The sequence below is a fragment of the Macaca fascicularis genome, chromosome 19 (genome assembly GCF_037993035.2).
Source record: "Macaca fascicularis isolate 582-1 chromosome 19, T2T-MFA8v1.1".
Lineage (NCBI taxonomy): Eukaryota > Metazoa > Chordata > Mammalia > Primates > Cercopithecidae > Macaca > Macaca fascicularis.
In genome coordinates this window covers 15411568-15481169 of record NC_088393.1, presented here as the reverse complement: position 1 = coordinate 15481169, position 69602 = coordinate 15411568, and the positions used below count along the sequence as shown (strand labels likewise).

The window sequence follows — 69602 nt, the reverse complement described above, 5'->3', positions numbered from 1 at the left end:
GTCTCACTATATTGCCCAGGCTGGTTTCAAACTCCTGGCCTCAAGCAATCCACCTGCCTCGGCCTCCCAAAGTTCTCGGATTACAGCTGTGAGCCACTGCACCCAGCTGAAAGCAATACAATTCTACACAGAATACTCTCATCATACTTTATTATTATTTAGACATAGGGTTTCTCTCTGTCACCCAGACTGGGATCACAGTGGTGCCATAATGGCTCACTGCAGGCTCGACCTCCTGGGCTCAAGGAATCCTCTTGCCTCAGCACCCCCTGAATAGCTGGGACCACAGGCACAAGCCACCATATGGTGCTAATTCTTAATTTTTTTTTTTTGTAGAAATGGGGTTTCAGAATGTTGCCCAGGCTGGTCTCAAACCCCTGGCCTCAAACCATCCTCCAGCCTCGGCCTCCCAAAGCACCAGGATTACAGGCGTGTGCTACGGTGCCTGGCCCTGCCTGGGTAAATCTTATGTGATCTGCCTGAGTCTCAGTCTTATCAATAAAATGAAGTGACAATACTTACACTACAGAGTCAGAGGAATTAGAGATAACATGCGTAAAATGCCCGGTGCATAGAATGTACTCAATAAATAGAATTCGTTACTACTATTTATTCCCACTCGAGAAAAGCTCCCTTACATGTTTATTCACAGATTAGCATGATAATCTGAAGGAAGCACACAATTTGGATTTAGTCCTTGGTTCAAGTTTCTGCTCTGCCACTTCCCAGCCATGAAATATTAAGCAAGCAGGTCCACTCCCCTGCAATTAGTTTCATTGCATATTTCTTTTTTTTTTTTTTTTTTTTTTTGAGATGGAGTCTCGCTCTGTCACCCAGGCTGGAGTGCAGTGGCCGGATCTCAGCTCACTGCAAGCTCCGCCTCCTGGGTTTACGCCATTCTCCGGCCTCAGCCTCCCGAGTAGCTGGGACTACAGGCGCCCGCCACCTCGCCCAGCTAGTTTTTTGTATTTCTTAATAGAGACGGGGTTTCACCGTGTTAGCCAGGATGGTCTCGATCTCCTGACCTCGTGATCCGCCCGTCTCGGCCTCCCAAAGTGCTGGGATTACAGGCTTGAGCCACCGCGCCCGGCCTGCATATTTCTTTATTTCTTTATTAAGACAGAGTCTCACTGTGTCGCCCAGGCTGGAGTGCAGTGGTGCGATCTCGGCTCACGGCAACCTCCACCTCCCGGCTTCAAGCGACTCTCCTGCCACAGCCCCTTGAGTAGTTGGGATTACAGGCGTGTGCCGCCTTGCCCAGCTGATTTTTGTATTTTTAATAGAGACGGAGTTTCACCATGTTGTCCATGCTAGTCTTGAACTCCTGACCTCAGGTGATCCACCGGCCTTGGCCTCTCAAAGTGCTGGGATTACAGGCATGAGCCACCGCACCCGGCCTCATTGTATTTAAAACAGGGTTGGTCATGCCTACTTTATGGGGTTGTGGTGAAAATAATTAACATATGGAATGTGCTTAGGTCAGTGCCTGGCACAACATGTTTAAGATGTAGTAACATTATTATTATCCTGGAAGTGGAACTCTCTGAATCTCCATCTGTGATTGAGTTTAGACTTAAATATCAGTGATATTACTGAAGTTCTGACTTATTCATATTACTTCCCCATGCAAAGTCTAGACCAGGGACCCCCAGGCTTTTTGGTACCAGGGACTGGTTTCAAGTTTTCCACGGACCAAGAGTTGAGGGTCATGGTTTCAGGATGAGTCAAGCACATGACATTTGTTGTGCATTCTGTCTCTATTATTATCACATTGTATATATAATGAAATAATGGTACAACTCACCATCATGTAGAAGCAGTAGCAGCCCTGAGCTTGTTTTCCTGGAACTAGATGGTCCCATCTGGGGATGATGGGAGACAGTGACAGATCATAAGGCATTAGATTTTATGGGAGGCTGAGGCCGGAGAATGGCGTGAACTCGGGAGGCGGAGCTTGCAGTGAGCTGAGATCCGGCCACTGCACTCCAGCCTGGGTGACAAAGCGAGACTCCGTCTCAAAAAAAAAAAAAAAAAAAAAAAAAAAAAGGCATTAGATTTTCATAAGGAGCATGCAACCTAGATCCCTCACATGCACAGTTCACAATAGGGTTCATATTCCTATGAGAATCTGATGCTCCTGTGGATCTGACAGAAGGCAGAGCTCAGGAGGTAATGTGAGCGATGTGGAGTGGCTGTAAATACAGATGAAGCTTTGCTCATTCATCTGCTGCTCACCTCCTTCTGTGCAACCTGATTCCTCACGGGCCACAGACTAGTACTGGTCTTTGGCCCACGGGTTGGGGACCCCTGCCTTAAAAACACCCGGGTTTTGATTGTTTACGTCTTTATTTTATTATTTTATTTTATTTTTTGAGATGGAGTCTCACTTTGTCACCCAGGCTGCAGTGCAGTGGCGTGACCTCAGCTCACTGCAACCTCCACCTCCCAGGTTCAAGGGATTCTCCTGCCTCAGCCTCCTAAATAGCTGGGATTATAGGCACTATGCCTGGCTAATTTTTTTGTATTTTTAGTAGAGACGGGGTTTCACCATGTTGGTCAGGCTGATCTGGAACTCTTCACCTCAGGTGATCTGCCCGCCTTGGCCTCCCATAGTGCTGGGATTACAGGTGTGAGCCACCATGTCCAGATGTTTACATCTTTATTCTAAAACCTCAGAGTTTCTCTCTGAAACACTTTCAGATCAGACTATGTTTTGTAGTAAAAATAATCTGTGGAGTAAATTTCTATTGACATAAAATTCCATCCAGGAGTAAATATAATAATCAGCTCTTTTTTCCTAAATAAGGCTTGATAAGTTATTATTATCATGATACTAAAGTACTGTGAGTACATTTCGTATCATCAGAAAAGGGATAGTGGCCAGGAGCAATGGCTCATGCCTGTAATCCCAGAGTTTTGGGAGGCTGAGGCAAGAGGATCGCTTGAAGCCAGGAGTTGGAGACCAGCTTGGGCAATAAGCAAGAATTTGTCTCCACTAATATATTTTTTTTCTCTTGCGACAGAGTCTCACTCTGTCATCCAGGTTGGAGTGCACCTCAGCCTCCCAAAGTGCTAGCATTACAGGAGTGAGCCACCATGCCTGGCCTCTAATTTTTTTTTTTTTTTTTTGAGATGGAGTCTCGCTCTGTCATCAGGCTGGAGTGCAGTGGCACGATCTCAGCTCACTGCAAGTTCTGCCTCCTGGGTTCATGCCATTCTCCTGCCTCAGCTGCCTGAGTAGCTGGGACTACAGGTGCCTGCCACCTCGCCTGGCTAATTTTTTTTGTATTTTTAGTAAAGACAGGGTTTCACCGTGTTAGCCAGGATAGTCTTGATCTTCTGACCTTGTGATCCGCCTGCCTCAGCCTCCCAAATGCTGTGATTACAGGTGTGAGCCACCATGCCCGGCTTTTTATTTTTTTAATTTTAAAATTTTTTTTTTAGTTAGCTGGGATTGGTGGCACATGCCTATAGTCCCAGCTACTTGGGAGTCTGAGATAGGAGGATTACTTGAGCCCAGGGGGTCAAGGCTGCAGTGAGCTATGATCGAACCACAGCACTCCAGCCTGGATGACAGAGTGAGACCTTATCTCAAAAAAGTAATAAGAGGCCGGGCGCGGTGGCTCACGCCTGTAATCCCAGCACTTTGGGAGGCCGAGGCGGGCGGATCACAAGGTCAGGAGATCAAGACTATCCTGGCTAACACGGTGAAACCCCGTCTCTACTAAAAATACAAAAAATTAGCCGGGCGCGGTTGTGGGCGCCTGTAGTCCCAGCTACTCGGGAGGCTGAGGCAGGAGAATGGCGTGAACCCGGGAGGCGGAGCTTGCAGTGAGCCGAGATCGCGCCACTGCACTCCAGCCTGGGCGACAGAGCGAGACTCCGTCTCAAAAAAAAAAAAAAAAAAAAAAAAAAAAAGTAATAAGAAAAGAAAGTACTCAGGCCGTGGTTCCCCACCCAGGCTTCCCATAGCATCATCTAGAGGAGTTTTCAAATATGTTATTGCCTGGAATAATTTATTTTAGACTTCTTGAATGAGAATTTCTGGGCTCAGGAGTGTGACTGTGGTGTATACCCAGGATCAAGAACCAAGATCACTTGAACCACCAAATGATCCAGCAATTCCACCACTGGGTATCTCCCCAAAGGAAAAGAAATCGTTATTTCAAAAAGACACCTACACTTGTCTGTGTATTGCAGCACTATTCACAACAGCAAAGATGTGGAATTAACCTGTGTCCATCAATGGATGATTGGTTAAAGAAAATGTGGTGTATATACACAAGGGAATACTATTCAACCATAAAAAAGAATGAAATTGGCAGGGCGCGGTGGCTCACACCTGTAATCCCAGCACTTTGGGAGGCCGAGGCGGGTGGATCACGAGTTCAGGAGATTGAGAGCATCCTGGGTAACACGGTGAAACCCCGTCTCTACTAAAAAGACAAAAAATTAGCCGGGCATGGTGGTGGGCACCTGTAGTCCCAGCTACTCGAGAGGCTGAGGCAGGAGAATGGTGTGAACCCAGGAGGCGGAGCTTGCGGTGAGCCAAGATCGTGCCACTGCACTCCAGCCTGGGCGATAGAGCGAGGCTCCATCTCAAAAAAAAAAATTAAAAAAAGAATGAAATTATGTCTTCTGCAGAAACATGAAACATGGATGGAACTGGAGGCTGTTATTTTAAGTGAAACAAGTCAGACACAGAAAGACAAAAACTGCATGTTCTCACTCATAACTGGGAGCTGAGCAATGTATATGGAAGCAGAGCTTCGAATGATGGACAATGGCATCTCAGAGGGGTGGGAAGGGGTGGATGACGGGAGGTTGCTTGGCGGGTCCAATGTGCATTGCTTTAGTGAGGGACTCACTGCAAGTCTGATTTCTCCACAGTGCAATATATCAATGTAGCTAAATTGCACTTGTACCCAATGAATATACATACTTTTTTTTTTTTTTTTGAGATGGAATCTCACTGTGTCGCCCAGGCTGGAGTGCAGTGGCGCCATCTCAGCTCACTGCAACCTCTGGAGCCCAGGTTCAAGCAATTCTCCTGTCTCAGCCCCCATAAGTAGCTGGGATTGCAGGTGCGCACCACCACGTCTGGCTAATTTTTTTTGTTTTGTATTTTTAAGTAGAGACGGGGTTTCGCCATGTTGGCCAGGTTGATCTCGAACTCCTGACCTCAAGTGATCCACTCACCTCGGCCTCCCAAAGTGCTGGGATTACAGGCGTGAGACGCCACGCCCGGCCACAGATTTTTGTAACTTAAGAAATACAGTGCTAAGGAGTTCTTTGCCTACCGTGGTCTCAGAATACCTTCTTGACTATCAATATTTGTCAGGAGTCACTGAGGCTCAGCTTCCATACCCTTCCCTTTAGGCTTTACAGAGTACAGGGAAGGTGAGATAAATCACAGTGCTTTGTCTTTATTTTTTATTTTTATAGATTCAGGGAGTGCAAGAGTAGTTTTGTGATTGGGATATATTGCATGGGTGTGAAGTGTGGGCTTTTAGTGTAACCATCACTGGAATAGTGAACATTGTACCCAGTCGGTAGTTTTTCAACCCTCATCCCTCTCGTTCTACCCCCTTTCCCCTCTGTATGACCATGTGTATCCTTTTTTTTTTTTTAAAGACAGCGTACTTCTCTGCCACCAGGCTGGAGTGCAGTCGTGTGATCTCAGCTCATTGCAACCTCCCCCTCCCAGGCTCAAGTGATCCTCCCACCTCAGCCTCTCAAGTAGCTGGGACTACAGGTGCCCGCCACCACACCCAGCTAATTTTTGTATTTTTTATAGAGACGGGGTTTTGCCATGTTGCCCAGGCTGGGCTCAAACTCCTGAGCTCAAGAAATCTGCCCGCCTCAGCCTCCCAAAGTGCTGGGATTACAGGTGTGAGCCACCGTGCCCGGCCTGTACCCATTCTTTAGCTCCTGCTTATAAGTGAGAACATGCGGTAAAATACGGCGCTTTAGCTCTGTGATGTCCTGATGACTGGCAGGCCGAGAGCTGCCCCATGGTGAGCCACCTCCCAGATTTGGAAAGTCAGACTCTTTCCTAAAAGCTAGAGCAGGATTTTTCGCACCTCCACGCTGGCCTCACCTTCCTCCCTCTCCATCAGTTTTCCCTGATTCACTGTGGCTCAGAGGTTTGCTGCAGAGTCTCTATCCCTGTCTCGGGTGTAAAGCTCGATTCATTCTGGTGCCCCTTTTAGGAAACCAGATGTGGGAAGAGCTGTAGGCACAGATAGGACTGGCCTGAGTCATTTTGGGTTTGCAACTTTGAACAGAAACACTCATCTGTTGAAGCTTCCGTCTTTTCCCTGAAGACTGAGATAGCGAGGTGCTATAGAAATAAGATATAAGATGGCCGGGCGCGGTGGCTCAAGCCTGTAATCCCAGCACTTTGGGAGGCCGAGGCGGGCGGATCACAAGGTCAGGAGATCGAGACCACAGTGAAACCCCGTCTCTACTAAAAATACAAAAAATTAGCCGGGCGCGGTGGCGGGCGCCTGTAGTCCCAGCTACTCAGGAGGCTGAGGCAGGAGAATGGCGTGAACCCGGGAGGCGGAGCTTGCAGTGAGCCGAGATCGCGCCACTGCACTCCAGCCTGGGCAACAGCGTGAGACTCCGTCTCAAAAAAAAAAAAAAAAAAAAAAAAAAAAAAAAAAAAGAAATAAGATATAAGATAATGATATCTTTTGTGCAAGGCCAGCAGGGTCATTGTGAACATGAAGTTAAAAGGAAGGTGTATGTGAAGAACCTAGCACAACGTGGGATGCGTGGTAATACTGGCGCTCAGAAACCCATGCCCCAGAACATGGCACTTTGACTTACTGCATTGAAGAAGCGGCTTCAATATCTCTCCGACCTTACCCTGCTGTTCCGCCTCTCAATCCTCTGTGTCTTCCAAAGCACAGAATTAAGTTGTTCTCTGAAGTTCCTTATCTGTCTGAAGTCTGGACCTGTCAAAGAAAACAATTATCCTGAGCCCTTTCCTTCCCTTCCCCTCCCCTCCCCTCCCCTCCCCTCCCCTCCCCTCCCTCCCCTCCCCTCCCCTTCCCTCCCCTCCCCTCCCTTCCCTTCCCTTCCCTTCCTGTTCTTTTCCCTTCCCCTTTCCCTCCCCTTTCCCTCCCCTCCCCTCCCCTTCCCTTCCTGTTCTTTTCCCTTCCCCTTCCCTCCCCTCCCCTCCCCTCCCCTCCCTTCCCTTCCCTTCCTGTTCTTTTCCCTTCCCCTTTCCCTCCCCTCCCCTCCCCTCCCCTTCCTGTTCTTTTCCCTTCCCCTTCCCTCCCCTCCCCTCCCCTCCCCTCCCTTCCCTTCCTGTTCTTTTCCCTTCCCCTTTCCCTCCCCTTTCCCTCCCCTTTCCCTCCCCTCCCCTCCCCTCCCCTCCCCTTCCCTTCCTTTCTTTTGTGGCAAGGTCTCATGCTGTCCCCAGGCTGCAGTGCAGTGAGATTTCAGCTCACCGCAACCTCTACCTCCCAGGTTCAAGTGATTCTCCTGCCTCAGTCTCCCAAGTAGCTGAGATTACCGGTGCCTGCCGCCACACCCAGCTAATTTTTATATTTTTGGTAGAGATGGGGTTTCACCATGGTGCCAGGCTGGTCTCGAACTCCTGAGCTCAAGCGATCTGCCCGTCTCAGCCTCCCAAAGTGCTGGCATTACAGGTGTGAGCCACCGTGCCAGGCCGTGCCAGGCCAACCCCCTTAACTTAGACATTTCTTTCTGTTTGTTACCAGAAAGAGGTCCCAATTCAGACCCCAAGAGAGGGTTCTTGGATCTTGCGCAGGAAAGAATTTGGTGAATACAAAGTGAAAGCAAGTTTATTAAGAAAGCAGGCCGGGCGCGGTGGCTCACGCCTGTAATCCCAGCACTTTGGGAGGCCGAGGCAGGCGGATCACGAGGTCAGGAGATCGAGACCATCCTGGCTAACACGGTGAAACCCCGTCTCTACTAAAAATACAAAAAATTAGCCAGGCGTGGTGGCGGGTGCCTGTAGTCCCAGCTACTCGGAGGCTGACGCAGAAGAATGGCGTGAGCCCGGGAGGTGGAGCTTGCAGTGAGCCAAGATCGCGCCACTACACTCCAGCCTGGGTGACAGAGCGAGACTCTGTCTCAAAAAAAAAAAAAAAAAAAAAGAAAGAAAAATATTAATGGAACAATCACACAGGGATATGCAGTTATGGGATGAAGTTTGCATGTAAAAGACCAATATTTGAGAAACTGTAGTCTAGAAATCCCATTTGGATATATGCACAGTCAACGTGAACAGCCAGGGGTGTGCCTTCTGGGTATGCAAACAATTCTTTAATTCTGTGGTTTGCATGGGCGGGTCATTTATTCAGTCTTCCTACCAATGCTGGTTTCTACAGAATAATCAATGGGAAAATGTTGAGCATGGTCAGGAAATACTCAATATCTGTTCCCTAATCTCTTTCAACCCACTTCTCACCTAGAGTCTGTCCAAAGGAATAGATATGTTGCTAAAAACCTAAACCCACCCAGAATCCTGTAGATATTGAATGGCACAGTACTGTTCTAACCCCCAGCACCGGGTACAAAATCCAAACACTTCTCAAATTAAGTGTAAATCAAAATTTGTGATTTGCCAATTGGATATTACATTGCATTCTAATAGTAACAGATAAGAACTGACAAATTCATTTACATGGATGAGATACTCTAGGTTTGTTTCTCCTACTTGATAATCAATGATGATTATACCCTGTTGCAATCAATGTTAATGAAAACTACCCCAGTTATTATTTTTGTTTGTTTTAGATAAACTTTGTTTATTTCCAATTGACAATAACAATTGTGTACACTTAAGGGGTATAATGTGACACTGTAACATATGTTTACATTGTGCCATGATTAAATCATTGAAATCTGTATACTAAAGAGATACCTGAACTCCCATGTTCATTGCAGTGCTAAATAAACTTATTTTAGGAAATAATTCTAAGTTTACAGAAAAGTCGCAAGAACAGTACAGAGAATTCCTACACTTTCCTTCATCTGGTTTCTTTTAATGTTAACATTTTACATAACCGGGATACATTTGTCAAAACTAACATTGGTACGGTACTACTAACCAAACTCCAGGTTTTATTCATATTTCACCCATTTTCCCACAAATGTCCTTTTTCTGTTTCTAGAATCCTATCCAGGATCTGACAATGCATTTAGTCATCTTGTCTTCTTAGTCTCTTTTGGTCTGTGACAGTTTCTCAGCCTTTCCTTGTTTCTCATGACTTTTTGACAGTCTTTTTTTTCCCCTAGATTTTTGGAAGGGATGGGGGGATTCTCATTAGATTGCGAGGCTGGTCTCGAACTCCCGGGCTCAAGCAATCCTTCTGCCCTGACCTCCCAAAGTGCTGGGATTACAGGTGTGAGCCATCATGCCTGGCCGTTTTTGATAGTCTCGAGGAAGACTGGTCAGGTATCCTTTAGAATGTGAACCAATCTAGGTTTGTCGGATATTTTTCTCATGATTAGATTGGGGTGATGGGTTTTTGGAAAGAAGACTGTGGAGATGGAAGGGCCCTTTTGTCACATCGTATCAGGAGCTATGTGAAATCCACTTGACCTTGGTGATGTTAACCTTCTTTCTTTGGTAAAGGTAGCTTTTGCCAGTTTTCTTCATTGTAAAGCACACAAGTTATTTTTTTGAACAGCTTTATTGAGATATAATTCACACACCATACAATTCACCCATGTAAAGTGTATAATTCATTGTTTTGATATTTTACATCATTAATTAAAAAAAATTGTAGTAGATTATATAACATAAAATTTGCCATTTTAACTTTTTTTTTGAGACAGAATCTCACTCTGTCACCCAGGCTGGAGTGCAGTGGCACAATCTTGGCTCACCACAACCTCTGCCTCTCAAGGTTCAAGTGATTCTCCTGCCTCAGCCTCCCGAGTAGCTGGAATTACAGGTGTGTGCCACCAGGCCTGGCTAATTTTTGTATTTTTAGTAAAGATGAGGTTTCACCATGTTGTCCAGGCTGGTTTCAAACTCCTGGTCTCAAGTGATCCACCTACCTTGGACTTCCAAAGTGCTGGGATTACAAGTGTAAGCCACTATGCCTGGCCACTTTAACCATTTTTAAAGTGTGCGGTTCAGTGGCATGAATTACACTCACAGCATTGTACAGCCATCACCACTATTTCCAAACGTTTTCATCACCCCCCCAATAAAACTCAAACTCATTAAGCGATCACTCCCTGTTCCTCCTTATCTCCAGCACTTGAAAACTTCTTTTGTTTTTTTGAGTCTCGCTCTGTCGCCCAGGCTGGAGTGCAGTGGTGTGATCTCCACTCACTGCAAGCTCTGCCTCCCGGGTTCACGCCATTCTCCTGCCTCAGCCTCCCGAGTAGCTGGGACTACAGGTGCCCGCTACCGCGCCCGGCTAACTTTTGTATTTTCAGTAGAGTGGGGTTTCACTGTTAGCCAGGATGGTCTCGATCTCCCGACCTCGTGATCCGCCCGTCTCGGCCTCCCAAAGTGCTGGGATTACAGGCGTGAGCCACCGCGCCCAGCCTGCTTGAAAACATCTAATGGACTTTCCACCTCGATAAACTTGTCTATTCTGGGTACCTTCTAAAGGGGAATCATACAATATTTGTGCTTCGTGTCTCTGGCTTATTTAACTTAACATAATGTTTTCCAGGTTTATCCACGGTGTGGGAGGACTGAAGATATTTTAAGAGAGAGAATTTTTTTTGTATGTTAATTAATTATTTATTTTTTGAGACAAGGTCTCACTCTGCCACCCAGACTGGAGTGCCGTAGTGCCGTCTAGGCTCACTGTGACCTCTACCTCCCAGGATCAAGGTGATCCTCCCACCTCAGCCTCCATAGTAGCTGGGGCTACAGGCATGCACCACCATGCCCTGCTATTTATTTTTGCATTTTTAGTAGAGATGGGGTTTCACCATGTTGCCCAAGCAGTCTCAAACTCCTGAGCTCAAGCTATCTGCTCACCTCGGCCTCCCAAAGTGCTGGGGTTAGAGATGTGAGCTGCCACGTCTGACCTGTATGTTAATATTTATTATTTACTGGACTTACGGAATGTAGGCACTGAAAGCTCATATTCTATCATTTATTTGTTCTCTACTTGTAGTTTCTTATAGATGACATTTTCCAGAAGCTATCATTGAAAAAATGTTGCATAGGGCCGGGTGCAGTGACTCACACCTGTAATCCCAGCACTTTGGGAGGCTGAGGCCAGTGGGTCACGAGGTCAGGAGATAGAGACCATCCTGGCCAAGATGGTGAAACCCCGTCTCTACTAAAATACAAAAAATTAGCCAGGCATGGTGGTGGGCGCCTGTAATCCTAGCTACTTGGGAGGCTGAGGCAGGGGAATTGCTTGAACCCGGGAGGTGGAGATTGTAGTGAGCCAAGATCACGCCACTGCACTCCAGCCTGGTGACAGAGCAAGACTCGTCTCAAAAAAAAAAAAAAAAAAAAAAAAAAAATGCCAGGAGTGGTGGCTCAAGCCTGTAATCCCAGCACTTTGGGAGGCCGAGATGGGCGGATCACGAGGTCAGGAGATTGAGACTGTCCTGGCTAACACGGTGAAACCCCGTCTTTACTAAAAAATACAAAAAATTAGCCGGGCGAGGTGGTAGGCGCCTGTAGTCCCAGCTACTCGGGAGGCTGAGGCAGGAGAATGGCGTAAACCCCGGAGCTTGCAGTGAGCTGAGATCCGGCCACTGCACTCCAGCCTGGGCGACAGAGCAAGACTCCGTCCCCCCCCAAAAAAAAAAATTGCATAAATTTAAGAGGTACAAGGCCAGTTTTGTTACATGGATATGTTGCCAAGTGGTGAAGTCTGGGCTTTTAGCATAATTGTCACCCAAATAATGTACATTGTACTCATAAAGTTATTTACTTATTTATTTATTTATTATTATACTTTAAGTTCTAGGGTACATGTGCACAATGTGCAGGTTTGTTACATATGTATACATGTGCCATGTTGCTGCGCTATACTCTTTAACTCATCATTTACATTAAGTATATCTCCTAATGCTATCCCTCCCAAAGTAATTTCTTATCCTCCACCTCCTCGTACTCTCTTACCCTTCTGCCTCTCCAGTGTCTATAATTCTACACTCTATGTCCTTGTCTACACATTATTGGGCTCCCACTTATCAATGAGAACATGTTGATATGGTTTGGCTGTGTCCTCACTCAAATCTCATCTTGAATTGTAGTTCCCATAATCCCCACGTGTCATGGGAGAGACCCGGTGGGGGAAATTGAATCATGGGGTCAGTTACTCTCATGCTGTTTTCGTGATAGTGAATAAGTCTCACGATATCTGATGGCTTTATAAAGGGCAGTTCCCCTGCACATGCTCCCTTGCCTGCCACCGTGTAAGATGTGCCTTTGCTCCCTTCTTCGCCATCCACCATGATTGTGAGGCCTCTCGAGCCATGTGGAGCTGTGAGTCCATCAAACCTCTTTTCTTTATAAATTACCCAGTCTTGGGTATGTCTTTATTAGCAGCATGAGAACAGACTAATACACATGTGCTATTTGACTTTCTGAGTTGTTTCACTTAAGACAATGCCCTCCAGTTCCATCCATGTTGCTGCAAAAGACCTGATTTCACTCTTTTTTTTTTTACGGCTGAATCATAGTCCATTCTGTATATATACCATATTTTCATTACCCAATCATCTGCTGATGTCTTTTAACAGAAAGAATTTAACATAGGAATTAATTAAATAGGTAGTGAAGGACCAGAAAAGCAAGAAAGCAAGACTAGTTAACAAGGACCTGGTTAACACTAGTGTTAACCCAGAAATAATTCCTGTGGAATCAGTTGACAAGCCGAGGCTTGGGAAACACTGGGAAGAGTTGAGGTTATCAGACTCTAGAATCTTAGAGAAGGAAGAAGTCAGTGCCGTGGGCGTATCTGTGCATATATGTGAGACGGGGCTGCTGGCCAGCTGATGCATGTATATTTCAGGGGGTACAATGATGCCAGTTTTGTGTGTGGGGCAAAAATGTTGGAAACTTGAATGATGTGATGCTACCGGCAACTCAAAGAGGAAGAATCCTCTTTTTTTGCCCTCTTCCCATTTCCTCTCTCTCTCTTGTGCCTTGTACTATCAGAAGCTAACAGCAAGCCAACTGGGTGTATGGAGACCGCCTTGAGGTCATGGGTGTGGACTGTGGGTGAGCATACATAGCAATAGGGTAATTGACTTACTGAACTGGCCAGGGTGAAGGTGACCTCATTCTTATAATTGATCATCTGCAAGAGCAACTTCACAAACAGCCGAAATATTTTATTCCCAAATAACCTGACCAATCAGAATGAAGGTGAACCAGTTCATGTTCCAAATTCTCAAAGCTAGAACTCCCTTCCCTTTTCTTGTGTCTCATGCTGAACTGGGGGCTGAACTTTGGAACCTTTGGAAATTGCTTATCCATCCTTATTAGTGAATAAAATTTAAACATGATTAAATAGAAACTGCTCATAGGTAGAGAAAGTGGATTTGTTTTTATCTCATGGATTCTGTACATTTCATAAGAAGCTGGTAGAAACCTCAGTGTCATTCACTCCAATGTGCTGTTTTAACCTGGCTGGCCTCATGTATCAGTCAGCACAGATTAAGTTATGCTGCAGTAACAAATGATCCCCAAAGCTCACTGGCTTATAATAATTGATGTTTAGTCTTGGATCCATCAAGTGGAAGAGCCATATTTTGAATAAATGATCACATCGCCAAAGACATAATTTTAAAGTGTGATTTGTGGTTTGGAGAAAAAATGTACAAAGAACTCTAAACTTGGGTCTTGTCTGAAGTGATGGACAAGGAGACTTCCCTTCAGAAATGTATTTGAGCTACAGTATAAAGGATAACAAGGTGGTTTGGAGGAGTGATCTAAGTAGAGGTAACTGAGATAGGAAATAGCCTATTTTGGGAAAGAAAGAAATCCAAAGTGACTTCAGAAAGACTGAAGGAGTAGAGATAAGAAGATGTAGGGATCTAGAAGTTAAGACTTTTTTCCTTTTCCAAAGGGCTGTGGGAGGTCACAGAAAGATTTTAAGAAGATGCACAGCAGGTCATATTTGCATTTTCAAAGATTTATTTCACATTTATCATTTATTATTGTTATTATTTTAGAGATAGTTCTGTTGCTCAGGCTGCAGTGCACAATCATAGCTCACTGCAGTCTCAACTTCCTGGGCTCAAGTGATCCTCCCACCTCAACCTCCCAAGTAGCCCAAGTAGCTGGAACTTACAGGCACGCACCATCATACCCGGCTCAGATCTGCATTTTAAAACGACTGTTTCTGCTGCTATGGGAGAGTGTCTTGCAGGACAGATAAACAAAGCCGCACTTGTCTTGGAGCTGATGTGGCAAAAACTACAGGATCCCCACTTTTATGGGACTCTCCGTGGTCTGAGGAGAGACCCTGACAATCTGCTTATGTGGCTGTACAAATTCTGCATTGCTGTTTGTCCTTTTCTTAAAGAGGGACTTTTCTGCCCAATTGTACAGGTCCTACAAAGCCTGGATCAGTTCCTGATGCTGAATATGAAACTTCCAGGTGAAACCTACACATCCTTGCTTAATAATTGGGGAAAATCTTTAGTCGGAGGTCTTGAAGAACAAAGCCATTGACATGGTTTGGGTCTGTCTCTGCTCAATCTCATGTCAGATTGTAATCCCCAGTGTTGGAGGTGGGATCTGGAGGGAGGGGGATTGGGTCACGTGGGCAGATATCTCCTTTGGTGCGGTTCTTGTGCTGTCGAGTGTGTTATCGTGAGATCTGGTTCTTTAAAAGTGTGTAGCTCCTCCCCACCTCTTTTCTTCCTGCCCCAGCCACGTAAGGCGTGTCTGCTTTCCCTTCGCCTTCTGCCATGATGGTAAGTTTCCCGAGATCTCCCCAGCCATGCTTCCTGTACAGCCTGTGGAACCCTGAGCCAATTAAACCTTTTTTCTTTTTGAGACTGAGTCTCGCTCTGTCGCCCAGGCTAGAGTGCAGTGGTGCGATCTCAGCTTGCTGCAACCTCTCCCTCCCAGGTTTAAGCGATTCTCCCATCTCAGCCTCCCGAGTAGCTGGGATTACAGGCATGTGCCACCACGCCCGGCTAATTTTTTTGTATTTGTAGTAGAGACAGGGTTTCACCGTGTTGGCCAGGCTGGTTTTGACTCCTGACCTCAAGTGATCCGCCCACCTTGGCCTCGCAAAGTGTTAGGATTACCGGAGTGAGCCACCGCGCCTGGCCTAAACCTTTTTTCTTTAAACATTACCCAGACTCAAGTATTTATAGCAGTGCGAGAACAGACTAATGCAACGGTGGATTTCAATGCTGGCTTATTCCACCTACCATAGCATATTTCAGGTTCATCTATGTGGTGGCAAATGGCAGAATCTCCTTTGTTTATTTATTTTAAAGCTGAATAACATTCCATTGTGTGTGTGTGCGCGCGCGCGCACACACACACACACACACACACACACACACACATTCTCTTTCTGTCTCTCACACGCACACATGCACAGTGTTTTCCTTATTCATTCATCTATAGATGGACACTTCGATTTTTTCACATTTTGGCTATTGTGAGTAATGCTTCAATGACCATGGGAGTGCAGATATCTTTACTAGATCCTAATTTCATTTCCTTTGGATATATATTCAAAACGTCTAATTGCTGGGTCATATGGTGGTCTGTTTTTTTTTTTTTTTTTTTTTTTTTAAAGACAGGATCTTGTTCTGTCACCCAGTCTGGTGCGCAGAGGTGCAATCTTGGTTCACTGCGGTCTCGACTTCCTGGGCTCAAGCGATCCTCCCGCCTCAGCCTCCCAAGTAGCTAGGACTACAGGCACATGCCACCGCACCTAGTTAATCTAAAAAATTTTTTTAGTAGAGACAAAGCCTCACTATGTTGCCCAGGCTGGTTTAAAACTCCTGGGCTCAAGTGGTTGTCCTGCCTTGGCTTTCCAAAGTGCTGAGATTACAGGTGTGAGTCACCATGCCTGGACAGTACTGTTTTTTAATTGATATAGTTGTACAGATTTTTGGGGTAATGATCAAATTAGGGTAATTATATATCCATCACCTTAAACATTTATCTTTTCCTTGTGTTGGGAACACTGTTATTCTTCTCCTCTTGCTATTTTGAAATACACAAATAATTACTGTTAATGATAGTTTTCCCACTGTGCTCTCGAATGCAAGAACTTATTCATCCTACCTAACTGTGCTTTTGTACCCAGTAGCCCATTTCTCTTCATGTCTTCTCCCTGCTTCCCTTCCCTGCCTCTGGTAATTACCATTCCAGTCTGTCTTCACCAGATCTACTTTTTTAGCTTCCACATAGTGAGCGAGATCATGTGATGTTTGTCTTTCTGTGGCTGGCTTATTTTACTTAATATAATGTCATCTGAGCTCATCCATGTTGCTGCAAATGACACAATTTTGTTCTTTATTATGGCTGAATAGTATTCTATTGTGCATATATACCATAGTTTCTTTATCCATTCATCTGTTGATGGACACTTAGGTTGATTCTGTATCTTGGCTATTGTGAATAGTGCGGCAATTAACATGGCAGTGTCGATGTCTCTTTGATATATTGATTTCCTTTATTTTGCATATATACCTAGGAGTGGGATTACTTGATTATCTGGTAGCTCTGTTTTTAATTTCTTTTTTCTTTCTTTTCTTCCTTTTTTTTTTTTTTTTTTTTTTGAGACAGAGTCTCGCTCTGTCTCCCAGGCTGGAGTGCAGTGGAACGATCTCAGCTGACTGCAACCTCCATCTCCCAGGTTCAAGCAATTTTCCTGCCTCAGCCTCCCAAGTAGCTGGGATTACAAGCACCCACCACCACACCTGGCTAATTTTTGTATTTTTAGTAGAGACGGGGTTTCACCATGTTGGCCAGGCTGGTCTTGAACTCCCGCCCTCAAGTGATCTGCCCACCTCAGACTCCCTAAGTGTGGGATTACAGGCATGAGCCACCGTGCCCGACCTGTTTTTAATTTCTTTAGGAATCTCCATACTGTTTTCCATAATGGCTGCACCATTCTATTTTCCACCAACAAAAGTTTCCTTTTCTTCACACCCTCACCAGCGCTTATCTCCTATCTTTTTGATAATAGCCATCCCAACAGGTGTGAGGTGATATCTCATTGACATCAAAATGAGTATTGATAACAAAACTAAAATTTTTGGAAAGATATTAGGGTAGGGGTTGTCAAACCTTCCCTGTAAGGGGCCAAATAGTAAATAATTTCAGCTTTGTGGGCTATATGTTGTCTGTTCTAACTACTCAACTTTACCATTGTAGGGTGAAGGCAGCCGTAGCCAGTATGTAAGTGAATAAACATTCCTGTGTGCCAGCCAGCAAAGCTTTGTTGATAAAAACAAACTGCAGGCTGGATCAGGTGAGTGAGACATAGTTTTCTGACCCTCATATTCGGAGACTCCCAGAATCATTGGGTGTTTGGATCGCAGGTTGGCACATAAGTGAGTGTATAGAACTCAGTGCATGCATCTCCCCAAATCTCTTGGCCCTTCAAACCCACCTCTATGTTGGCCACTTGGTTTGCCATTTCCGTGGATAAAGCCCCAGTTACTGCCATGGCTAGATCCCTGGGTGTACCACATAAGATGACCATAGACAATTTACTCCCTAAGGTGGAGGTTCAGATGGATCAGGAATGATGTACTCATGCCAATAGACAGGTGTCAGCTACCTGAGTGCTCAGAGGAAAAAGACTTTGAGGTTACACTTGATTTCATTAGGAAAAATAGACGTGATTGATTAGTCATGTCTGCCATGGGCACCAGGCTAGAGAGAAGTGGCACACTTGCTAAATGTCTTTGATGCTGTAACTCGTCCACCTCCAATGTCCCTTATAGTTCTGAAAAGCGACATTTCTGTGTCCGCATACTTCCTTGGAAACATTCTGGAGATGGAACAATTATGTCAAAGATAGTCATTCAGCATGAAAATGTGACCTGTAACTTTACAAATTCCCAACACGTCTGTTTTTATGAAAGAGACGGGAACTTGGTGTGGTGGTTCACATCTGTAATCTCAGCACTTTGGGAGGCCAAGGCAAGAGAATTGCTTGAGACCAGAAGCGTGAGACCAGCCTCAGCAACATAGTGAGACCCCATCTCTACAAAAAAATAAGAAAATTAGCCAGATGTGGTGGTGCGCACCTATAGTCCCAGCTAGATGAGAGGCTGAGGTGGGAAGATTGCTTGAGCCCAGGAGGTAGAGGGTGCAGTGCGCTATGATGGCGCCACTGTACTCCAGCCTGGGTGGCAGAGCAAGATCTCGTCTCTCAAAGAAAAAAAAGGAAAGTAGACACAGGATGAAGCTCCTGATTCTCCATTCGTGTTAGACACACCTGGGAGGAAGCCGGCCGCTGGGAAAAAAGAAAGTAAATCCATAACCCCTTTCCGTATCAGCCTCACGGTTTCAGCACAGAACAAAGATTTCAACACTTTCTTTCAAAGTTTGACAACTGTTTATTGAACACTCATTATGCAGATCAAGGGCTTGTTCCTTGCCCTCCAGAAGTGGTCATTTCCAGCATATAATCCTGGGTGAGAGGGCAGGACCAATCAGAAAAAAGAGAGGAAATGGCTTTCTGAAAAAAGTAGGGGTGGGAGGTAGTGGAAGAGGGGTAAAGAGAGAGAGAGGGCCCTCCAGTTTGTGGGAAATGGTGATAGCAAAGGCTTAGAGGCAAGGGTGAGTAAGAGGACATTAGCCTTGTAGAAAGAGTGACGTCATGGTGGAAGAGATGGGAGATGAGTTTAGCTAAGTGCTGGTAGATGGCAAAATTGGAAGGGTGTGAGAGATCCTGATGTGTGGTTTGACTTTGGTCTTTATTTGATTGATTTATTTATTTTGGAGACCGGATCTCACTCTCTCACCCAGAGCTGGGATGCAGCGGCATGATCATAGCTCCTTACAGCCTCAAACTCCTGGACTCAAGTGATCCTCTCACCTCAGCCTCCTGAGTAGCTGGGACTACAGGCATGTGGCACCATACCCAGCTAATTATTATTATTACTTTTGGTAGAGATGGGGTCTTGCTGTATTGCCCAGGCTGGTCTCTTAAATCCTGGCCTCAAGTGATCCTCCCACTTTAGACTCTCAAAGTTGGGATTACAGGTGTGAGACACTGAGTCCAGTACCCTGGTCTTTAAATCATAGGGCATGTTGTGTCTTCTTGAGTGTTCCAGGGAGATGACTGTTATAGATGGTATGAAGGACACATGAAAAGTGAGATGGAAAAGCAGAGAGGCAAGGGAGGAAGTTGGCTGCAAAGATGCAGATACGAGAAGATGAGGACTTGAGCCTGCACAGTAACACGTCAGGGAAGAGAAGACCAGCATGAAAGTTGTTTGAAAATCAAGCTGGACTGGTCATGGTGTCTGGTGGCATATGAAGGATGCAGAAAGAGAGGGGTCATAGATTAACTGCAGAAATCGAACCTGGGATCTGAGGTTGAGGATACCAGGGAACGCTTGGAGGAGTAACCAGGAAGAAAGCGTTCATCCTTAGCCCTGAGTTTTCAGTGATGCTGGATGTACCCATAGTTTATTTGAGCAGGAAAGGTCAAAGCTGGGGATGGGGAGGTACAGGCTGTAGAGTTGGAGGACAGTGAAGCCGATCTGACTTCCAGCCTGGTGCTGCAAGGTTACCTGGAGGTAACCTTGGCTGGTGGTTATTGAGAATTCCTAGAAACTTCCAGAAAGCTCCTACCTTGGAGGTAGGGAAAATTTTTATTAGGCATCTTCACTAATTAGAAAAGTTTTCAGATGGATCAAGACTTAGCAGGTTGTGGAAAGGAGGCTGGGCTGGAAGTCAAACCTCGTCCTTGCCTCTGTCTTACTGTATTGCATTTGACAAATTGTTTAGCCTCTCTGGTTAGGAGAGGTTAAATATAATGCTGTCTGCAAAATAGCAAGCTGACAACAGGGAATTTGCCATAGCTCCAACACGCTCTCATTCAGAGTAGTTGAATGCAAGAATAGTTGAATGGGTGGATTTCATTGGAGAGAGGGCAGAATCCAGGGTTTCAGGGGGAGGGGTGTTAGGAGGAAGAGATCCAGAAAGGCGGAGACAACTTCGTTATCTAGAGAGGCCATGAGCTAGGAAGAGAGTGGAGTTAGGACACCAACTTGCTAGCCAAGGAGGAATGGTTTTGGAGAGAAAGAATGGTTCTTGCCTTACTAATTCTCCAGGGTAAAGGAGGGAACTGGAAGTTGGGAATGCACTGGCCTCAGGAGGAGGTTTTATCTCCAAGTGAGATGCAGGAGCCAGCAGAGGTTGGACTGGGGTAGGAGGGATTGAGTGGGCATTGGTTTGTCTGTGGAAAATCTTCAGCGCTATCCAGTTTCTGCTTTGGGAGGAAGAAAGAAGACCACAGGAACAGAAAGTGGGATAAGTGAATGCACTCTTAGGTCTCTTAGGTTGCATTAATAAAGATAGAAAGTCCAGCCTGAGGGAGGTGATGTTAATGTTACCACTATGCCTTGTGCTAAGTTCTGGCTGGCTTGCTCTAAGAAGGACAGGGGGACCTGCATGAGGGGTGTGATGAAAAAGAAACTGGGTGCCATTTAGCCTTAGGAAGAGAAGATCTTAGGGAGTGGTAAGAGCTGCCTCTAAATTTCGGTGAGACAGAAAGAGTGCTGGAAGGAAAGCTCCTCCCTGTCTTTCTACTTCTACTGCAGATACAGCCGTTTCCGGAGGGTGCTTTGGATTTCAGGGTTCGTTTTCTTTGCTTGTCCTTCCTGAACCATCTCTGCTTCTGCCATCCGCCGGGTCACCTGCAGCAACAGGTATGGTGAGCTTGGAGGAGTCAGTGTCATGGACTTATGGGGGGAGGGTTAGGGAACGGGGCAGGTGGGTATTCTTCATAAGAGACCTTTATGGTCTGCTCCTATACCATAGTTTGTATGGAATCCTTGGCTGGGCTTTTTTTTTTTTTTTTCTTCTAATTTGCAATAAAAACATACAAACATTAGAAGAGAACAGTTTTCCCAAACATTGTTTATATCCAAGGGGGGTTTGTTTATAGAAATTTATCTCACATACTGTGGGTTTTTAGAGTCCCTGCTGGCCGGGTGCGGTGGCTCACGCCTGTAATCCCAGCACTTTGGGAGGCCGAGGCGGGCGGATCACAAGGTCAGGAGATCGAGACCACGGTGAAAGCCCGTCTCTACTAAAAATACAAAAAATTAGCTGGGCGCGGTTGTGGGCGCCTGTAGTCCCAGCTACTCGGGAGGCTGAGGCAGGAGAATGGCGTGAATCCGGGAGGCGGAGCTTGCAGTGAGCCGAGATCGCGCCACTGCACTCCAGCCTGGGCGACAGAGCGAGACTCCGTCTCAAAAAAAAAAAAAGAAAGAGTCCCTGCATTTGGGAAAGTTGTTGGAAAGTGGGCATCTTAGTTTCTGTATTGAGATCTGGGTTGGATTTGGGGCTGAAGGAAATGGAGAGGGGTTAGGAGGAGGCTCAGCCTCCTCTGCCTGCACCCTACTTGGCCTGGGTGGTGGTCCCAGCTACCTTGTGTCAACTCACCTCTGTCAGGAGCTCCAAGATATGTCCTTTGCCCTTCGTGAACACATCCACCAGGGTCTGGATAAAGCACGAGCCTTTCTGATCATGTCGGTAGGCGATGTATCCTGGGAATTCCAGAGAGGTGAGTTCGGGGGAGCTTCAGAGGGTAGGTAGAGGAGATCCTGGAAGGGGGTGGGTCCTGGAGGAGAGGTTCAGGGGTCGGGAGTGGCAGGTGACGGGGAATAGCAGAGGGAGCCCAGGGCCAGCTGGGCGCTCATACCCTCCACCGTGGAGTAGACGTGCAGGGCATCTGTGTACGTTGGGATGGTTTGGGGGCTGTCTTTGGTGACCATCACAATCTCATCTCCACCTACTGTTTCACCAGGATCCTTTTGTTCTGAAACAAGAAGAGGAGGAGGCAAAGTCAGAGAGAAAGGTAAGGAAAGGGGCCGGGCAGGGTGGCTCACACCTGTACTCCCAGCATTTTGGGAGGCTGAGGCAGGAGGATCACTTGAACCTGGGAGTTTGAGGCTGCAGTGAGCCATGATTGCACCACTACACTCTAGCCTGGGTGACAGAGTGACATGTCGCCTCTTAAAAAGGAAGGTAAGGGCCAGGTACGGTGGCTCACGCCTGTAATCCCAGCACTTTGGGAGGCTCCTGAGGTCAAGAGTTTGAGACCAGCCTGACTAACATGGCGAAATCCCATCTCTACTAAAAATACAAAATTTAGCCGGGCATGGTGGCATGTGCCTGTAATCCCAGCTACTTGGGAGGCTGAGGCAGAAGAATTGCTTGACCCCAGGAGGTGGAGGTTGCAGTGAGCCAAGATCGTGCCATTGCACTCCAGCCTGGGCAACAGAGCAAGACTCTTGTCAAAAAAAAAAAAAAAAAAAAAAAAAAAAAAGATGGTCTGGTGGTATGCCATGTGCAGTGGGGCTTTTTAATTTAATTTAACTTTTTAGAGACAGCGGCTTGCTTTGTTGCCCAGATTGGAGTGCAATAGTGTAATCATAGCTCACTGCAGCCTCTAACTCCTGGGCTCAAGTGATCCTCCTACCTCAGCCTCCTGAGTAGCTAGGATCACAGACCCATGCCACCATGCCCTTGGCTAATTTTAAAAATTTTTTGTAGAGCTGGATTCTTGCTACATTGCCCAGAAGCCAGTCTTGATCTTCTGGCCTCAAAAAATCTTGCCGTCTGGGCCTCCCAAAGTACTGGAATTACAGGCATGAGCCATGGTGCCTGGCTTCAGCTGGGGCTTTGGATCTGGGACTGGCTTGGATAAAAACACAGACTTGGTTGGGCATGGTGGGAGGCTGAGGCAGGAGGATTGCTTGAGCTCAGGAGTTTGAGACCAGCCTGGGCAACATAATGAGACCCTGTCTACAAAAATTAGCCTGACATAATGGCAGGAGCCTGTAGTCCCAGCTATTCAGGAGGCTGAGGCAGGAGGATGGCTGGAGCCTGGGAGATGGAGATTGCAGTGAGTTGAGATTGCACCACTGCACTCCAGCCTGGGTGCTGTCTTAGAAAACAAAACAGAAACAACAAACCAGAGACTCTGTGCTCTTGGATCTGTCCCCACCTCCTCGACAGGCCTGTATGATGTACACCTTGGGCTTGGCTCGCAGGGCCTGGCAGTTCTTGTTGTTCAGGGCCTCGAAGAGATTGTCCAGCTTGACCATCTCCCCATCTTCTCCCTTGAGGAAGCCTTCCCTCCCGTGAGCCATGAGAACCACGAAGGCACAACTGATGGGATCTTCCCGGGAATCGATGGCCTGCTGGAATTTTTCCAGCTCTTCCTGGAATTGCTGGAGTGAGAGGAAGAACCAGACTCAGCTGGGTCCTCATAGCCCACACATCCGACCTAGTACCTCTCCCCCAACCAGGCCTGGAGTAGGCACCCCAATACCTGGGCAGTGGGGTCTCTTTTCATGGTGCTTTCGAATCTCAGCTGCCGAAACATGTATTCCAGAGCATCCAGGTCTTCTTCGAAACCTTCCCGGGCTTTGGTGACACACAGTGTTAGGGCCAGGCGGGCACCTGACATATCATATTTCTCCTGGGCCAAGAGATGACAAAAATCAGCATGGGGAGGTTCGAGGAGAAGCAGATGTAGTCAAAAGACGCATGCAGGCTGGGTGTGGTGGCTTATGCCTGTGATCCCAGCACTTTGGGAGGCTGAGGCGGGAGGATTGCTTGAGCCCAGGAGTTCAAGACCAGCCTGGGCAACATAGTGAGACTCTGTCTCTACAAAAAAATGAAAAAATTAGCTGGGTGTGCTGCTGTGCGCCTGTGGTCCCAGCTGTCTTGGAGGCTGAAGTGGGATGATTGCTGGAGCCTGGAAGGTTGAGGCTGCAGTGAGCCATGATCTTGCCACTGCATTCTAGCCTGGGCAACAAGTGAGACCCTGTCTCAAAAACGAACAAACAAAACAAGAGAGGCTTGGACTTAGGGTTGCCAGGTATAATACAAAATGCTCAGGTGCATTTAAATTTCAAATAAAAACCAAGTACCTTTTTAGTATAAGTATGTCCCAAATATTGCATGGGATATACTTATACTACACAATTATTTGTTGTTGATGTGAAATTCAAATTGAATTGGGTATCCTTTATTTTTAGTTCCCAAATACAGCAACCCAACCTGGGGTCCAGCTCTGTTCTAGCTTGATATGAACTTGGGGGAAGTCAACTGCCCCCATCTGAGCCTCAGTTTCCAAATACAGACGATGAGTGTGTGTGTGATTTTGAAGATCCCTCCCAGTTGTCATATTTTGTGGCTTTGCAAGTCTCCTCATCCTCCCCAAGAGTGTTCTGAGCATTCCTCTATTACTTCCTCACTTGCAGAGGTCTCAGAGTTTCGGAAGCCAATACTGAGATCCCATCTGAGGAAGAAGAATATTGGGGGTCAACATTTCTTTTCAGAACAGAAGCAGGGTACTGAGGACCACAGTGATAAGAACTTCATCTTTTAAAACATCAACATAAGCACTTTGGGAGGCCAAGGTGGGCGGATCATGAGGTCAGGAGATCAAGACCATCCTGGCTAACACTGTGAAACCCCGTCTCTACTAAAAACACAAAAAGTTAGCTGGGCATGGTGGTGGGCGCCTGTAGTCCCAGCTACTTGGGAGGCTGAGGCAGGAGAATGGTGTGAACCCGGGAGGCAGAGCTTGCAATGAGCCAAGATGTGCCACTGCACTCCAGCCTGGGGGACACAGCGAGACTCCGTCCCAAAAAAAAAAAAAAAAAAAAAAAAAAAAAAAAAAAAAAAAATCAACATAAAATTGTATATTGCAGGACTTCTCAGAACCTTTAATGTGTTGAGAAGAACTTGATCTTTGGCAACAGATGTAGCTGTGTTTGACTGCCCCCAGCCTCCAACCCAACTTGGGTTCCATCTCTGAGTCCTTTTTTGCTGTTTGATTAACTACAAAGTACCTCCTACCTCTGAGTTCAGGTCAGAATTTTTCCACTCCCTCCACTCTTTCCAAAACATTAAGATCCTCACCTTCCTTCTCCTCGTATGATCACCCTCCCCTCAACCTGCATCCAGCCTACCTCCTCCGAAGACCGCAGATTGCTCATTTCTCCTTTGGTTGTGAGCCCCAGCTCTCAGCACCCTTGTCTGATCCTGGAGGTCAAGACAAGATAGGTTAAAGGTTTCTAAAGGGAGGTCGAAGGGCTCAGGGGACAAACTCTTGTGCATCTGGATTTTTGAGACCAAATAGCACTCCAGTGTTGGAGATATCGTCTATGGACAGATCTGGGCAATAGATGATAATCCATGAAGTAGTAATATATCGCCCCTAGAACGACAATTTCATGGTGTCTTTCATTTCTGGATGTCTTCTTCAGGACTGCTGGGCCTACCCCACAATCCCACCCCCCGAACCCACCAGAAAACTTCCTATGTCTCCCTTGGGTCATTCACCAGCTTGTGATGGACCGAACTTCCCCCTGAAATCACTGGAATGAGGAGCAGGGCAAGTGGCCCGTGTGTTTCCCTCTTCTACCCAGGAGATGACGGGCTGGGGAAGCCATCTCAAGGAGATGCCTTGGAGGAGCATTTAAAAGGAGAATGTCATCAAAGTGGGGAATGCAACTTTGATATTATCTCACTGGGTCTCCAATATGAAGGGGTCAGTCCACCTCCCTCGCTCTTCCTTGAGTCTGAATGTCTGTCCCCATTCTCTATTCTCATCTCTGAGTCCTGTTCTGTTCTCTGGCTGCACAGACAGACTTTTGTCATACTCTTGGCATTTCCCCATCTCTTTGCCTTTTCCTACACTTTCTCCTCAGTAGGGAATGCTTTTTTTGTCTTTTTTTGTCTTTTCTTTCTTTCTTTTTTTTTTTTTTGAGACAGAGTCTCTGTCACCCAGGCTGGAGTGTAGTGGCATGATCTCGGCTCACTGCAATCTCTGCCTCCAGGGTTCAAGCAATTCTCCTACCTCAGCCTCCTGAGTAGCTGGGACTACAGGCACGCACCACCACGCCTGGCTAATTTTTTTTTTTTTTTTTTTTTTTTGAGACAGAGTCTTGCTCTGCCGCCCAGGCTGGAGTGCAGTGGTGCCATCTCAGCTCACTGCAAGCTCCACCTCCCAGGTTCACGCCATTCTCCTGCCTCAGCCTCCCGAGTCACTGGGACTACAGGCGCCTGTCACCACGCCCGGGTATTTTTTTTTTTTGTATTTTTAGTAGAGACGGGGTTTCACCATGTTATGCCTGGCTAATTTTTTGTGTTTTTAGTAGAGATGGGGTTTCACTGTGTTAGCCAGCATGATCTTGATATCCTGACCTCGTGATCTGCCCACTTCAGCCTCCCAAAGTGCTGGGATTACAGGCGTGAGCCACCGCACCCGGCCGGAAATGCTTTTTTTTTTTCCTATCAAGATCCTTCTTTGACAATTTGGGTGGCATAATATCTGCTATGCCTTCCCCCATCACCCATCCACTCATCTATCTTTTTATCCATCTGTCTATCCAGTCACCCATCAATTCATTCATCTATCCATCTACCATCTGTCCATTAATTCATCCTCTATCCATCCATTCACCCACTCACCCAGCCATCTATTCAACCATCTGTCCATCTACTTACCTATTAATCAGTCATCCCATCCACCCATCCTTCCATCCGCACATCTATCTAGTCATCCATCAATCCAATGTTACATCCATCAATTTATTCATCAACCCATCCACCAGTTTATCTTTCCACTTACCTATCTATCCACTCATCCATCCATCCATCCACCCACTCACACATCTATTCATCCATCTGTCCATCTACCCGTCTATTAATCAGTTATCCCATCTACCCATTCATTCTTCTATCAACCCATATATCTACCCATCCATCTATCCATCTATCTGTCCATCCACTTACCCATCCAACCACCCACTCATTCATCCATCCATCCATCCATCCATCCATCCATCCATCCATCCATAATCTCTCTCTGTCTTCAGTCCCTCCATCTATTCTGTCTTCCACCCATCCCATCCATTCACTTATCCATCCACCCACCCACTCATTCATTCATCCATCCATCCATTTATCCATTATCTCTCTTTCTTCCATCCCTCCATCTATTCTATCTTCCACCCATCCCTCCATCTAGCCCTCCCTTTATCCATTCCTTCATCCATAATCTCTTATCTTCCATCTATCCATCCACCTGTTTACTTACCCATCCACCCACCCACCCACTCATCCATCCATCCATCCATCCATCCACCCACCCAACCACCCACCCAGCAAATATTTTCTGGGTATCTATTATGTGTTATGCACTTAGAATCCATTAAGTAAGACAGACATGCTCCCCGACCTTTTGTCCTTCTAGTCTGTGACAGAAATGAGTATTAAATATCTCTCTCTGTCACACACACAGAGCAAGTGCTGTGACAAAAGAGGAACCAAAGATTGTGAGGGAGGAAGTGGAAGAAGCATAGCCCTGGAGCCAGACAAATCAGAACCAAATCCTGCCTCAGTCCCTTCCCAGCTGTGTGCCCTTCGGCATCTCACTCTCCTCTCTGAGACTCGATTTTCCCATCCGCAAAGGACCTGGGGAGAGCTCCAGGTGCGTAACAGCAGTGGCAACCCAGGTAAATTTTATGATCCCTCTTGACCTCCTGGAACTTTCCTCTTCCTTCTCTGTACTCTCCCAGCTCTGCTTGTTCCTACTTGAATTACAGCAGTGTTTTTGGTTCTTACTCTCATGGCTGAACTGGCAGCTCAGCTTTCAGGACTGAAAGCCCGACTTCATTGATCTGTCTCCATCACGGCTAAACAGTGCGGCAGGGAGCACAGAGGTGGTATTGGAGATAATTTGCTGAGTAAACAAAGAAGAAAGAGATGAACAGATGAAAGAAAGAGTGGATGGATGGAAATTTCTTCCGTTCTGCCAAAACTGGCCAGAGTGTTAATTCATGAAGGGAGAGGGAGCGTATGTGTGTATGTGTATGTATGTGTGTGTGTGAGAGAGAGAGAGAGCGAGAGAGAGAGGCTAATATCCACCAAATCACTTACCGACTCTAGAGGCAGCTGTTCCTCAAGGCCAAGTTCAAGCTCGCTACTCTGCTAGTTGCCAGTACAGAGCTGGGCACCGAGGAGGAGTCAGGCCCACGTGCTAATCTTGGAGAAGGGGCTGACAGTGTGGAATCTCCCGGGGTTTCTCCTGAGAGGCCTGGTCTATGAATTGGGTGGCACAATCATCTGGCCCTTTATTGCCAGTGAGTTTTCTATCACCCAAGAAACCTCAGGACACACCCTTGGCACAGCTGTGGTGTGGAAATGGAGCCACCGCCAATGGGATGAGTGATCACAAGGCTGAGTGGACTCCCTCTGGCAAAGGTGGCCTAGGCAGAGCGTCTAAATTATCCAGAGGTCTGTGCCAGCCCAACCGCAACCTCTCCCAACCCCCATCTCATAGCCAGCTCATCTGGTTATTATCATCATCACTGTGCCTAGTTTATTCATTTCACCTTCCACTGTGTAGATAACACCGTCTTCACTTACTTATTATCTCATGGAGTCTTCAAGAGTCTGGAGAGATCAGTATTGTTGTTCCTATTTTGCACATGGGGAAACTGAGGCTCATAGAGGTGAAATGACTGCTCAAAGATCAGTAATTGGCACAGTTGGCATTCAAACCTATAAGGGGTGAGGTGTGGTGGCTCACGTCTGTAGTCCCAGCTCTTTGGGAGGCCAAGGCAGGAGGATCACTTGAGGTGAGGGATTTGAGACCAGCTGGGGCGTAGTGAGACCCTATCACTAAAAAAATAAAAAAATTAAAAGACGGCATGCACCTATAGTCCTAGCTACTCAGGAGGCTGAGGTAGGAGGCTAGCTTGATCCTAGGAGTTTGAGGCTGCAGCGAGCTAAGATTGTGCCTCTGCACTCCAGCCTCAGTGACAGAGCGAGACTCTATCTTAAATATAAAAACAAACAAGCCCTAAAAGGTTCTTGCCCAGTTGCCTTAACTGATGCATCACGTTGATTCCTCTTTTCCCCCTCCTCTATTGTTTTTCAGTCATTTTATTTAATTTTATTTTACTTATGTTAACAGTGAAACCAAAGGCGAACCTGATTAAGCCCTCCAAACTTAATCTACCTTGCTTTTAATTGCTTGCGTGCTTTTAATTGCTTACTTTTAATTGCTTACTTGTAGTTGATCCTAAAAGCACAAGTCACGTAGTCAAATAATGCATAACTGAACTCCCACTAGCTTCCTTACAGATAACATCTCTGACCGTGGGTCACTAGAGTAATGGGTGCTTAAAAAGTTATTTTTCGGGAACTAGGTAGGAGGTAGCTCTTGTTTAGTTTAAGCCAGTGGAGATCACTGACCCTTCATCTGGACCTATGTGAGTAGCAGACATCAGAGGGCTGTAAACTCCACCCTCAGATCATGCTAAATGCTATTTTCTGCACAAATGTCCTATCTAAAGCCATGTAGCTCAACCATGCTTGCTCAGAAATCCTGATTACCTCGCCTTCCCTACCTGCCAGTCACGTTTCTCCGTACTTTAGACCACCCTGTTTTCTATTCCGTAAGTACCCTCAAACCCGATTTTTGGGGAGGAGAATTTGAGACCTGTTTTCCCACCTCCTTGCTTAATTGCCTCATGATGAACTCTTTCTCTTCTGCACAATCCGTCATTACAGTGATTGGCTTGCTGCACAGAGGCAGAACAAACTTAGTTCGATAGCAACAACTTAAATGAGATATAATTTACATATTTACATATTATAATTTACATATTAAGATATAATTTACATATCATACAACTCACCCACCTAAAGTGTCCAATCCAGTGGGGTTTTAGTATATTCACAGTGATGCAGCCATTGCCACAGTTCATTTTGGAACATTTTGTTTTTTCTTTTTTTGGAGACAAGATCTTGATCTGTCACCCAGGCTGGAGTGCAGTGGAACAATCACAGCTCACTGCAGCTTAAAACTCCTGGCCTCATGCGATCCTCCTGCCTCAGCCTCCTGGGCAGCTGGGACTACAGGTGTGCACCACCATGCCTGGTTAGTTTTTTCCTTAAGATTTTTTGTAGAGACAAAGTCTTGCTATGTTGCCCAGGCTGGTCTTGAACTTCTGGCCTCAAGGGATCCTCCCCACTTGGCCTCCCAAAGTGTGGGATTATAGGCGTGAGCCACCACACCTGGCTCATTTTAGAACATGTTTATCACCCAGTACCCTTTAGCTATCACTCCCAATCTCTCCATACATCCTAGCCTTAGGCAACCACTAGCTGACTTTCTGTCTCTGTAGGTTTCCCTGTTCTGGATATTTCACAGAAATAGAATCATACGCTATGTGATTTTTGTGTCCGGCTTCTTTCATTCAGCATGATATTTTCAAGAACAGTATTGGGGGGATGTTGGTTTGTTGTCTCATGTTTCATTTTGTTTTGGTTTTTAGAGAGCCAAGTGTTAGATATCTTTCAGCAAACCATTGCAGACACTCCCATTCCAAGTCCTTCCCTTAAGATCCAACCTTCTTTTTTTATTTATTTATTTATTTATTTATTTTTTTAATTTTGATACTGAGTCTCGCTCTGTCGCCCAAGCTGGAGTGCGGTGGCTGGATCTCAGCTCACTGCAAGGTCCGCCTCCCGGGTTTATGCCATTCTCCTGCCTCATCCTCCAGAGTAGCTGGGACTACAGGCACCCGCCACCTCGCCTGGCTAATTTTTTGTATTTTTAGTAGAGACGGGGTTTCACCTAGTTAGCCAGGATCTCGATCTCCTGACCTCGTGATCCACCCGCCTTGGCCTCCCAAAGTGCTGGGATTACAGGCTTGAGCCACCACGCCCGGCCAAGATCCAACCTTCTTAGCTGACCAGACCCTATAAAGCAATGAGATTTCAAGGAGGAAGAAGATAGCATCCACATTGTAGCACATATTAGTACTCCATTCCTTTTTCTGGCTGAATAATAGTCCATTGTACAGATATACCTCATTTCGTTTATTTATTCATCCGTGGAGGGACATCTGTGTTGTTTTAGGCTTTTGGCTCTTTGAAGGATGCTGTTATACATATTTACGCACAAGTTTTGTGTGGATTTTTTTTCTTTTTTGAGATAGTGTCTCACTAAGTTGCCCACGCTGGAGTGCAATGACATGATCTCCACTCACTGCAACCTTTGCTTCCCAGACTCAGGCAATTCTCCAGCCTCAGCCTCCCCAGTAGCTGGGACTACAGGTGTGCACCACCATGCCTGGCTAATTTTTTGTGTGTTTTTTGTAGAAACGGGATTTTGCCATGTTGCCCAGGCTGGTCTTAAACTCCTGAGCTCAAAACGATCCACCTGCCTGGGCCTCCCAAAGTGCTGGGATTACAGGCATGAGCCACCATGCTTAGCCTGATGCGGGTTTTAATTCCATTCCTAGTAGTGCAATTTTCAAGCAATACAGTTTTTTTGTTTTTTTTTTTAGCAAAACTGGCCCATTCTCATCCCTCCAATTCTTCCCTTTGCTTCCAGGTAACCCAGGCACAAGCCTGAGCAATTTCCCTTCAGTTCCTATTTCTGCATTGACTTAGACATATTCGCAGTGTTAGTTACATAGGTGGGTTCATTCTACAAAATTGTCCTGTTACTTGCCTGGTTCACCGAATTATAGGTCTGGGTCATCTTTCCATGTTAGCACATATGGAACAAACTCAATTTTTTGTGTTCTTTAAACAACTATTGAGAATAACCTGTGTGAAGAAAAGTGCATGACTCTTTTTTTTTTTTTTTTGAAATGGAGTCTCACTCTGTCACCCAGGCTAGAGTGCAGTGGCACGATCTTGGTTCACTGCAACCTCCACCTCCCTGTTTCAAGCGATTCTCCTGCTTCAGCCTCCTGAGTAGCTGGGATTACAGGCACGCACCACCGCACCTGGCTAATTTTTGTATTTTTAGTAGAGACGGGGTTTCACCATGTTGGTCAGGCTGGTCTCAAACTCCTGACCTCGTGATCCGTCCCCCTCGGCCTTCCAAAGTGCTGGGATTACAGGCATGAGCCACCGCGCCCATCCTAGTGCACAACTCTTAAATGTGCAGCTTGATAATTTGTTTCAAAGTGAACATACCCATGTGACTGACAATTCAATGGAGTCATTCAATCAATTCTGCAATGGCTTAAAAGGTACACACTTTTCACTAAAAGAGAAACAAAACCCAGGGAAACACCAAATCAAACTGGACATAACATCCTACTCTTACCCCATGACAAAATTTTAGCTAAAGCATGCTTTTGCTGTCTTCTTCCTCCTTGAAATCTCATTGTTTCACAGGGTCTGGTCAGTTAAGAAGGTTGGATTTTAGGAGAATCAATCGGGACTCGAAGTGTTTGCAATGATGTGTTGGAAGATGCCTGACACTTGACTCTGTAAAAACAAGACAAAATGAAGCCAAAAAACCACAACAAACCAACATCCCCCAACACTATGCAACCATAAAAAGAATGGAATCCTGTCATTTGTGGTAACATGGATGGAACTGGAGGACATTATGTTAGGTGAAATAAGCTATCAACAGAAAGTTAAACAGCACATGTTCTCATTCATATGTGGAAGCCAAAAAAGTAAGAGTTGATTTTGTAAAAGCAAAAAGTGGAACAGAGGATGTTAAAGGCTGGGAAAGGTAGGGGGAAGAGAGGATAGGGAGAAATTTGTTAAAGGATATAAAATCACAGCTAGTGCTATTCACAACAGGAAAAACATGGAATCAACCTAGGTGCCCATCAACAGTGGATTGGATAAAGAAACGTGTTACGTGTATACACCATGGAATACTATGCAGCCATAGAAAATAAAATCATGGCCAGGTGCATGGCTCACGCCTGTAATCCCAGAAATTTGGGAGACCAAGGTGGGTGGATCTCCTGAGGTCAGGAGTTTGACAACAGCCTGGCCAACATGGTGAAACCCCAGCTCTACTGAAAATACAACAATTAGCCAGGCGTGGCGGTGCATGCCTGTAATTCCAGCTACTGGGGAGACTGAGGCAGGAGAATTGCTTGAACCCGGGAGGTGGAGGTTACAGTGAGGTGAGACTGGCTCAGCCTGGGTGACAGAGCAACACTGCCTCAAAAAAAAAAAAAAAAAAAAAGAAAAGGAAAGAAAATAACAAAAATCATGTCTTTTGCAGCAACATGGATGCAGCTGGAGGCCATTATCCTAAGCAAATTAATGCAGGAACAGAAAAGCAAACACCACATGTTTTCTCTTATAAGTGAGAGTGAAACATTGACTACTCGTGGACATAAAGATGCAAACAATAGACACTGGTGACTACTAGAGGGAGGGGGCAGGAAAGGGGGTGAGGGTTGAAAAACTACCTACTGTGTCCTGTGCTCGCTACTTGAGTGGTGGGATCATTCATACAGCAAACCTCAGCATCATGTAGTACAGCCACTGATATGGTCTGGTTCTGTGTCCCTACTCAAATCTCATCTTGAATTGTAATCCGAATTGTAATCCCCAGGTATTGGGGGAGGGACCTCGTGGGAGATGATTGGATCATGGGGGCAGTTGTCCCATGCTGTTCTCGTTACAGTGAGTGAGTTGTTATGAAATCTGATGTTTCTTTTTTTTGAGATGGAGTCTCACTGTGTCTCCCAGGCTGGAGTGCAGTGGCACAATCTCGGCTCACTGCAAGCTCCGCCTCCCAGGTTCACACCATTCTCCTGCTTCAGCCTCCCGAGTAGTTGGGACCACAGGCTCCCGCCACCACACCCGGCTAATTGTTTGTATTTTTTAGTAGAGATGGGGTTTCACCGTGTTAGCCAGGATGGTCTTGATCTCCTGACCTCGTGATCAGCCCACCTCGGCCTCCCAAAGTGCTGGGATTACAGACGTGAGTCACTGTGCCTGGCCGAAATCTGATGGTTTGATAAGGGGCTTTTCCCACTTTGCTCTGCACTTCTCTCTCCTGCTACCATGTAAGACGTGCTTCTTCCCCACCTGCCATGATTGTAAGTTTCCTGAGGCCTCCCCAGCCATGCAGAACTGTGAGTCAATTAAACCTCTTTCCTTTGTAAGTTACCCAATCTTGGGTATTTCTTTATAGAGTGTAAAAATGAACTAATAAACTCATTTAACAAATATGCACATGTACCACCGAATTTAAAATAAAAATTGAAAAAAAAAGATAAAGGTAACTTCAAAATGGTAGAAACATTTTATGGCATTTTTACTTGCCTTTGTCCCCCGCCCTACCTCCCTGCCAAAAAATACAGCTAGGTAGAAAGAATAAGTTCTAGTGTCCTATAGCACTGTAGGGTAACTACAGTAAACAATAATATATTACACAGTTTCAAACAGCTAGAAGGAGGATATTGCATGCTCCCAACACAAAGAAATGATAAGTGTTTGAGATGATGGACATGTCAATTACCCTGATCTGATTACTGTATGTCATATGCCTCAAAACATCACTATGTACTCCATAAATGTGTACAATTATTATGTGTCAAAACAAAGAGGATGGCAGGGCGTGGTGGCACACATCTGTAATCCCAGCACTTTGGGAGGCCAAGGCGGGCGGATCATTGGAGGTCAGGAGACCGACACCAGCCTGACCAACATGGTGAAACCCCATCTCTACTAAAAATACAAAAATGTGCCAGGTGTGGGGGTGGGCATCTGTAATCCCAGCTACTCGGGAGGCTGAGGCAGGAGAATTGCTTGAACCTGGGAGGCAGAGGTTGCAGTGAGCCGAGATTGCACCACTGCACTCCAGCCTGGACGACGAAAGCAAAATTCCGTTCAAAAAAAAAAAAAAAAAAAGCAAAACAAAAAAACCTCCCAAACAATAAAAAGCAAAAAATGTCCTCGTTTGTAATGTTTGCCAATTTCCATGGTGTATATACTCTTGCTGTAGCTGATTTCAAGTTACAAACATGGCATCACTGAACGCAGAGTTGGGAAGAACTAGCCTTGGATTAGCCCAGGATTGAAAGGGCATTTCTGAGGCAGCCCCCGCCCCTATGTGGAGGCAGGTGGGTTTAGACTGCCCAGTTCTTGGGTTGAAGGCTGTGCTTGAGTGTTTCGTTTGGAACCAGGCTCACAGTGAGAGCCCAAGAAGGAAGAACTGGGTGGGTGAGTGTACTAGGATGTCCAGTTGTCTCCTGAAACGGAGGTTGGCAGAGATGGTTCCTTATGAATTTCTCCTCAGTCCAGTGATGATGAAATGTCAGGAAATCCTGGCTCCTCTGATGAGACACATATTTACACAGTATCAGTATGTGAGAGAATGCGTCACCATGGGCTGGAGTACCTGTGAGTTAACTAAGTAATTAAATTTATTAATTATATTCATCAGAGTTATCTGGTCCAAGAAGGGCAACCTGGTGTAAGGACTCCGTGGAGGAATGCATGCCTCCATGCATACATTGACTCCCAAAGTGGTTACAGGGTTACGAGTTGGCTTCACGGAGGAGGTATATGTCGCCTGAGACTTGAGGAATGAGTAGGTGCTTTTCTGGTGGGCATATGGGAGAGGTGGCCAATGCAGAGGGGTCCCAACATGGGGAAATAGCAGAGGTGAATGAGTGAGCTTGGTGGGTGCAAGACACCATGTCTGCCTCAGTGTGGCCAAAGAATAAAGTGTAAGAGACAGTGGTGGTGAGAGTTAGTCCAAGTGGTGAGAGGTGAGTTCAGGTGATGGGAGATGAGTGTAGGTGGTGAGAAGTGAGTCCAGGTGGTGAGAGGTGAGTCCAGGTGAAAGGTGAGTCCAGATGGTGAGCTATGAGTCCAGGTGGTGAGAGATGAGTCCAGGTGGTGAGAGATGAGTCCAGATGGTGAGAGATGAGTCTAGGTGGTGAGAGATGAGTCTAGGTGGTGAGAGAAGAGTTTAGGTGGTGAGAGGTGAGTCCAGGTGGTGAGAGATGAGTCCAGATGGTGAGAGATGAGTCTAGGTGGTGAGAGATGAGTCTAGGTGGTGAGCTATGAGTCCAGGTGGTGAGAGGTGAGTCCAGGTGGTGAGAGATGAGTCTAGGTGGTGAGCTATGAGTCCAGGTGGTGAGAGGTGAGTCCAGGTGGTGAGAGATGAGTTTAGGTGGTGAGAGGTGAGTCCAGGTGGTGAGAGATGAGTTTAGGTGGTGAGAGATGAGTCCAGGTGGTGAGAGGTGAGTCTAGGTGGTGAGAGGTGAGTTTAGGTGGTGAGAGGTGAGTCCAGGTGGTGAGAGATGAGTTTAGGTGGTGAGAGGTGAGTCCAGGTGGTGAGAGATGAGTCTAGGTGGTGAGAGATGAGTCCAGGTGGTGAGAGATGAGTCCAGGTGGTGAGAGATGAGTTTAGGTGGTGAGAGATGAGTCCAGGTGGTGAGAGATGAGTCCAGGTGGTGAGAGATGAGTTTAGGTGGTGAGAGGTGAGTCCAGGTGGTGAGAGGTGAGTCCAGGTGGTGAGAAGTGAGTCCAGGTGGTGAGAGAAGAGTTTAGGTGGTGAGAGATGAGTCCAGGTGGTGAGAGGTGAGTCCAGTTGGTGAGAGGTGAGTCCGGGTGGATGAGTCCAGGTAGTGAGAGATGAATCCAGGTGGTGAGAGATGAGTCCAGTGGAGAGGTGAGTCCAGTTGGTGAGAGGTGAATCTAGTTGGTGAGATGTGAGTCCAGGTGGTGAGAGGTGAGTCCAGGTGGTGAGAGATGAGTTCAGATGGTGAGAGGTGAGTCCAGGTGGTGAGAGATGAGTCTAGGTGGTGAGAGATGAGTCCAGGTGGTGAGAGATGAGTTCAGATGGTGAGAGGTGAGTCCAGGTGGTGAGAGATGAGTCTAGGTGGTGAGAGATGAGTTCAGATGGTGAGAGGTGAGTCCAGGTGGTGAGAGATGAGTTTAGGTGGTGAGAGGTGAGTCCAGGTGGTGAGAGGTGAGTCCAGGTGGTGAGAAGTGAGTCCAGGTGGTGAGAGAAGAGTTTAGGTGGTGAGAGATGAGTCCAGGTGGTGAGAGGTGAGTCCAGTTGGTGAGAGGTGAGTCCGGGTGGATGAGTCCAGGTAGTGAGAGATGAATCCAGGTGGTGAGAGATGAGTCCAGTGGAGAGGTGAGTCCAGTTGGTGAGAGGTGAATCTAGTTGGTGAGATGTGAGTCCAGGTGGTGAGAGGTGAGTCCAGGTGGTGAGAGATGAGTTCAGATGGTGAGAGGTGAGTCCAGGTGGTGAGAGATGAGTCTAGGTGGTGAGAGATGAGTCCAGGTGGTGAGAGATGAGTTCAGATGGTGAGAGGTGAGTCCAGGTGGTGAGAGATGAGTCTAGGTGGTGAGAGATGAGTTCAGATGGTGAGAGGTGAGTCCAGGTGGTGAGAGATGAGTTTAGGTGGTGAGATGTGAGTCCAGGTGGTGAGAGGTGAGTCCAGGTGGTGAGAGATGAGTCTAGGTGGTGAGAGATGAGTCCAGGTGGTGAGAGATGAGTTCAGATGGTGAGAGGTGAGTCCAGGTGGTGAGAGATGAGTCTAGGTGGTGAGAGATGAGTTCAGATGGTGAGAGGTGAGTCCAGGTGGTGAGAGATGAGTTTAGGTGGTGAGATGTGAGTCCAGGTGGTGAGAGGTGAGTCCAGGTGGTGAGAGATGAGTTTAGGTGGTAAGAGGTGAGTCCAGGTGGTGAGAGGTGAGTCCAGATGGTGAGAGGTGAGTCCAGGTGGTGAGAGATGAGTTCAGATGGTGAGAGGTGAGTCCAGGTGGTGAGAGATGAGTCTAGGTGGTGAGAGATGAGTCCAGGTGGTGAGAGATGAGTTCAGATGGTGAGAGGTGAGTCCAGGTGGTGAGAGATGAGTCTAGGTGGTGAGAGGTGAGTCCAGGTGGTGAGAGATGAGTCCAGGTGGTGAGAGGTGAGTCCAGGTGGTGAGAGATGAGTTTAGGTGGTGAGAGGTGAGTCCAGGTGGTGAGAGATGAGTCCAGATGGTGAGAGGTGAGTCCAGGTGGTGAGAGATGAGTTCAGATGGTGAGAGGTGAGTCCAGGTGGTGAGAGATGAGTTTAGGTGGTGAGAGATGAGTCCAGGTGGTGAGAGGTGAGTCCAGGTGGTGAGAGATGAGTTTAGGTGGTGAGAGATGAGTCCAGGTGGTGAGAGGTGAGTCCAGGTGGTGAGAGATGAGTTCAGATGGTGAGAGGTGAGTCCAGGTGGTGAGAGATGAGTTTAGGTGGTGAGAGATGAGTTTAGGTGGTAAGAGGTGAGTCCAGGTGGTGAGAGGTGAGTCCAGATGGTGAGAGGTGAGTCCAGGTGGTGAGAGATGAGTTCAGATGGTGAGAGGTGAGTCCAGGTGGTGAGAGATGAGTTTAGGTGGTAAGAGGTGAGTCCAGGTGGTGAGAGATGAGTTTAGGTGGTAAGAGGTGAGTCCAGGTGGTGAGAGATGAGTTTAGGTGGTGAGAGGTGAGTCCAGGTGGTGAGAGATGAGTTTAGGTGGTGAGAGGTGAGTCCAGGTGGTGAGAGGTGAGTCCAGATGGTGAGAGGTGAGTCCAGGTGGTGAGAGATGAGTTCAGATGGTGAGAGGTGAGTCCAGGTGGTGAGAGATGAGTTTAGGTGGTGAGAGATGAGTCCAGGTGGTGAGAGGTGAGTCCAGGTGGTGAGAGATGAGTTTAGGTGGTGAGAGATGAGTCCAGGTGGTGAGAGGTGAGTCCAGATGGTGAGAGGTGAGTCCAGGTGGTGAGAGATGAGTTCAGATGGTGAGAGGTGAGTCCAGGTGGTGAGAGATGAGTTTAGGTGGTGAGAGATGAGTTTAGGTGGTAAGAGGTGAGTCCAGGTGGTGAGAGGTGAGTCCAGATGGTGAGAGGTGAGTCCAGGTGGTGAGAGATGAGTTCAGATGGTGAGAGGTGAGTCCAGGTGGTGAGAGATGAGTTTAGGTGGTAAGAGGTGAGTCCAGGTGGTGAGAGATGAGTTTAGGTGGTAAGAGGTGAGTCCAGGTGGTGAGAGATGAGTTTAGGTGGTGAGAGGTGAGTCCAGGTGGTGAGAGATGAGTTTAGGTGGTAAGAGGTGAGTCCAGGTGGTGAGAGGTGAGTCCAGGTGGTGAGAGATGAGTTCAGATGGTGAGAGGTGAGTCCAGGTGGTGAGAGATGAGTCCAGATGGTGAGAGGTGAGTCCAGGTGGTGAGAGATGAGTTCAGATGGTGAGAGGTGAGTCTAGTTGAGATGTGAGTCCAGGTGGTGAGAGGTGAGTCCAGGTGGTGAGATGTGAGTTCTGGTGGTGAGAGAGGGAGCCCAGCTGATGAGAAGTGAGTCCAGGTAGATGAGTCCAGGCAGTGAGACCTGGATTCTAGTGGTGAGAGGTGGAAGTCCTAGGCAAAGTGAATAAGTTGGTCCCTGATCCAAATAGACAATGGGGAGCCACTGAGGAATTCAGAGCTGGAGAGTGACACAAGGACTCTTGTTGTTAAAAGATTAATCAGATCTCAAGTAAAACAAAGTTTCTGCAGGAAGCTACTGCTAAACGCTTCATGGACCAGGTGGTTCCCAATTCTCTTGGCTGCCTGCACTTCTCCTGGGCAGTCATGTTGCTCTTATAAAGCTCTTTTGATATTTTCTTTCTCCCAAAGACAGTCAGCCAGTGAGTGTGAGCCATGCATGTTGTGTTTACGCAGCACCCAGCATGACCCATGGAAAATGTTCGGTCAATGTGCATTGGGAGTAAAGGCCTGAAGTTGTCAGAACTGGTGCTTCTGCTCCTTCGCTCTACAGATATAAACTGGAAATAATACCACGTCCTTCCTTAAGAATGCAGTATGAGCCAGGAGGGGTGTAGCCCCAGCTACTTGGGAGGCTGAGGTGGGAGGATTGCTTGAAGCCAGGAGTTTGAGGCTGCAATGAGCTGTGATTGCACCACTGCACTCCAGCCTGGGCAACAGAACAAGATCCTGTTTCTCAAAAAAAAAAAAAAAAAAAAAAAAAAGAATATGAAATTTTGTATGCTTTGATCAGATCAATATCTCCCTATACCTGACCCAGCCCCTGGCAACCACCATTCTACCTCTCGGCTTTTATGAGTCGGATTTTTTTAGATCTCATATATAAGTGAGATGATGCAGTATTTGTTTTTCTGTATCTGGATTATTTCACTTACCATAATGTTCTCAAATTTCATCCAGGTGGCAAATGACAGAATTTCCTCCTTTTAAAGGCTGAATAGTATTTGACCTGTAATCCCAGCTATTCCAGTGTGGGTGACAGGCTGGATATTTTTCTTTTTTTTGTATTTTTATATTTTTAGTAGAGATGGGGTTATTTTTGCGGCTAATTTTTGTATTTTTAGTAGAGACGGGGTTTCACCATGTTTGCCAGACTGGTCATAAACTCCTGACCACAGGCGATCGGCCTGCTTCAGTCTTATTTTTTAATTTTTTACTAGAGGCAGGGGTCTTGCTATGTTGTTATTATTTTTAATTGACACATAATAATTGTATATATTTATGGAGTACAGTGATATTTTGATGCATATAAACAATGTACAGTGATCAAATCAGGGTGATTAGAGTATCCATCATCTCAAACATGTATCATTTCTTTGTGTTGAGGACATTCAAAATCTTCTCCTTTAGCCATTTGAAAATATACAATAAATTATTGTTAACTGTAATCACCCCACAGTGCTTTAGAGCAGTAGAACTTGTATGTTTTTGAGACCTAAGATTTGTGCAGCATGGTGACTATAGTTAATAATATTGTACATTTCAAAATTGCTAAAAGAGTAGATTTTCTTTTTTCTTTTTTTTTGAGACAGAGTTTGTCTTGTCACCCAGGCTGGAGTGCAATGGCACGATCTTGGCTCACTACAACCTCCATCTCTTGGGTTCAAGTGATTCCCCTGCCTCAGTTTCCTAAGTAGCTGGGATTACCTGTGCCCACCACCACGCCTGACTATATTTTTTCAATTTTTAAACATTAAATTTTTTTGGTGATATCTAGACTTCTAAAAAGAGTGGATTCTAAATATTCTTATTAGAGAAAAAATAAGCAGGAGATGTGATATGTTTATTAGCTTGATTTATTCATTCCATAATATAGACATATGTGAAAACACCACATTGTACCTCATAAATATATACAATTATTATTTGTCAATTAAAATGAAATAAAATACTAGTATTCATTAAAATAAAAGTACTGTTATTCATTCAAAAAAGCAGCAATGGGCCGGGCGCAATGGCTCACGCCTGTAATCCCAGCACTTTGGGAGGCTGAGGCGGGTGGATCACGAGGTCAGGAGTTTGAGACCAGCCTGGTCAATGTGGTGAAACCACTTCTCTACTAAAAATACAAAAATTAGCCAGGCGTGGTGGCACACACTTGTAGTCCCAGCTACTCCAGAGGCTGGGGCAGAAGAATCCCTTGAACCCGGGAGGTGGAGGTTGCAGTGAGCCGAGATAGTGCCATTGCACTCCAACCTGGGTGACAGAACGAGACTCCGTCTCAAACAAAAAACAAACAACAACAACAACAACAACAACAAGAAAAACCCCAAAAAACAAAAGACAAAAACAAAACCAAAAACCAGCAATGGCATCTTAGGCCTGAAAGTCAATGTGGGTGAGGGCTCCCCATCTCCAAGCAGCCCAGATCTCTTGGGTTGTTTTGCAGAAGAGCGAGTGCATATATTTCACTGAACATGCTCATGCTTCCTGGGCATCATTTTCCTAAGAGTTCACAGGCTTGGTGGATATGTTCTGCCTTCACACACCATCAAAGAATGGCCATGTATCTAACTTGTTCACGCTCGCCCCCTGGGCACATCCATGAATTCACCTTTGTAGCCACAGCGCTGTTTCTCTGCCTGGAGTCCGTATTTGCATCTATGTCACCAGCCCGTGCTTCTCTCTGAATCTCAGGTCCTGACCTCCGGGCCCCCCTTTACTTTTGTTGGGAGTTGCAGAAGTGAGAGCTCATCACAGTGATGAAAGGAGGCGGTGTTGCGCAAAGATCTTTGGCAACTTTTCATCATTCTGGCCTTCCTTGGGGGGTAAACAATTCATGGGCCAGCGACAAGATGAGACAGCATCTTGTCAGGCAGGATTTTGTTCTCCACAATCTGGGAAGACATCCAAGCACCCCAGGTGTTCCTTCCCTCCCTGAAAGGATGAAAGTTTTGCAAGGCATTGAGCTAGCGATGCAATGGGGAGCCCAGCTGTGCAGCTGTAATTTCTCAAGCAATCTCCAAGAGAATTCTTGATGTTTTTTTACTTCATCTCATTTTTTTATGTTCCTTCTGGGTGTCTATTGCCATGTGCATTCTCAATTAAAAAATTCAAACACGTTTAGTAGTAGCAGTCACACCAGCAGTAGTAGCTGTTGTTGTAGTAGGATGAAAATCTTGATTGCCTTTGCAACTCTTCTTGCAACTCAGCCCTGTGAAGAAGGGGGATTGATTTATCATCAAGGCAAGGAATGCATATCACCCATGTCACTTTTCAAAACAAAATTTACATACAATATACATGGAAGCTGTCAATCACACAGAATACCTATATTTCGGGTGTGATAGGTATTCTTTTACTGACCTTCACTTATCTGAGTCACAGGATTGAGGGATGCTCCTCATTCACTTAGAGCATTTTTTTTTCTTTTTCATAGACAAGGGGTCTTGCTGTGCTGCCCAGGCTGGTCTCGAACTCCTGGGCTTAAGCGATCCTCCCACCTCAGCCTTTCAAAGAGAGCTGGGATTACAAGAGAGAGGACTTAGAGCATTTTAAGGATAGAAATGCGAATCCCGACAACAACTGTGCAACTGCATGGAGAAAACTGAGGTTTAAGAACAGTTACATAACTTGGCTCCCAAGTATTGCAGCTGGGCTCTGAAGGCAGCTCTCTGGAACTCCCAGGTCTTCTTATTTCCCTTCCTTTATGGCCCAAGGATGGGCTCCATGAAAAAGAAATGAAGGAAATGCTTGGCTACTCTCTGTGACCATCCTGAGACGCTCACATGAGTTTGGCAGAATAAATGAGTTAGTCAAAGCTGCTCTGGGGGAACTGAAGCAGGTTTGATAACAAAGGCAGTTCTGTCTCTCTCACCTTAACCTGCATGGCTGCACATCTGCATTCTCTGATGTGGTGCATCTTTTGACCATTTATGTGTTGCTTCTATCCCTACCAAGTTGCTATCGATGTGTGTGTGTGTATGTGTGTGGTGTGAGGGGTGCAGGTGGAAGAGATGCAAATTCAAGTGAGGCATTTTCATTCTGTAGCAAGCAGATAGTTGAACAGCACGATGATAAAAATGTATCCTTTGAAATCAGACTTTCTGGGTTGGATTCGTGACCCTAGTGACTCGAATTCCGAGTTATGTAACCTTTTGGTGACTGAGTTTCCTTACCTGTAAAGAAGCGGTAGTAATACCCACGTTACTGGCGTGTGGTGAGGGGTTAATATATCTAAAACACTTGGAAGAGTTTCTGTCATCTAGGAAGCATTCTGTTTTACTCCCCAAATACTTACTGACTTCATCCTTTTCTCTCCAACATCCCTTCCTGTGCCGTCGTTGAGATGTCCAATATCTGTGACCTGGGGAGCAGATGTAGACTCCTAATAAATCCCTACTAGCTGGTTGTGTGACCTGGAAAGGCCCCTGCCACACCCCAGGACAACCGCCTCTTTAGTGTCCACAAGGAAGTTGTCTCTGGTTAGCCGGCTGGTGTTTTGGAGGCTGTGTGGTGTGTGCGTTGCAGGTCTTTTTCATGATGAAGGTGGAGGAAAGGAGGTGGCCATAACCGATACTATCCATGAGCTGGGCCAAGTCTTCAGGGAGGACCTGGTTCACACCCCATGGGATGAGATGACCTAAGAGCAATTAATGATGCCTGTAATCATTGAGGTGTTAGTGAGGCAGGAGATGAAGATAGAGGGATAATTATTGTGTATTAGTACCATGAACAAGCAGAAATGGCAACGGTGGTGACTCTTGCAATGAAGAGTCACAAGCATGTTTCTGTGTTCAAGAAAGGGGTGAGGAAAGAGATAGGGAAGAACGACTGAGAGAATCGCAGCAAGTATGTGAAAGGGTGCTTGGGTAGAAGATGATAGCTAGAAGAGGAGCTTCAACAGAATTGGCTGCGCCAGGCCCTTTCTACACAGAACGATGAAATGAAAGTCCACTGTTGTCAACAATGTATCAACTGATGGGACATTGTGAATCTAAGGGAGTCTATTGATAAGATGTAGAGGCCTTTCTAGAAAGAACCTGAAAGGCCAGAAGTGGAAAATGTCTATGTGAAATCAGATCCCCCAAAGACTGACCTTGAGAAAGTCTCCTCCTCTCCTTCCCTCCCTGTCTCCCTCCCTCTCCCCATTCCTCCCTTCCTCCCTCCCGCCCTCCCTTCTTTCCTTCCTTTTTTCCTTCCCAAACCCACCACATGCTTTCCTTCCTGCCCCAGGACCATTGCACAGGTTGTGATGCTTCCCTGGCTCTTCTTCCTCACTCTCTCTTTTTTACCTGACTGATGTCCATTCATACTTCAGATGTCAGCTTTAATGTCAGCTTTCTTAGGGACTTCCCTGACCTGCTTTCACTTCCACGGGGGAAGATCTCCTTCATTTTATGCATCAGTCACACCTGGCCCTCTTCCTTTTGATCCTTTTTATTTTAATTTTTTTTTGAGATGGAGGCTTGGTCCGTCGCCCAGGCTGGAGTGCAGTGGTGTGATCTCGGCTCACTGCAGCCTCTGCCTCCCGGGTTCCAGTGATTCTCCCACTTCAGTCTCCTGAGTAGCTGGGACTACAGGCATGCGCCACCACGCCTGGCTAATTTTTGTATTTTTAGTAGAGACAGGGTTTTACCATATTGGCCAGGCTGGTCTCGAACTATTGACCTCATGATTCACCCACCTCGGCCTCCCAAAGTGCTGGGATTACAGGCATGAGCCACCACGCCCAGCCCTCCTTTGATCCTTTTAATGACTCAGGTCAACATTTATCCCCTCTGTTGATGGAGCACTCACTCACTGTGTGCTAGGCGCTATAGTGAGCACTTTAAGGAACATTATCTCATTTAATTCTGACAGCCCTGCAAGATAAGAATCTTTATTATAACCATTATATATCAGGGAAACTGAGGCACAGAGAGTTTAAATAGTTTGGCCAGGGTCTCTCAGTTAATAATCACCCGCATCACAATTTGAACCGAAAGCTGACTCCAAAATCCACACTGTGCAATACTTCCTGCAGCATAGAGGGAGGAGGGGTGAGGCTGGACAAGTATGCAGGGGCTTCTCAGAGCAAGATGGCTCTGCTTTTCCTAGCCCCTTCTGACACTCAGAACTTATCCTGTAAAACAGGGATCATTGGCCAGGTGAGGTGGCTCATGCCTGTAATCCCAGCACTTTGGGAGGTCGAAGCAGGCAGATCATGAGGTCAGGAGTTCAAGACCAGCCTGACCAACATGGTGAAACCCCGTCTCTACTAAAAATACAAAAATTAGCTGGACGTGGTGGCGCATGCCTGTAGTCCCAGCTACTCAGGAGACTGAGGCAGGAGAATCGCTTGAACCTGGGAGGCAGAGGTTACAGTGAGCCGAGATCACGCCACTGCACTCAGCCTGGCAACAGAGCGAGACTCCGTCTCAAACAAACAAAAAACAGGGATCATTAAACCCCCTTTTGGGTCTTACCAAACAGAGATACAATGCTTTGCAGGGACATATGGTTAAGTCAATAGATGACTCCAGTGATGAACTGGGAAAGCTGGGAGGAGAGAACTGCTTAGTGGTCCATGGTTATGCCTCTGGAGGTGGGGAGACAAAGGGGACCCTGGACTTCTACTAACACAATGTGGAAACTGAAAGAAATAATCCTCACCTCCACCCCATATATTACTTATACGTTTGGTAGTCTTATAGAATATAAGTAACTGGGCCGGGCGCAGTGGTTAATCCCAGCACTTTGGGAGGCCAAGGCAGGTGGGTCACCTGGGGTCAGGAGTTTGAGACCAGCCTGGCCAACATGGCGAAACCCTGTATCTACTAAAAATACAAAAAATAGCTGGGTGTGGTGGTGGGCACCTGTAATCCTAGCTACTTGGGAGGCTGAGGCAGGAGAACCACTTGAATTTGGGAGGCAGAGGTTGCATGAGGTGAAATCGTGCCACTGCACTCCAGTCTGGGTGACAGAGTGAGATTCTGTCTCAGAACAAAACAAAACAAAACAAAACAACCCACTGTTTTAGTCCTTTGTGAGGCTCCCTGGAAAATTATAGCCCATGCTTGATTGCTTCTGTGCCAGGGAACTCACTACCTTGTAAAGCATGGCCTCCATGGTTAGAAGCAATAAGGTCTTTCTTAGAGTGAAATAAGAAGCGACTGGTGATGGGCACAGGGTCTCCTTTTTGGGGGGATGTAAATACCTTGGAACTAGATAGAGGTGCTGGTTGCACAACAATTGTGAATTCACCAAATGCCACTGACTTTAAGATGGCTCATTTTATGTGAATGTCATTTTGATAAACAAAAAGAGCATAAACCATGTGTGGAGACCTCCCCACATACCAGGCCCTGAACTAAATGAAAAACCCCATTGTCTTAATGGATCCTCCCAGCAACTTGATGAGAGAGGTACTTTTATCATCCAGTTTTATTTTATTTTTTAGTTTATTTTGTTTTATGTATTTATTTATTTTTTGAGATGGAGTCTCGCTCTGTCACCCAGGCTCGAGTGCAGTGGTGCAGTCTCCACTCACTGTAACCTCCGCCTACCAGGTTCAAATGATCGTCCTACCTCAGCCTCCCGGGTAGCTGAGATTACAGGTGCCCGCCACCACACCCAGCTACTTTTGTATTTTTATTAGAGATGGGGTTTCACTATATTAGTCAGGCTGGTCTCAAACTCCTGACCTCAGGTGATCCACCTGCCTCCCAAAGAGCTGGGATTACAGGCTCACTGAGCCACCACACCCAGCCCATTCACAGTTTTATAGGTCACGAAAACAGAGGGTCAGAGAGGTTGAGCAAGTTGCCCAAGGTAACACAGCTCTAAAGGGTCAAGCCTAGGTCTGCATCTCTCCCACAGTGGATACTGTACTGCTTGCTTCCTATGTCAGTTTCTCACCTTCCAGGAAAATTAGAAAGATAATAAGGAAGACAGCAAAGCATGGTGAACTGGATGATTACAAAGGGAACTTTCCAGGTCTAAAGTGGAAAATTAAATAAGACAACGCACACAGTAACACTCTGCAAACTTTATCTGTTTATTTGTTCATATATTCACTTAAATATTTACCTAATGTCAGCCGGGAGCAGTGGCTCACACCTGTAATTCCAGCACTTTGGGAGGCCTAGGCGGGCGGATCACCTGATGTCAGGAGTTCGAGACCAGCTTGACTAACATGGCGAAACCCCGTCTCTAACAAAAACGTAAAAATTAGCTCAGTGTGGTGGTGCGTGCCTGTAATCCCAGTTGTTCTGGAGGCTGAGGCAGGAGAATCGCTTGAACCCAGGAGGCAGAGGTTTCAGTGAGCGGAGATCACGCCATTGCACTCCAGCCTGGGCAACAAGACTGAAAATATGTCTCAAAAAATAAAAAATAAAAGAATTAAATAAGTAAAATAAATACAAGAATGAGAGGAATGTGCCCAATATTTTAAGGGGAAGTTGTAGGGTCAAATTTTGGGTTTTATGGGCCTGAGGCACATTTACCTTTGTGAGTTCCTTCTTCCATCAAAAATAAATAAATAGATAAAACTTTATTGATGTAGCTTATATGAGGTACCTGGAATAGTCAAAGGCATATACAGAAGGTGGTATCTGTGGTATCAGTGGTTGCCAGGGGTTGGGGGACGAGGAGGAGGGAAGGAGCAGTAATTGCTTAAAGAGTGTAGACTTTCTGTTTTGCAAGATTTAAAGGGTTCAGGAGATGGATGGTGGTGAAGGTTGCACAATACTGTGAATGTACATAATGCTGCTGAACTGAACACTTAAAAATGGTGAAGAGGGTAAATTTTGTTATGTGTAGTTTACCACAATGAAAAAAAAATTGAAAAGGCAAAGTGCAGTGGCTCACGCTTCTAATCTCAGCATTCTGGGAGGCCAAGGTGAGAGGATCACTTGAAGCCAGGAGTTTGAGACCAGCCTGGGCAACAGAGAAAGACCCCATCTCTACAAAACAAACAAACAAACAAAACAAACAAACAAACAAACACAAAAATTAGCCAAGTGTGGGGGCATGCACCTGTAGTCCCAGCTACTCAGGAGGCCGAGACAGGAGGCTCACTTGAGCTCAGGAGTTTGAAGCTGCAGTAAGCTATGATTATGCCACTGCATTCCAGTCTGGGCGTCAGAGTGAGATCCTGTCTCAAAAACCCCCCAAAACTCCCAAAACGTGAAAAACACCCCTACATTGGTATAGAGATGAATATAAATTGTGTATCACATAAATAACATACAATGCAATATGTATTTATTATTATATTCATATTTTTCTTCTGATTTAAAACAAAATTACAGGTCGGGCACAGTGGCTCACATCTGTAATCCCAGCACTTGGAGAAGCCGAGGTGGGCAGATCACCTGAGGTCAGGGGTTTGAGACCAGCCTGATCGACATGGTGAAATCCCGTGTCGACTAAAAATACAAAAAATTAACTGGGCATAGTGGCAGGTGCCTGTAAGCCCAGTTACTCGGGAGGCTGAGGCAGGAGAATCTCTTGAACCTGGGAGGCGGAGGTTGCAATGAGCCGAGATTGCACCACTGCACTCCATCCTGGGCAACAGAGCGAGACTCCATCTCAGGAAAAAAAAAAAAAAAAAGAAATTACAATAAAAATATTTTTTGTGGGCTCTCTCATTAGTGTTTACTATGCCCAATGCGGAAGTCAGCCCTGGGAAACTGGCAACAGCAATGCCGGTTTCAAACATTGGCGTGCATTGGACTTTCCTAGAAAGCTCATGAGCAATGCGGATTGTTGTACTTTGCCTTCTGAGATTCCGATTCCGTAAGTCAGGAGTGTGACCCTGGAACCCGGTGCATGTAGGTGATACCTGATCATTGTTTGAGGGGCATGGGAGGACTTTTTTTTTTTTTTTAGATAGGGTCTTGCTCTGCCACCCAGGCTGGAGTGCAGTGGTGTGACCACAGCTCACTGCAGCTTCAGACTCCTGGGCTCAAGCAATCCTGTTGCCTCAGCCTCCCAAGTAGCTGGGACTATAGGCATGGGCCACCATGCCCAGCTAATTTTGTAAACTTTTTTTTGTAGAGATGAGGGCTTCGCTGTGCTTTCCAGGCTTGTCTCAACTTTCCCGGCTCAAGCAATCCTTCCACCTCAGCCTCCCAAAGTGCTGAGGTTACAGGTGTGAGCCACTGTGTCCAGCCAGGAGGACTTTTGGGGGTAAGGGGACTCCCTGCAGTTCCTACAGTTTTATTTTATTTTATTTTATTTATTTTATTTTATTTTATTTTATATTTTATTTTATTTATTTTATTTTATTTTATTTTTTATTTTATTTTATGTTATTTATTTTTTGAGACGGAGTCTTGCTCTGTTGGCCATGCTGGAGTGCAGTGGTGTGATCTCGGCTCACTGCAACCTCTGCCTCCTGGGTTCAAGTGATTCTCCTTCTGCCTCAACTTCCTGAGTAGTTGGGACTACAGGTGTGCCACCATGTGTGGCTAATTTTTGCATTTTTTAAAGTAAAGACAGGGTTTCGCCATGCTGGCTAGGCTGGTCTTGAACTCCTGACCTCAAATGATCTGCCTGTCTCAACCTCCTAAAGTGCTGGGATTACAGGCGTGAGCTACCACGCCTGCCCTGCCTACAGCTTTTACAGCTCACACTTAGCCCCTTACTTGCTGGGTGGTGGCATTTACGCATTTTGTGCTGCTTTGAGCCTATTTCTTCATCTCTAAGGTTGGGATGATGACACAAACCTCATGGTGTCACGGAGAAGCTTGCTGGGTACTCAGGACTCACATCTGGGGCAGCTGCTGAAATCTCAGCTCTGAGGCAATGGGGGGAGTTGTGCAAATGCTGTTTGGGGACATTGTGTGAGCTGAGGTCACAAACTGGGGCGGTGTCAGCAAGGATGAGGGTGGCAGGCTGTAAACCCCAGGGCAAGACATTGCTTGCGAGGGGAGTATTTGCATCCTATGCAAGATTTCTGGGCATCAGGATGGATAAAGGTGAGGGTAAAGGGATAATTCCCGGCCCCAGGAAGGACCTGCATGAGGGTCAAAAGCCAGCAGGATGGTTCGGCCCATAGGGGACACTGGCCAATGGACAGAGAGGTGGGTAGGGGCATTTCCCAGCGTCTACACTGCAGCATCACAGAGTTAGATATTCCCATCTGCTAACAGCCCTTTCCCTTGAGACCCACAGGTGGGAAAGGCTCCCCGCAATCACCGCCATGTGGCTATCATGCTAGCTATCCTTTGAGGTTTCCCTACTCGCTGCTCGCACCTTTGCAAACACAGCTAATTCCTGTCATTTACAGTAATGGTCTATAAAGCCACCACGCACCCTCAATCAGGGAATGCTGAACCATGGCTCATGGGGAAACACAGGGTTGGATTTCTGTGAGCCTCTGGTCACAGCCCTTTTGTCAACGAATCAAGACATAAACTTGTTTTGTGTGTTTCTATTTAAAAAGACTTTATTTGGCCAGGTGCGGTGGCTCATGCCTGTAATCCCAGCACTTTGGGAGGCTGAGGGAGGTGCTCAGCAGTTCATTTGAGGTCAGAAGTTCGAGACCATCCTAGCCAACATAGTGAACTCCCCCGCTTTACTAAAAATACAAAAATTAGCTGGGCATGGTGGTGCGTGTCTAATTCCAGCTACTTGGGAAGCTGAGGCAGGAGAATCGCCTGAACACAGGAGGCGGAGGTTGCAGTGAGCCAAGATTGCACCACTGCACTCCAGCCTGGGCACAAAGAGTGAGACTCTGTCTCAAAAAAAAAAGAAAAAAAAAAAAAGACACCTTATATAATATATGTGATGGATTCATGCACACGGAAGTCACAGCCACAGCACTGTAATGCATGCCTGAATGAAGCTTATCTAACACATGTATTTTTTCCCCTAAGACACATTTCAGCCTTCTTGTGCTCAGGGACGGTAGACAGCACTTCAGCACGATCCCCTGGAAGTCATTTTAAATAGCAAAAATCACCAATGAAATACACAAAAATGCAAAAAAAAAAAAAAAAAAAAAAAAAGAGAGAGAGATGCAACAAGGACACTTGTTTACGGTAAGAGAACTGGCACCAAAAGGCAGCAGCATCTTGTTTGACCTCAGAGGGGCAATGTGTGCATCAGGTGGCTAAAAACGTTTTCATGGCTCTGTGCAAATGATCGTGAAAGCACTACAAGTACTGATTTTGAAGTGACAAATACATTTCGGTAAGTGAATTAGCAAGTGCATTGGGGGATAATGAGCATCAACTACTGTGGTCTCTTTCTTAAACTTCTTTCTCTCTCTCTCTCTCTCTCTCTTTCTCTCTCTCTCTCTCTCTCTCGATAGAGTCTCACTCTGTCACCCAGGCTGGAGTGCAGTGGAGAAATCTCAGCTCACTACAACCTCCACCTCCAGGGTTCAAACGATTCTCCTACCTCAGTAGCTGGGACTACAGGCGCCCACCATCACGCCTGGCTAGTTTTTGTATTTTTAGTAGAGACAGAGTTTCACCATGTTGGCCAGGCTGGTCTCCAACTCCTGACCTCAAATGATCTGCCCGCCTCGGCTTCCCAAAGTACTGGGATTACAGGCATGAGCCACCACATCCGGCCCTTAAACTTCTTTCAAATGGAGTGTGCTGTTTCTTGTTGATATCCTGACTGGTACTGGGAAGAAATGCTTGAAGAAGAACAGTTTATGTGGAAGTCTGAGCCCCAGAGAGACTGGGGGCCTGTAACCCCGAAGCTTGAGTCCGTCTTGACATAAGGGAGCTGGCTGTGATCCACCATGCTTCTGAGTCAACCCAATGGAGCTGAGCCCCAGCTGAACTCCTACCCAGTTCTGTCATCCTGGGCAGATGGCTCTCTTTTTGCCCATGCATTTTTCTCTCCGACGGCCATAATTTACCCAATCTCCATTCTGCTGTTTTGGGGACTCATTCAGATCCTGGTCGCTGCTTGAGATGCGGAGCATGACAGGTTCAAATCCTGCTTTACCCATCTCTGACTGTGTAACCCGGGAAAAATGAGAAGAAAAATGAGCTTCCTTTTCTTCTCTGCAAAATGTTGGTGCTTGAGTCCATACGACTGGCTGGCTTTGCCTAAAAGATACCAACATTTGTGAGGGCCATTCTTGGCATAGGCACTGTGAGCTCCACGATGGAGGGACACATCCTCGCTGTATCCCTGGCATTTCACAACGCCTCTGACACAGAGCAGTTGCTTAGGAGATATCTGTGCCTGTAATGCACGTTCCTTCTGTATGTGTGCAACCCCCTGGATCTTCCTGTGAAGAGCAGATAAGAATCATAGCTCAACGTGAGGGGTCCTGCAATGGCAGGGTGTCCAAGAGGCTACCGGAATACCTAGAAGGACCTGAACCAGAGGCACACCCAGATGGATGACGTTAGCTGCACCGGATCAACGTGTGACCTCCCTGAGGGTGGGGACTACATCAGCCCTGCTCACTGCTTTATTCTCAGTGCTGGGCTCAGGACCAGACACGGCATGGGGTAGGACAGAGCAGAGCTCCTAGAAGTTCCACTTAGAGTGCAGGCTCTTGAGTCTGGAATGAAAATTCCAGCTTTGCTACTTCCTGTGTGACCTTGGGCAAGCTGCACAGCCTCTCTGTGCCTGTTTCTTCAACAGTAAAATGGAGATGCCAATAATAACAGCTCGGGTGCCTTGAGGATATACTATGCAACCACCATGCTACAGGGCTTTCATGCATGAACTCATCTGTCCTCACAGCCACCATTTTTTTTTTTTTTTTTTTGACACAGAGTCTCGCTCTTGTCACCCAGGCTGGAGTGCAGTGGCTTGATCTCAGCTCACTGCAACCTCCACCTCCTGGGTTCAAGCGATTCTCCTGTCTCAGTCTCCCTAGTAGCTGGGATTCCACGTGCACACCATCAGGCCGGGCTAATTTTTGTATTGTTAGTAGAGATGTTAGCCAGGCTGGTCTCGAACTCCTGACCTCAGGTGATCTGCCTGCTTCGGCCTTCCAAAGTGCTGGGATTACAGGCGTGAGCCACCGCGCCCCGCCTACAACCACCATTTGAAGTGGGTGCTGTCATGCTCCTCATTTTACAGATTGGAGAGACCAAGGCCAGAGAGGGACAGTGACTTGCCCAAGGCCACATAGCTTGAAACTGAGAAGGTGGGATTTAAATCCCAGCCATCTGGCACCCAAATCCATTCTGTTAACTACCAGGATATGCTGCTATAACGTGTCCTAGGGTAAGTGGTTGACATACAGTAGGTGCCTAATACATGATAATTATTGTTATTTTTAATTATAATTCTCCTAGAAGGCACTTGGAGGGAGGGTGCATCAGGGGAGAGAGAGGGCCCCATGGGGCTATGTCTGCTCTCTGAGGTCCCAGCCAGTATCCAACCAGCCAGCTGGGGCGGGGGACGCTGGGGTCACTAGGGGTCGGTGCTGCTCTTGCTGCGCGGCGGCGGCGTGCGCGGGTCCCAGTCATTAACCAGGCGCTGCGCCTGCTCGTAGCACACGTGCGGTTGCCGCTGGCGCAGGCGCAGGCGCACCACGCTGCCGTCCACCTCATGTCCGATGGTTTTGCAGTTGAGGCCCCAGGTGAGGTTCTTGTGCGTGGCGAGCAGCTCGTCCAGGTTCTTTTCCAGGTGCGTGATGTGGCGCTGCAGCTTGTCGGTGCCCTGGAGAGGGAGCAGGGCAGACCCGTGAGCCAGAGCAGAAGGCAGGCAGCTACCTGGGGTGGGCAGGCACCCCTGCGCCAGGTGTGTGTGTAAGGAACACAGCTGAGGAGGGGAACACAGCTGGGTGGGCCAGGTGCGCCTGAAAAAACAAAAACAAAACAAAAAACCGTGACAGGGCAGGCTGGCAGGCTAAGGGAGGGGAATGCATCTAGTCAAGATGTGTAGGAAGGAGCCTCCTTAGGAAGTGGGCTTAATAATAACAGCTCAGGGCCGGACGCGGTGGCTCACACCTGTAATCCCAGCACTTTGGGAGGCTGAGGCGGGCAGATCACCTGAGGTCAGGAGTTCAAGACCAGCCTGGCCAACATAGCAGAACTCTGTCTCTACTAAGAATACAAAAATTAGCTGGGTGTGGTGGCACACACCTGTAAGCCCCAGCTACTAGGGAGGCTGGGGCAGAAGAATGGCTTGAACCCAGGAGAGGAAGGCTGCTGTGAGCAAAGATTGCACCACTGCACTCCAGCCTGGACGACAGAGTGAGACTCTGTCTCAATAATAATAATAGTAATAACAACAACAACAGCTCGGCTGCTTTAAGGGTATTCTATGGAGGTGCCATGCTACACGCCTTTCATGCCTGAACCCATCTGTTCTCACCACCACTATCTGAAGTGAGTGCTGACGTGCTCCTCATTTTACAGGTTAGAGAGACAGGCCAGAGTGGGACAGTGAGGGTGTGTGTGAGAGGGGAGGACAGGGGTTGAGGGGACTTATTTGAGCCACGTGTGGGTACTGAAGCCCCCTCCCCTCCCCACTTCGTGGCAGGAGTTGAAGGACAGGCCGACTTGGGTGAGCGGGGAATCATACCTGGTCCAGATGTGCTTGAGGAAGGAGCCTTACCATTGGCGCAGCTGCGCCTACAGGGGTATCGGGGAGGGGGTTTACCTGCGCGAGGCGCGCAGCCTCAGGGAGTTGGGTGCCCACGTGTCTCTGGTACATGCGAACCAGGGGTCTGTCCAGCTTTTCTCCAGTCTCCAGGTAAACTTTCGACAGAGGACCCTGGTGGGGTGCGGGTGCGATGTGCAAGAGCATTGAAACGCAGTCTCCACCCACCGGCACCCCTGCCTCCACCTCCGAAGGCTCTCACCCCGAACCGTACCTTGATGAGACCGTGGGTGGTGTACATCTCTTGGTTGTATTTCGTACACCGGTGGATAGTTCCCCTCATCAGTCCTAACGTCATAGTTAATCTTTCCTGGGGGCAGGGAAGCGCAGGGGGATAACGCTGGTTCCCAGTCCCCTTCTCCTCCCCTGTCCCGTCCTTGCCCGCAGCCGCAGGTAATGCGCTCACCTTCAGCTCCAAGGTCTCGCTCGCCTTCTGCGCCAGCGAGGCGCACACGCGGTCGCTTATCTGCAGCTGTTGCTCCTGGACGTCCACCACGTTCTTTGCCATTTCCACCAAGGTGTCCTTGGACTCGACCAACAACCGCTTGGCTTCATTTAGCGCCAAGGCGCACTCTGTAAAAGCCCAGGACGCGCTTGGGGGCGCCAAGCCCTCTGTTCCCAGAGTCCCTGTCCCTCTCTCTATTCTCAGGTGGTGGTGGGCCCTTGGGCTAGGGGGTTTTATTGAGGGACTGGGTGAAAGCCCAAGGGGCGCGGGGGATAGTGTAAGTAGCGTCTTGGGTTGGTTTCCTTAGAAGCAGAGCCCGTGACCTGTAATCCCAGAACTTTGGAAGGCCGAGGCGGGCAGATCACTTGAGGTCAGGAGTTCAAGACCAGCCTGGCCAACATGGTGAAACCCCCGCCTCTACTAAAAATACAAAAATTAGCCAGGCGTGGTGGCGGGCCTCTGTAATCCCAGCTACTCAGGAGGCCAAGGCAGGAGAATCGCTCGAACCTGGGAGGCGGAGGTTGCAGTGAGTTGAGATTGGGTGATTGCACTCCAGCCTGGGTGACAGAGCATGACTCTATCTCAAAAAAAAAAAAAAAAAAAAAAGGAGCAGAGCCTGTGAATGACTGAGTCCTCAGTGAGTGTGAGCAGGAGAGCACAGGGGGAAAATTGAGTAACAATGTGTGCTTAGCAAGATAGGCTTTCAGTCCTCCCATTGGCTCTAGGGCTATTTCCCAGGAAAGGGACAGCCAAGTGGATGAGGGGCTGCACTGACAGTCAAGGAGATCTGGGTGGGCACCAATACGACCCAGTACAGTGGACTCCTACCTGGGGTATAAGTGCCCACAGGGTCTGGAGGAGGCGTTTTCTGACCCTGCGTGCGTGGGGTGGGGGCCCGGGAGAGGTTCACCCATGAGTGGCGTCCGGCCTGCTCTAGAACCTTGTCCAGAGGCTGGTTCATGAGGTCCACGGCTTGCAGCCGCTCCTTGAAGCAGAAGTTCAGGGTGTCTCGGCAGGAGGCCAGGGTCTGGGTGGAGAAGGGAGGAGGAGAAGGCAGAGTGAGAACTGGGAGGTTGAGGGAAGTGGATGAAAGTGATTTCTCTGCTGCAGGCTTGAGGCTTATAGGCTGTAAAGCATTTCTACCTCTAAACAGAAACTGACCCTCTCATTTTTTCTTTTAAGAGACAAAATCTTGCTCTGTCATCCAGGCTGGAATGCAGTGGTGCCACCATAGCTCACTAAAACCTCAACATCCTGGGCTCAAGAGATCCTCCTGCCTAACCCTCCTGAGTAGCTGGGACTACAGGAGTAAAGCACCATGCCCTGCTAGTTTTAAAACTTTTTGCAGAGAAAGGGTCTGGCTATGTTGTCCAGGCTAGTCTTGAACTCCTGACTTCAAGCTATCCTCCTGCGTTGACCTTCCAAAGTTTTGGAATTACAGGCGTGAGGCAGTGTGCCTAATATTTTTGATACTGGTAAAGGCTTTTACTTATAGATATATATGTGTGTGTGTGTGTGTGTGTGTATATGTGTGTGTGTGTATATCCTTTTGAGACACAGTCTTACTCTGTTGCACAGGTGGTAGTGCAGTGGTTCAGTCATAGCTCACTGCAGCCTCAATCTCCTGGGCTCAAGTGATCCTCTTGCTTCAGCCTCCTGAGACAGCTAATTTGTATTTTTTATTTTTATTTTTGTAAAAGCAGGGTCTCACTACGTTGCCTAGGCTGGTCTCAAACTCCTAGGCTCAAACAATCCTCCTGCCTCAGCCTCCCGAAGTTTTAGGATTACAGGTGTGAACCACTGTGCCTGGCCTGGAACTATTTTTTAATTTAATTCATTCCCCCAATGTTCCGGATAAATATTTTCTTTCATGAAATCTTTTTTAGGAGAGACATGCCTATGTCTTATGAAAAAAGATTTTTTTCCTCCTTTGACTCACATCACACCACCCCTCAAGGTTTACTTTATTATTTTTACTTAAATTTTTGTTTTTAATTGAATAATAATTGTATATATTTATGGCATGCAATGTGATACTTTGATTTGTGTATGCAATGTGGAAGGATTGTATCAAGCTAATTAACTTATCCATTTTCTCACATACTTATCTTTTTTTTGTAGTAAGTTCACTTAAAATGTATTCTTTTCCACTTAATTTTCCCAGCTTTATTGAGGTATAATTGACAAATAAAAATTATATTTATTTAAGGTGTACAACTTGATGTTTTGACCTATGAATATACTGTGAAGATACTACTGCATTCAGGCTGGGTGCGGTGGATCATGCCTGTAATTCCAGCACTTTGGGAGGCCAAGGTGGGAGGACCGCTTAAGCCCAGGAGTTCGAGACCAGCCTGGGTCACATGGTGAAACTCCACCTCTACAAAAAATGCAAAAAATTAGCCAGGTGTGGTGATTCACATCTGTAATCCCAGCTACTCAGGAGGCTGAGGTGGGAGGATCACCTGAGCCCAGGAGATTGAGGCTGCAGTAAGCCATGATTGCACCAGTGCACTCTAGCCTGGGCGTGAGACACTGTCTAAAAACAAAAACAAAAACAATCATGAACAGTACAGTTTCCTCAATAGCCATTACAGATAAACACATAGATGAGTGGGTGGTGCTGATAGATATTCCCTTAAATGTGGCTTTTAGAGAAGGGAAGGTGTGTTAAGGTATGGGAACATGGAAATATGAGTCAAAGGTCAGGCAATTCTGCTTACATTTTTCCCAGGTGCTGGGTGTTCACTTGGATGTCAGGTAATCCAGGAAAGTAATATGTGTATATTTTCAGATAGGGTCTCACTCAGTCTCCCAGGCTAGAGTGCAGTGGCGTGATCACAGCTCACAGCAGTCTGGACATCCTGTGCTCAAGTGATCCTCCCACCTCAGCTTCCCAAGTAGCTGGGACACAGACACATGCCACCACACTGGCTAATTTTTTTTAAAAAATTTTGTAGACATAAGGTCTTACATACTATGTTGTCCAGGCTGGTCTCAAACTCCTGGGCTCAAGCGATCTACTCACCTTTAGCTCTCAAAGTGCTGGAATTACAGGCATGAGCTGCTGTGCCAGCTAGAGAAATTCTTGACTTTTATTCACGAAGTTGTCTTCTGTTTATGGCACTGTGCATAATAACCAGGTAAAAGTGAGTCTGCTCATTTCCAGACAGATCATGCAATGGTACGATCTTGGCTCACAGCAACCTCCACCTCCCGGGTTCAAAGGATTCTCTTGCTTCGGCCTCATGAGTAGCTAGGATTACAGGCATGTGCCATGATACCCAGCTAATTTTTGTACTTTTTAGTAGAGACAGGGTTTTGCTATGTTGGCCAGGCTGGTCTCAAACTTCTGACCTCAGGTGATCCACCCCCCTCGGCCTCCCAAAGTGCTGGGATATGGATTGGTTCTGAGAAATTGGTTTCCTTCGTCACTTCATTCTTGACCCTTTCCTGTTCTTTTATTTTGAGACAGGGTCTTGCTATGTTGCTCAGGCTGGTCTTGAACTCCTGGGCTCAAGTGATCCTCCTGCCTCAGCATCCCAAAGTATTGGAATTACAGGTGTGAGCCACCACACCCGGCCTCTTGCCAGCTCTTGTTGTTGTTCTTGGGAAGAAGCAATTTCCAAGTTGGAGCTCAGACATCTCCTACCTCCTTACCCAGTTCAGAAGCCTTCAGTGACTCTTTGGGGTTGGGGTGAGGGGAGCGGTAAGAGACAGCAACAGCTTCCCTGTGCTGGGTGTCAATTGCTTGGTTTCTGTGCCTGGCTCTGTTCTGGCACCCTGAGAAAGCAGCCTGTCTCATGCATTTCCCCACTGTAACATGGAGAGCTGGCACTCACTCTACCCACATCTTGATCTTCCTGTGTCACCCCCTTGATTCTCAACTGGCACTCATTTCATCCCCACCTCTAGCCTTGAAGTCTCCCTTCCTCTGCTCTTTATCAATATTAAGAGACTGCTATTCTCCAAGTTCCCCCCTCCCACCAGGCTGTATCTCATCTGGACAGCATCCTGCCATTGAAATCTTACTTCCTCCACAATAAAACGAAACATATCATATTCCTTTGATATTTGCAATTATTTGAGAGTTACATCAAAACAAGTCATTTGCACATGTATACAGCCTTATAAACACTCTCCATCAAGATATACAATATTTCCATCATGCCATACATTTTTCTGGCTCCCCTTTCCTCTCTCCCTCCCTGACCACCTCCAGTAAGATGACTTGGAGATTAGTTTTACCTGTTCTAGTCCTTCCTTTCTTCATTCATTTGTACAGAATCTGGCTCTGTCTCCCGGGCTGGATTGCAGTGGCATGATCCTGGCTCACTGTGGCCTCAAACTCCTGGGCTCAAGAGATCCTCTCAGCTCAGCCTCCTAAATAGCTAGGACTACAGGTGCATGCTAACCATGCCCAGTTATTTTTTAAACATTTTTGTAGAGATGATATCTTGCTATGTTGTGCAAGCTGGCCTCAAATTCCTAACCTCAAACTCCTGGCCTCAAGCAACTCTCCCCGCTTGGGCCTCCCAAAGTGCTGGGATAACAGATGTGAGCCACTGCGCCCAGCCGAGTTTTGCCTGTTCTTAAGGAGTTGATAAATTTCCATCCTATGGATGGGTGACCTGTTTTTGTAAGTAAAATTTTATTGAAACACAGCCATGCCCATTCGTGTGGATATCATTTCTGGTTGTTTTCATGGCACACTGGCCAAGGTGAGTAGTTGGGGCAGAAACAACACAGTACACAAGGCAGAAAGCATTTACTAACTGTACCTTAAAGAAAACTCTTGCTGAATCTAAAACTTCACATAAATGGAATCCTATAGGGTGTATACTTTATGTCCAGCTTCTGTCTCTGAATGTGATATCTTTGGGATTTATTGATTGGGTTAAAAAGTGGACTTAAAAAGTCTTTTGTTCATGAACTCAACCATTAATTCAACCCCTACTGATGCCAGGCGATGTGTCAGTTGATGAAAATACAGTGACCAGCAAGACAGCTGTCCAGGCCGGGCGCAGTGGCTCACGCCTGTAATCCTAGCACTTTGGGAGGCCGAGGCAGGAGGATCATGAGGTCAGGAGTTTGAGACCAACCTGGCCAACATGGTGAAACCCCGTCTCTACTAAAAATACAAAAATTAGCCGGGTGTGGTGGCAGGCACCTATAATCCCAGCTACTCGGGAGGCTGAGGCAGGAGAATTGCTTGAACCCAGGAGGCGGTGATTGCAGTGAGCTGAGATCACGCCACGCCACTGCACTCCAGCCTGGGCAATAGAGCAAGACTCCGACTCAAAAAAAAAAAGGGCCACGGTGCAGTTCAGCACCACGGACAGCGTTCCACCAGCCCCTGAGTCTTCTACCTCGTCCACAGACAAAGCCTTGACCCTCAGCCTGTCCCTTCTTCTCCACTCCTTCCCACCCTCCAGTCAACACATCCTTGCTGAACTTTGCTACGTGAAATATAATTTAGTACTGAATCTGTCTTCAAGGTCCAATGCTTGTTCAAATGCAGTTTAGCTGAGGAGCCTGCCTGGAGTCAACATGAGCAAGTTGACATACGCAGATAAGATGCAGTGGACTAGAGAAATGGGTATCTAGAGGGGCATGTAGATCAAGAGAGGTGGGCTTTCTATTGTAGTAAAATAGATATAACATGTTGCCATTTTAACCTTGTTTAGTGTACAGTTTAGTGGCATTAAGTGTATTCGTACTGTTGTGCAACCATCATCTCCAATAAGCTGATTTGGAGATTAATTTTACTTGTTCTGTTCCTTCCCTCCTTCCTTCATTCATTTATATAGACTCTTGCTCTGTCTTCCAGGCTGGATTGCAATCCATCTCCAGAACTTTTTCATCTTCCCAAACAGATCTGTACCCATTAAAGAATAACTCTCCTTTTGTTCATTGGTGACAATGGGCCAAGAGAGAAGGAAATGATGATGATGCAGAAGGGTGGAAGGGTGGAATTATAGGATTGACAGAGGAAAAATGAGAGAGGTTCCCTTTGGTGGTTTTCATTAAAATCACTGTAGAGCAAGGAAGGCACAGAGAGAGAGAACTGAAGGAAGAGAAGGTATGAAATCACTTGCCCAGCAGGTCAGCAAGTCTTCTAGAGACTTAAGGCGAGGTCTGTGGGAAAGGTTTGAGTGCCAATTTGAAGTTTGACTTCATGATTTTAAATTGAAACAAATCTGATTGGTGGTATTTTTCTCCAGCAATATTCAGACCAGATCCTGCCAAGCAGCCTGTCTCTGTTTCTATCTACATCTGTCCTTTCCCACCTCTCTCTCTCTCTTTCAGAGACAGGGTCTTCCTCTATCACCCAGGCTGGAGTGCAGAGGTATGATCATGGCTCACTGCAGCCTTGAACTCCTGGACTCAAGCAATCCTCCTCCCTCAGCCTCCTGAACAGGGACTGCAGGCAAGTACAACTGTGCCTGGCTAGTTTTATTTTATTTTAAAATAGAGATGAGGCTTTGCTATGGTGCCCAGGCTGGTCTTGAACTTCTGACCTCAAGAAGCAATCCTCCTGCCTTTGCCTCCCAAAGTACTGGGATTATGGGCATGATCCGCTTCCCTCTTTATAGCCCTTTGCTCCCACGTCCATCCTCAGGGGCTTCTCCCTTCTCTGCCTCCGACTTCCTGGAAGGATATTTCAGGAATCATTAGATTTAAAGGAATATGACAGCAGCCAGAAGATATGCCCTACTCAAGTTCAGCACCGCGGACAGCGTTTCACCAGCTCCTGAGTCCCCTGCCTCGTCCACACCCTCGTCTCCCAGCCTGTCCCTTCTTCTCCCCTTCTCCCCACTCCCCAGTCAACACAACCTTACTGAACTTTGCTACGTGAAATATAATTTAGTTCTGTATCTGCCTTCAAGGTCCAATGCTTGTTTAAATGTAGTCTAGCTGCGGAGCTCTCTGTATAAAAGCAAGGAAAGTTCAACAGCAGTAAAAGACTTGACAGTTCAATCTCACAATAGGAAATAAAACAAGTCTCCAGCCTGTCTTTTCTTTGAATGCCTCTAGAATGTTAACTCTTCAAGGGCCAGGCTAGTTCTTTCTCAGTCACCAATTTATCTATGATGCCAAGCTCAGTGTCTGGGAAGCAGGTACTAGATTAGTATTTATCAAATGGATGAGTTGAAAGCACACAAGTTGCCAGCAATCCCTAATAGGTCCCAAAGGCCCCCGAAGTCTGGCTGCTCTTTCCCCTTCATTTGCACCCTCATGAAGAAGTTCTCGTTGCAAGCGCAAAGGATGCAGCGAGAGATCAAGTCTCGCTGAAGCTGGAGCACGTGTTAGAGTGCAAAGATCTAGACTCCAGTCACCTGGGCTGAAACCACAGCGCTGCCATTGATGGCTTTGCTTATTAGGTGAGGTCGTCTCTCTCTGAGTCTCAATTTTCCCATCTCTAATGAGGAAATCATAGTTTCTGCTTCACAGGACAGTCTTAACGAGTGGATTCAATGACTGCACAGGGTTTGGTACAGAGTGGGTGTTCATGGTTATTCTGAGACCCAACTTCATCTCCCATGGCCTCACTTTTTCCATTTCACAAAGTGAAATGCAATGAATATCTGGTCAGTGTGGCTTGAAGGAATTGCTATTGTGACAGTCCCCAGGTCAGAGCGATTTGTCCATTAGGCAGACAGGGATCCCCCTCCAGCCCCTGTAAGTTGTCCTCAGGCACCCCTAACCTTGAGTAGGACCTCTGATTTTTCCATATCTTTCTCCATTTTCCTCTTCATGCTTTTCAGCTCCTCTTTCTCCCATGTAAGCATACTGTCAGCTTTGTCAGGGATCTAGAAAACAAGGAAAGAATCCCTCACATCCTTGGGAAAGGGCTGGGAAGAGATTTCTCTTTCCAGGGTGGTAGAAGGTTTGCCAGCCTCATAAACTCTGAGTTTGAAGGATGAAGTTGGGGGTACTCCCATCCTTTGGGTGAGGTGTCTCCCTATTTGAGAAGGTTTGATTTTTTCAGTGGGCTCTCTCATTTGGGTTTTGTTTTTTTTTTTGTTTTTTTTTTTTGAGACGGAGTCTCGCTCTGTCGCCCAGGCTGGAGCGCAGTGGCGCCATCTCGGCTCACTGCAAGCTCCACCTCCCGGGTTCACGCCATTCTCCTGCTTCAGCCTCCCGGTTAGCTGGGACTACAGGCACCTGCCACCGCGCCCGGCTAATTTTTTGTATTTTTTAGTAGAGACGGGGTTTCACTGTGTTAGCCAGGATGGTCTCGATCTCCTGACCTCGTGATCCGCCCGCCTCGGCCTTCCAGAGTGCTGGGATTACAGGCGTGAGCCACCGCGCCTGGCTACTTGGAGGGTCTTGCTGTCTGGAGCTTGAGATTGGGGGCTTCTCTCTTTTACAGATAGGAGCCCAGGGGGCTGAGATGAAGGTGTCTCAACTTGGGGGAGGGTTGTTCTCACCCCCTGAGACTGGGAGCTGGGCACCCCTTCCTCAGTGATGGTCTTATCTCCTCTCCCTGGCTACAGGTGGAGGGATCATATCATAGGGATGATGAGGGCTTACCTTTTTGGAGTCTTAATATTTGGATCTGGGGGCTGAAGGTAGGAATCCCATTCTGTGGGTGGGGTCCCATCTCTCCCCCGGGAGGCTGGAATTTTTGTACCTTTTGGGGTGGGGATTTGAGGTTTCACTTTAAGGGGAAGATTCACCGGGACTGGTACTAGAGGTCTCATTCTTTCTCTCTGGATGGGGCCTCAACCTTCGGGCGTGAGGGTTGGGAGTCTGAAGTCTCTATCTGCAGGGAGGACTTCTTCCTTTCACCACAGATGAGGTCTGGGGGCAGGGATTTTCACTTCCTGAAGCCAGGGGAGTTGGGTTTTATTTCACATTCTAGGGAGAGTTTCACCTGGGTTGGGACCAGGGTATCAGCTGCTCTCCTCAGCTGGGAGTTGGAAGAGTGTTTTCTTTTTTTTTTTTTTTTTTGAGGCGGAGTCTCGCTCTGTCGCCCAGGCTGGAGTGCAGTGGCGCGATCTCGGCTCACTGCAAGCTCCGCCTCCCGGGTTCCCGCCATTCTCCTGCCTCAGCCTCCCGAGTAGCTGGGACTACAGGCGCCGCCACCACGCCCGGCTAATTTTTTTGTATTTTTAGTGGAGACGGGGTTTCATTGTGTTAGCCAGGATGGTCTCGATCTCTTGACCTCGTGATCCACCCGTCTCGGCCTCCCAAAGTGCTGGGATTACAGGCTTGAGCCACCGCGCCCGGCCGGAAGAGTGTTTTCACTAGGACTGGGGCACTGAGGGTCTCACACCTATGGAAGGGTCTTACCCTCTGAGCCTGGGATCTGGGTGGATGATTTTATGCTTGGACTGAGGGCTGTGGGTTTTACTTTTTGGGGGGATTTTCGTGGAGTCTGAATCAGGGGCTGCACCCTCTCTTCCTGGCTGGGAGATTTGGATAATTTTCTCCTCTGGGGCAGGGAAGCTGAGGATCTCATCTCCTTGGACAGGGCTCACTCTTTGGGTCATGGGGGCTCAGGCATCTCGTCCTGGGCCTGTCTCCATCACCTTTTTTTTGTTTGTTTGTTTTTGAGTCTCACTATCTCCCAGGCTGAAGTGTAGTGGCCCTATCATATTTCACTACAGCCTTGAACTCCTGAGCTCAAACAATCCTCCTGCCTCAGCCTCCCAAGTAGCTGGGACTAGAGGCATGCATCACCATGCCTGGCTATTTTTTTTTTTAAGCTTTGGTGCAGACAGGGTCTTGCCGTGTTGTCCAGGCTGACCTCAAACTTCTGGCCTCAAGCAATCCTCCTGCCTTGACCTCCTGAAGTGCTGGGATTACAAGCACAAACTACCACACCTGGCTAATTTTCCTCCAATTTTTTGAGAGATGGGATCTCACTGTGTTGTCCAGGCTGGATTGCAGTTGGTCTGATTATAGCTTACTGCAGCCTCAAACTCTTGGGCTCAAGCAATCCTCCTGCCTCAGCCTCCAGGTAGCTGGGACCATAAATGCATGCCACCACGCTGGGTCATTAAATTTTTTTTTTTTTTTTTTTTGTAGAGACAGGGTCTCACTATGTTGCTCAGGCTGGTCTCCAACTCCTGGACTCAAGTGATCCTCCTGCCGTGGCCTCCCAAAATGCTGGGATTACAGGTGTGCACCACCACCCCCAGCTAACTTTTCAAATTTTTTGGTAGAGACAAGTTCTCACTTGTCACCCAGGCTGGAGTACAGTGGTGCCGTCGTAGTTCACTGCAACCTGGAAGGCCTGGCCTCAAGCAGTCCTCCCACCTAGGCCTCCCAAACTGCTGGGAATACAGGCGTCAGCTACTGCACCTGGCCCTCAACTTCTTTGCCCTTATTCACCAGAGTTGGGTGTTCTCTCTATGGAAAGATTTTTTTAAAAAAATTTTTTTGAGATGGAGTTTTGCTCTTGTTGCCCAGGCTAGAGTGCAATGGCGTGATCTCGGCTCACTGCAACCTCTGCCTCCCGGGTTCAAGTGATTCTCCTGCCTCAGCCTCCCAAGTAGCTGAGATTACAGGCATGCGCCAGTAGGCCCGGCTAATTTTGTATTTTTAGTAGAGACGGGGGTTTCGTCATGTTGGTCAGGCTGGTCCCGAACTGCTGACCTCAGGTGATCCATCAGCCTCGCCCTCCGAAAGTATGGAAAGGATTTTTCCGGGGCTGAACACTGCATAACGAAGGCCTCAGTCTTTGCAATTAGGCTGGGGTTGGGGGCGGGGAGGAGGGTCCCACCTTCTCAGACTTGGGCCTGTAGCCCCGCAGCTTGACACTCTGCTGGTTAATAAGCAGGCCCTTGCGCACTTCGCTGAGCCTGTGGTCGGTGACCTCGCGCTGGCGCAGCAGCTGTCGCACCCGCCCGTTAATCTGGTGCTGCGCGCGGCCGAGGCGGGCGGCGGTGAGGCGCGCTCCACGCGCGTGCGCGTGCACCACCTCGGTGGTCTGCAGGGCGCGCGCTTTGCGGTGCAATGGTAGCGGCAGGCGGGCGTACCAGGCGGGCGGCTTCATCTTGCCCTTCCACAGCGTGACGCCCTCGCCTGGCGGCGGCTTCTCCACGGTGCCGCCGCCTTTGAGCATCTCCACGCGGAAGCGCCAGGGCTGGATGTAGGCGGCGCGGCCGAGGTGGTGCGCCAAGTTCGGGTCCAGCACGCTGTCCTTGGGCTGCCACATGGTCACCGCCTCCTGCCCGCAGCGATCCGTCAGTATGTGCGCGGTTCTCGACAGGGCCTGAGCTGCCTCGCGCCATGCTGGGGCCCCAATGCGTGTGTCCTGGCTGCGCTCTACCGGGGGTGCCAACACGCGCATGGTCCCTGCTTGGTCCCTCGGCCTGGCTGGGGACCCCCAGGCGGATCAGAAGGGACCCCAAAGACACACAACTCTTTCCTGGCCTGTGGAGAGAGTGTACTGAGAGCGCCCGTCACCATAGCGATGGGCGCAACAAGGAAGGTGGAATTCCAGAGGTGGGGGGGAGGAGTAGGATGGAATCTTTGCTTTGGAACTTGGCCTAAGTGCGTTGGCATCCTGACTCCTTGAGAAAGAGCCGGTCTGGCGTCCCTCTCGCCGTTGTTTCCAGCAACGTGGCCCTTCTTCCAGCTTTAGGATGTCCTAAGCCCTTCCAGCTGTCCAGGTCACACTCTGTCACATGTCGGTAAGCATGGAAGAAGGGCCATGCTTCTCACCAGGCATTCCTCTCGCTGTTACCTTCCAGCACATGGCCTGTCTTTCAGCTTCAGGATGTCGTAAGCGCTTTCCCACTTGGAAGCTTGGGACTTGCTGTTCCCACTGGTAGAATTCTCCCATGGCTGGCCACTTTGCAGTCTTCAGCTTTCTGCTGGCTGGGTTCTTGGTGTTCTTGACTACCCAAAAGTAGCTCTTTTAGTCTTACCTCTCCTCTCCTCTCCTCTCCTCTCCTCTCCTCTCCTCTCCTCTCCTGTCCCCTTCCTCCCTCCCTCCCTCCCTCCCTCCCTCCCTCCTTTCCTTCCTTCCTTCCTTCCTTCCTTCCTTCCTTCCTTCCTTCCTTCCTTCCTTCCTTCCTTCCTTCCTTCCTTCCTTCCTTCCTTCCTTCCTTCCTTCTTTGCTTCCTTCCTTTCCTTTCTTTTTTCTTTTTTTTGAGACGGAATCTTGCACTGTCACCTGGGCTGGAGTGCAGTGGTGTGATCTGGGCTCACTGCAGTCTTCACCTCTCAGGTTCAAGAGATTCTCCTGCCTCAGCCTCCTGAGTAGCTGGGCTTACAGGCACCCACCACCATGCCCAGCTAATTTTTTTTTTTTTTTTTTTTTTTTTTTAGTGGGGACAGGATTTCACCATGTTGACCAGGCTGGTCTCAAACTCCTGACCTCGTGATTCTCCTACTTTGGCCTCCCAAAGTGCTGGCATTACAGGCGAGAGCCACCGCTCCCAGCCTAGTCTTACATTTTCTTTTGTGTCTTCACAGCACTCACCGCTCTCTGAAATTATCTTATTCATTTGTTGGTTTGCTTTATAACTTTTGGGCATCTCCCACTTGCCCTAGAAGAATTAAGAGCCTTAAAATTTTTTTTATTTTTATAGATTTGGGGTACAAGTGCAGTTTTGTTACGTGGATATATTTCATAGTGTTGAAGACTGGGCTTTTAGTGTATCCATCACCCAAATAGTGTACATTGTAGCCAATAGGTAGTACTGTATCCCTCACCCCCTTCTCACCCTCCTACCTATGGGAGCCTCCAATATCTGTTTTCCACTCTGCTTGTCCATGTGTACCCATGGTTTAGCTTCCACTTAGAAGTGAGAACATGAGTTTTTTTGACTTTCTATTTCTCGGCCATTTCACTTAGGATAATGGTCTCTAGTTCCATCCATGTTGCTGCGGAAGACATGATTTCACTGTTTTTTATGGCTAAGTATTCCACGGCATATATATGTGATATGTGTCTGCTATATATACAGCACATGCATGTGACATATAAGCTATACATATGCTATCTAGTTAGGATATCTATGTGATGTGTATGTTATCTAGATAGCATATATGTGATATTTATGGATATCTAGATATCTATGTGATATATATGCTATTTAGATAGCATATCTATATGATATATATACTATACATAGAGCATATGTATTTGGTATAGATATGCTATATATATGCCGTCTAGATAGCATATCTATGTGATATATATGCTCTCTAGATGGCATATATGTGATATATGTAGACATCTGTGATATATATGATATTTGGATAGCATATCTATGTGACAGACATGCTATATATAGGGCATTTGTATTGATATATATATGCTATCTAGACAGCATATCTATGTGATATATATGCTCTCTAGATAGCATATCTATGTGATCTCTCTAGATAGCATATATAATATATAAATATATATTATGTATATATATAATATATATAAATTTAATATAAGGTATACCTAAATATAATATATATAAAATATATAAATATATAAGATATATATAATATATAAATATATATTATATATAATTATATAATATATAAATATATATGATATATAATATATTTTATATATTATATGTAACATATATAATTATATATTATTATATGTTATATAAAATATATAGTGTATTAATTATATATAATATATAAAATATACAATATATATTTTATATAATATATAATATATCTATTATAAATATATATTATATAATAAATATATATTTATATGTTATATATAAAATATGTTATATTTTATATATAACATATAAATATATATTTTATATTTATAAATAACATATAAATATATATTTTATTTATAAAAAATTATATTTATAAATAACATATAAATATATATTTTATTTATAAAAAATTATATTTATAAAATATATATAACATAAATAAATTATAACATAAATATATATAACATATAAATAAAATATATATAAGGTATAAATATATAATATAAATATATATTTATATTATATATAATTAATATATAATATATATTATAAATATATATATATATATATATATATATATATATATATAGACACCACTTGTATCTAGTTCTAAAACACTTCACCAACCCCCAAATAAAATCTCATCCCCACGAGTGCTCACTCTCATTCCCCTGTCCCCTCGGTTCCTGGTAACCACTCATCTGCTCCCTGTCTCTATAGATTTGCCTGTTCTGGACATTTCATGTCAATGGAATCTCACACTATATGGCCTTTTGTATCTGGCTTCTCTCACTCAGCATCGTGGTTTCAAGATTTGTCCATGTTGTAGCATGGATCAGTGCTTCCTTCCTTTTCATGGCTGAATCATATTCCATTGCATTTATATATCATAACTTTGTTTATCCATCTGACCAGTGATGGACATTTGTTTTTCGCCTGTGAACTTCATGAGGGCATTGATTTTGCCTCTCTTATTTACCATT

At 46.7% G+C, this 69602-nt stretch overlaps 2 protein-coding genes and 1 long non-coding RNA gene across 4 annotated transcripts; 1 reads left to right on the top strand and 2 right to left on the bottom strand.

Moving 5' to 3' along the window:
* Positions 1–17327: 17327 nt before the first annotated feature.
* LOC107128199 (uncharacterized) lies at positions 17328–32480 on the top strand. 2 transcript variants are annotated; one of them, XR_010583130.2, is made up of 5 exons: positions 17328–17426; positions 20737–20844; positions 21593–21704; positions 21948–21998; positions 32369–32480. It is a non-coding gene; the product is annotated as an uncharacterized lncRNA (long non-coding RNA). The 2 variants fall into 2 exon arrangements; XR_001487044.4 differs by lacking the exon at positions 32369–32480 and adding an exon at positions 27465–27596.
* CASP14 (caspase 14) lies at positions 18503–28290 on the bottom strand. Its single transcript, XM_015440906.3, has 7 exons — positions 28103–28290; positions 25129–25201; positions 23478–23627; positions 23151–23376; positions 21843–21959; positions 21584–21687; positions 18503–20832 (listed from the first exon to the last, which is right to left on the bottom strand). The coding sequence occupies exons 2-7, from the start codon at positions 25153–25155 to the stop codon at positions 20728–20730; spliced, it is 729 nt and encodes a 242-aa protein (XP_015296392.2). The 5' UTR covers positions 25156–25201; positions 28103–28290; the 3' UTR covers positions 18503–20727.
* A 20917-nt stretch (positions 32481–53397) lies between the features above and the next one.
* On the bottom strand, positions 53398–66563 carry TEKTL1 (tektin like 1). Its single transcript, XM_065536600.2, has 6 exons — positions 65931–66563; positions 62905–63009; positions 56024–56222; positions 54965–55323; positions 54751–54864; positions 53398–53805 (listed from the first exon to the last, which is right to left on the bottom strand). The coding sequence occupies exons 1-6, from the start codon at positions 66498–66500 to the stop codon at positions 53557–53559; spliced, it is 1596 nt and encodes a 531-aa protein (XP_065392672.1). The 5' UTR covers positions 66501–66563; the 3' UTR covers positions 53398–53556.
* Between the last annotated feature and the right edge of the window lie 3039 nt (positions 66564–69602).

Excerpts from the sequence above, each read along its gene's own strand:
- CASP14 (XM_015440906.3), bottom strand. The coding sequence starts at position 25,155 with ATGAGCAATCTGCGGTCTTCGGAGGAG. Across the intron at positions 23,628-25,128 it reads ATCTGCGGTCTTCGGAGGAG|GAGAAATATGATATGTCAGG; the intron begins GTAGGCTGGATG and ends CTCTTGGCCCAG. Across the intron at positions 21,960-23,150 it reads CATACAGGCCTGTCGAGGAG|AACAAAAGGATCCTGGTGAA; the intron begins GTGGGGACAGAT and ends TTCTTGTTTCAG.
- TEKTL1 (XM_065536600.2), bottom strand. The coding sequence starts at position 66,500 with ATGCGCGTGTTGGCACCCCCGGTAGAGCGCAGCCAGGACACACGCATT. Across the intron at positions 56,223-62,904 it reads AATCAGAGGTCCTACTCAAG|ACCCTGGCCTCCTGCCGAGA; the intron begins GTTAGGGGTGCC and ends TTCTCCACCCAG. Across the intron at positions 55,324-56,023 it reads TGTGGGCACTTATACCCCAG|AGTGCGCCTTGGCGCTAAAT; the intron begins GTAGGAGTCCAC and ends GGGCTTTTACAG.